The sequence below is a fragment of the Lissotriton helveticus genome, chromosome 3_1 (genome assembly GCF_964261635.1).
Source record: "Lissotriton helveticus chromosome 3_1, aLisHel1.1, whole genome shotgun sequence".
Taxonomy (NCBI): domain Eukaryota; kingdom Metazoa; phylum Chordata; class Amphibia; order Caudata; family Salamandridae; genus Lissotriton; species Lissotriton helveticus.
This window is the reverse complement of record NC_136061.1, coordinates 203,560,330-203,632,418: the sequence shown is the minus strand read 5'-3', so window position 1 is coordinate 203,632,418 and position 72,089 is coordinate 203,560,330.

Below are 72,089 nucleotides of genomic sequence, written 5' to 3'. Positions count from 1 at the left end.
AGCGCTGCGATGAAGAAGCGCCCAGGAGGTGAGAAATAGGACTGTCTACTTCTTCTGGTGAAGCTGTGACCCTGTGGAAGTGCTGGGTCGTGAGGAACTGCCTGGCAAGCGCTATTCTGGGGAGGTTGATGCCCCCAGGGAAGTTGTGGCCCCTGTGGAAGCGCTGGACTGGGAGGAGCTGCCTGGGGAGGATTGTGCCCCCGAGGAACTGTGTCTTGCTGACCTGCCTCAGTCGACCGGCCCCTGAACAGCCTGACAAGTAGTGCGCTGTGAATAGCGCCATAGTGCTGAGGAGCCTACCCTCGTTGTGGCGCGCTTGCTACCTGTTTTATAAATAATAAAAGGGAGCCTACCCCTTATCACAGCCGGAGATCACCGTCGCAGCCCGGGCGCTGAGGAGGTTGTGAGGGGACTTTGTGACAGGAGAGGGAGCCTGCCCCTTGTCCTGGCCTCGCGCTGTGTGGCAGCGCCGAGAATCGCCGCTGCGGCCCGGCGCCGCCTTGAGGAGAACCCCCCTGCTGGGGTGTGCGACGTTGCGGCAATCCCCGATGCCAGGAGGGGGCCGCCGGGGTAGAGTGTGGGCCGCGCTAGGCCCTGAAGCCGTCCAGGCCCGTGTCAGGTGACGGGGGCGCCTGGTGGCGTCATTGGCCACGCCCCCACCACGCCGCGTACGGATTGGCTGCGCGGCCGAGCCCCCGAGAAGACCGCGCAGCGATTGGTTGTCGGCCCGACAGCCAGGGAAGAAGCGGAGGACCGAAGTCTCGGGTTCCCCGTGCAGAGACCGGACCGGGAAGCCACCCCGCCTCCGCCCGCAGGAGAAGGTGTCCTCCACTCGCTGCGGTCCCCAGGAAGGCCGCGTTAGGCCTGGGAGGCCCCGAGAAGAGCGCCAGAGCTGCGCAGGCCTCCCCTGACCGGCCCCCTCTCAGAAGAAGGGCCGGCTTTGAAATAGAGGGCCCCCCATGGAGCACGAGACCAGGGGTGGTGTGGCGAAGCCCCGGAGGGAAGCCCCGCTGTTGCCACCCATAACGGAGCGAGAGGGAGGGGGCGTCGAGGTACGAGTCGGTGCCTGCCCCTCCCCTCATCTTGCCTAACAGACCCAGAGGATCCCGCAGAAGGGGGTCCGAGCTTACAGGAGAAGAGCACAAAGAGTCTCCTGACCGGCCTCCTCGACAAAGGGGCCAGCAGCGGAGGAGAGCCCACAGCCCAAAGGACATCCCCGGGAGCTACCGGTGAGTGGGGCCTATGAAGAGGGTGGAGAGGGCAGCGGGGCACAGGGTCGGTGCTCGCCCCCACCCATGACTTGTACACTTAAGACACCTCGTGATAGGGCACAAGGTTGTAGGTGCTTTCAGTTCAGGCCGTATAGGTGGACCCTGGAGTGGACAGTCACCTGAAGAGTGAATTGACAGTGATGCCTAATGGTTGCCTGTTACCTGTGGTGCATAGGGTCCCAGACAGGTCGAGAAGCTCATGTACAGGTGCTCCGGCCCCTAGAGGATAGGCTTAACATTCAATCCATATGTTTATTCCCCCGAGGAGGGTTTACCCTATGTTGAGGTTTGTAGGCCTATGGTTCTATGCCCCAGGGAATATTGTCTCCTCTAAGGTGACCCAGGAAGAGTTGTTGCCAACGCACTGCCTAACGTTTATGTTGCTGGTTGGGGGCTGAAAAGCCATGTTCCCAGGTTACCTTTGATGCCTAGGGTGTATACCTCAGATATTATTGAATGCCAGGTGCCTGCCTACCTGTTGTTTTATAACCGTAGGTGGAGGGTGGAGTAAATCTGGGTGTTCCCTTCTACTGCAGGGGTGCCTCTAAGCTGGCCTGACGAGTTATTCCAGGCCACTGTTCATGCCCCTGGTTAATGAGCCAGCCATGTTGATTCATGATAGGTGCTCCTGTTTAATATTAAATGTGCTGTGATGCTCTGTTTTCCCTTACAGGGGTGGGGTTTGGCGTTATAACGCAGGAAGTGTGTTTATGCATAATGTTGGAGTTTGCAATTACAGCCTTCCCCCGAGGATGAGAGCCTGAGTTGGCCCCGCCAGGTTGGCCCCAGGTCTAATGTTCATTTAATCAACCTTTTTCCTTTCAGTATGGACTTTGGACTCAACCCCTTTTTGTCCCATGTAAATAATCCCCCTCTGAAGTACTTGGCTCTGGTGCCAGTTGGCGCCTTGTTGTGACTACCACTATTCTATTTCTTTTTACCTTGCAGGTTGGAGACATAACTAAACGTAATCTTTTTCCAACCAAAGGTGGTGTCGTGACTCTTTTGTGGTGTGATTGGTGTGTCGACTGTGGGTACTGCGTGAATGCTTCACATGTCCTCGAAGTTTGGCCTGCCCGCTTGATGCCATGCTACCCCCTTGGAGATTTGGGCAACCCCCATTTCCTACATTCACGGCATCAGAGCACATCTTTGACAGGAGGTGTACAATTAGTTTAAAGTCATGACAACGGATGCCCCAACATTTATGTCCATTCTGCTATGTGTTATTGACGCATACACCTAAGAGACTTGCTATGACTTGTGTGGCATACATGGATGTAGGGTTTGGAAATTACTGACACTGTGTTTGACATACCTGTGTGCTGCCCTCTGTAATTCACTTACTATTTGTCATACTTTTGAGTGCCAATATCATGTGAGTGAGGATTTGTCACCAGTAAGGAGAGTCAATTTGCCATTGAGTAAACATGTCTCACATTCGTCGATTGTGTCTATTATTAGCTACTAAAGCCATACCAGAACTGATACCTCTCTGATTTGACAACATGTAACCGGAGCAGATGTGGGGTACTTCAGCCAAAAATATTTGACATTGAGAGTTGGAGTAAATGTTGCTCAATGTGTAATACCATAGGAAGGACAGTGAGTGGATATCAATGTGGGACATGATAGTGTACACATGGCAGTGCACATTGTCCACTATGGTAATAGTGCACAAGGGGTTTGAGATATGTGTTAATTATGCACTGTACAGTGCAAATGGTAGACTAACTATTCAGATTCAGTGTCCAGGGTTCTGTGGCCGAGCTGGCAGAACCTGTGCAGCATTGCTCCAAGACTGGCAATTACTTCCCAAGATGACTGTGTTGTTGGCTGTCATGGGAGATCTAGTTTGTGCATGAGGCTGCGCCTTTCTGTGCAGTCTGGGACCTTGGAGGACTGATAGAGTGGTTTGCGTGCCACAAAAAGATATGCTTATAGGGCGTGACGTATGTATATGATGAGTGATGTAACATTACATGGCAGATATGATCGAGTGAGCTTCCTATATGACAATGCTTCTCAGTTTAACACGTCTGGGATACATCTCATGACCATGGGATTTACATGTGGACACGCAGAATCCAGACAGGGATTGCTTTGCATCAGCAGGGTGCTTGAATGATGCATTTTACATGGTGTTGCATTAGTACAGATGCTTGACACTATTGAATGCCCATACAGGGCCTCATTTAGCAGCTGTTACTAAGGGGCAGCAAAGGATGTTGTATGACTGAACTGACCTGCTTCCAAAGTGTAGGAGTAGAATGTACCATATTCCAAACATACAGCACATCCACAGTTTGTCTGTATATGCACCATCACATGGTAGTGACTAGTGCCTTCAGTGGGCTGACGAGCCTGGGATCCCGCACCTACGCGCCTGAGTGGTACTATACCTGGCAGATATTGGCAGCCATCGGCAACCCCAGTACACGGCCTATCCCTGCTGACGAGGGGTGATACCCCGAAACACGTGTCCAGGTATGGCGAAGACAGCGAAGATAGCAGAAGATCGAAAGATGATGCATTGCGAACACTTTACTACATTGACCAGAGTCCTTAGGGGCGACACTGCCGGTGTGTGAGTAGTGTGCGACCCCACCCCCATTTGTGACTTGTGTGGCATACATGGATGTAGGGTTTGGAAATTACTGACACTGTGTTTGACATACATGTGTGCTGCCCTCTGTAATTCACTTACTATTTGTCATACTTTTGAGTGCCAATATCATGTGGGTGAGGATTTGTCACCAGTAAGGAGAGTCAATTTGCCATTGAGTAAACATGTCTCACATTCATCGATTGTGTCTATTATTAGCTACTAATGCCATACCAGAACTGATACCTCTCTGATTTGACAACATGTAACCGGAGCAGATGTGGGGTACTTCAGCCAAACATATTTGACATTGAGAGTTGGAGTAAATGTAGCTCAATGTGTAATACCATAGGAAGGACAGTGAGTGGATATCAATGTGGGACATGATAGTGTACACATGGCAGTGCACATTGTCCAGTATGGTAATAGTGCATAAGGGGTTTGAGATATGTGTTAATTATGCACTGTACAGTGCAAATGGTAGACTAACTATTCTACAGTGCAACGCTGCTTGTGGAGTGTGTAGGCTATATTTTGCACATGATTCAGTGTCCAGGGTTCTGTGGCCGAGCTGGCAGAACCTGTGCAGCATTGCTCCAAGACTGGCAATTACTTCCCAAGATGACTGTGTTGTTGGCTGTCATGGGAGATCTAGTTTGTGCATGAGGCTGCACCTTTCTGTGCAGTCTGGGACCTTTGAGGACTGATAGAGTGGTTTGTGTGCCACAAAAAGATATGCTTATAGGGCGTGATGTATGTATATGATGAGTGATGTAACATTACATGGCAGATATGATCGAGTGAGCTTCCTATGTGACAATGCTTCTCAGTTTAACTCGTCTGGGATACATCTCATGACCATGGGATTTACATGTGGACACGCAGAATCCAGACAGGGATTGCTTTGCATCAGCAGGGTGCTTGAATGCTGCATTTTACATGGTGTTGCATTAGTACAGATGCTTGACACTATTGAATGCCCATACAGGGCCTCATTTAGCAGCTGTTACTAAGGGGCAGCAAAGGATGTTGTATGACTGAACTGACCTGCTTCCAAAGTGTAGGAGTAGAATGTACCATATTCCAAACATACAGCACATCCACAGTTTGTCTGTATATGCACCATCACATGGTAGTGACTAGTGCCTTCACCCCCCCTTGCACCATGATGCACGTGTCAGCTTATTGTCCTCACATGACGTCTTGCTTTTCGTGACACAGTCTAGCACTATGCAATCCCTTCCTTCTATGTGTCCTGCTGAAGCAGGACACATAGTGATTGGACATGAGAAAGATAAATGTAATTGTGTATCCTCATTTCACCTTCCCTTGGGAGGCACACTATTTACACACAGTCCCAGGATCCCTGGACATAGGATATGCGGAAATGTGTGAGATCTTTCATTGATGTTGCATGAGAAAGGCCACCGAAAGAGCCATGGTACACATGAATGAATGCTGCACTTTGCTGGGGCTTGCCTTACTGCATACCTATGAGGCCATGCAGAGAGACTTTGAGTTGCCATATTGATATGATTTGAGGAGGTGCTCCACCAGACTATCATAAAAAGTGATACTCCATCAGCACAGTTCACTTCTACATGTGACCCATAGTGGCATAGGTGGTCTCAACATGTGTGACTTATAGAATTGTGTTGTGCATATGCCTTGTAGAATGGGACAAGTATGTAGGCTCACACCAACTACATATGCACTGTCTCATTCAACCCAAGATTAATATGTCAATGTATTCCCACATAATCAAATGTCATGTGGTCTGTCATGTGCTTGAGAAGTACTTACTAACCAGTAGACCATTCCCATAGGTCCCATTCTGGAAGCGCTCGTTGAAGGTGGAATGCCTGAAGATGAAGGAGTCATGAGCACTGCCGGTGGACATCATTGAAGATGCCCAGATAGACCACAATTGCCTGCACGTTCATAAAATACGTGTGCTTCCTATTGTGGTAGATGTGTAATGTAGCCGCTGGAGGCACAAGTTGCACATGTTGTCCCTTGCCCCCAACACATGTGGAAATCCTGCCATGGCATTCAAGTCTTACTTGTTCTCCTGTTGTTGTTGCGCTGTGTTGGGTAAGTAGAGGTACTTGGGTGTGAGGCTTGTGATGGCATCCAGAATGGAGGGAAGTGATCTTGAGAAGGATGACTGGAATACTCCTGCCACGCTGGCAGTGGTGGGTTGGAAAGTCCCAGATGCCACCCTGTGCAGGACAGCCAAGCCTGCAGGGGGATGTTAGTACGGCGCTGCGATGTTGTCAGCAGCCTTGGTGCACTCTGGTGCAGGAGGCGGACAATAGACTCCCTCCTGAGCCTGTAATGGGTAATGACCACCTCCTCCATGAGGTCAATGTGGTTACATATCTGCTCCCTTCTCCTGCGCTGCCTCTATGGTGGTGGATGTCTTGGTGCTCTGAGCTAATATAGTAGTGGGTCCCTGGCCCACTGGAGCTTGCCAAAGTGATTTGGGTATTGTCTGCTTTTATACGAGTGTCCCTGCATAATTCTTTACACCTGCTTTTCCGTAGTGGCAAAAAACTGCCTCTACTGGGACTTAGAGCCTGTTTGAAAAACAAAAAGCAGTTTCCAAAAATACTTGTACATTCAGCAGCATCAGTTTTGCGAAGCTTTTTCCAGAGGAATGCCTACCTTGCATATCATTACCAAAAGATGTCGTATAAGATCTGCCAATAAGAAAAATAGCTGCTTTTGGAAGTTGGCAGAGAATACTGTTAGCATGAGCTGAAGCCATTTTGGCTTTGGCAGCCATTTTAGTTAAGCCACATATTTGCCATGTGCTTCCCCGTCTTCACTGTTGCCTGCCTCTCTATTTGGACTGAGTCATCATCTATAGTTAACTCCTTCAGCACTGAGCTAGAGCCTTGCGCATGCTCTGAAAGGCCTGTAGTTGCCAGAATGCATCTGTCCTAGTATGCAACTGTCAGGCTATTCCAACTGATGTAAGGGTTTTTGTTAGTCCTCTCACTCTGTTGACTAAGTAGTTTCCAGTTGTCCATATATGTGAATAGCTATTTGTGTCTATACTTGTACCGCCTCTATTTGAGTCCCACTCATGAGTGTTAAATTAACAACTTTCTTGGTATTACAGCTTCCGTGCCAATCTCTATTTGTCAGTCCGAGAACTCAAGTACGCAGAAGGGCTAACCCCTGCACCAGTGTGCCCTGAAAAGGCTTGCTCCCACACACTAGCAGTGAAAAAGTTATGCTAAAGGGCTCTAGCATCACCTTGTAAATCGGCGAACTTTTCCCCTAGGGGTACACTCTACTTCGCTGAAAAAAAAAGAAGTCACAGTGTCAAAAACATGACGCTGTGACGGCACTAGCTCTTGTAAATGTGAATATATATTATCGCCGTGCACTCTTTTCTTCAATTTTTCTCCTATCTTTCTCCTATGTTAAGGTTTGTGCTACTCCATCGTTGGCACTGTGTCTGTCAGTGCTAATAAACTGTATTATATCACAAGTATCAGGTTTGGAAAACCAATCCCTGATGGATGGGTGCACCTTATCTATGAAACTGATTAGTTTCACCTCAAAAATGTTATGTGACCCTCTAATCACAAATGACACTTTAGTGCAGTTTTCTTCAGATTATATCCTAAATGTATTATGCTTTCCTTTGCATTATATCATTCTTCGTTTATTAAATGAAATCCAAACACTTTCATCGAGCCCAATGCATTTCGGGTCAAAGCTGACCCTTCATCAGGGGTCTCCGTTAATCCTGAAGAATGTGTTTGAAAAGGAATCCGTGTTCATTGGTAACTGCGCGCCGAAGGGTTTGAACCGGGACTGCGGAGCTTCAGAGCGGAGTCACCAATGAACACGGATTCCTTTTCATACACATTTTTCAGGATTAACGGAAACCCCTGATGAAGGGTCAGCTTCGACCCGAAATGCATTGGGATCCTTGTAAATGTGCACATAGTTTCAATTCGCAATCACGACTATTGCTCTGTGTGGTCTGCAGAGAGGCCCAAGGACTAGACAAACCTGTATTCCGGCCCCCTTTATGACCAACTGACAGGCAATGTGAGAAACATCCACTGTCTTCCTCCTCAACTTCAGAGCTTTCAATTGTGACCCTTAAAAACACTCATCCACAGCCTGAACTCACAGAGACACCTAGAGACAACTCACTTCACATTAAGCACTATACAAGATTAATGCTGCACAAACATAAAAACCTACAAATACAGCATTGTTAAAACAGCAATCAGTCTCAGGAAATGCAAGACTGAATAAAACATGTCCAATGTAAACAGGAAGTGCTATGTTGACATGGATTACCTTAACCAGTTTACAGTCATGGCTCACCCAATCGGTGTTTTTATCCGATCAGTGTTTTTTGCCTGTAAAGTTAAGGGCATCATTAAAGACCCAGGGCCTCATTTACGAGAAGTGGCACATTGCTGCGTGAAAGCAGCGATGCGCCACTTCTCAGTGCGCCCTCCTTGCGACACCAATGATGCGTCATATTCCCAATATGACGCATCATGTCGCTAGGAAGGACAGATACGTCAGTATAACTGACGTGTCAGTCAGCGCAAAAAGTGGCGCATTGCTGGAGTTGTGCCGGAAGCCTGACCCAACTCCAGCAATGTTCTTTTCACATGGGGCAAGCCCCATGTGAAAGGGCCTGCGTCACCCTTACGCCTGCCATGAGGCAGGCGTATGGTTTTGATGCATCGGCGTCCTAGCAGTGCCGCAGCGAAATCTCATAGATTTTGCTGCGCCACTCCTACGACCCATTCTTGCGGGGGAACGCCCACCCTGCATACATTATACCTGGCGCAGGTATGATGTAGCGCAGGGGTTTACAAAGTGACACAACTACCTAGATGCGTCACTTCGTAAATATGGCGCAACATGGTGCATTTTTTAAGCCACTGGTGTGCACAAAAAGTGACGCAGGGGCTCATATATAAGCCCCACAATATGGGTCCGTTTCAATGTCTGTTTTAATTTACTGCCCGCTCTGAGACCTGGATAGACTAAAAGAATGAAGTCACAGTACCCTTTCATTTCCAAATGTGCAGTTCAACTCAAAAGAATTAGTGAAATAAAGATGACACAAAACAGAAATAATATTGCACTCAGTTTTCTACCTTAAAAGCAGGCATTAACAAAGTTTATATTTGTCAGATTGGTGTGACAACGTGGGATGAATCTAACAGCAGACATCCATATTCAAGGCCTTTCTTCCTGGTTTGGTAAATGTTCTGATTCTGGACCACAGCTTACATTTCTCTGGGATAGGTATGAGAACATGTATAGGTAAGGCCTGCTTTTAGTCATTCCTGTACTGGGTTATTAATAAGTTGCTTTGCTTCTGCAAGAAGTCTCCTAATGGCTTCCAGTTCACAGTTGAATAACTGGGTCATTGTGTGGTAAATGGATTTGTGTTAGTTCATGGAGGGCGTCAAGTTCTTGAAACATTCCGCTTTACTACCGCAGAATCCAGAATTACCTGCCCTGGGGGGGAGGTGGCGAGTACTATACTCAGCTGTGGAACCGTACCCATTCTGTCCATTTCTAGGCCATGGACAACACTGGTTGCTTACCTCCACACCCCGCGGTATGATCCACTTTGCCAGGTCCTGCTTTCATCCGAAGACACGAAGACACGCGCTTTGTAGCCGCCATTAGCATGGTGATGATCTCATTAGGTGGGAGACGTTGTAAAACAATAATAAGGCCAGGATTGCTTCAACGCTCGTTAGCGTCAGCTCTGAAATTAATAATAACATAGAGAGAGAAACAATGGATTCCCTTCTCTCCATGTCTCTTTTCTCCTTGATTAATTTCTGTCATGCTGGGATTAGCAGCGCTCTGTGCTTCAGAATGAGTGGGGGGGGGGGGTGATCTGCTCACGGCTCCAACTATCCTACTAACGGCAAATTCCCGCCTCTGAGAGAGGGCACTTCTGCCCTGATCTCTTCCCAACCAAACACTCTCTGTCCCCCCCCCCACAAAATATTGCACCAGCCCAGAAAATAGATGTGATCAGAGATTAGGCTTAAAAAAATGTGTGTTGATTTAAGAACATTCTCAAACAAGTTCATTATATATATTTATTATATATATTTATATATATAAAGAAAAAGTGGAGAACTCTGGGTAGTTTCCAATTTAGGTGGAGAACAGCTCCTGTATAGAGCACCATACAACACCAGCGACACTCGAATCTGCTCACCTCAAATGCCTGTTTTTCTATCAAGGTTTTCAGGCATAGGATTAGCACAGTGCCATCCACTCCAAGATAGAAAGGGGCCCCTATAATGTTTGCATAATGTATGTGCTACTCATACATAGATAGATAGATAGATAGATAGATAGATAGATAGATAGATAGATAGATAGATAGATAGATAGATAGATAGATAGATAGATAGATCCTAATGTCTGTCGCCAGTATGTAGTTATACTTAGGACCTAGCTTCCACAAGGAAAAGCTTTTTTTACTTGCCTTTAACTTTGGCGCCGTTGACGAATCTTCACGATATTTTCCCCAAAAAATGTGCTGCTGTGTCCTAATCTGCATGGAAATTTTCGTGGTGATTGGTCAAGCGGGGGCCGAGAAAAGGGGGGGGTCAAAAAAAGTGTATTTCCTTTGTTAATTCCCATAGAGATCTTAGACATGACTACATCCCGAACCACTGGACACAATAACAGCAAATATAGCAGAAAGGTAGCTCTTGGTTCAGAAAGAGCCCTTCTTGTGTAAATCCGCTCAGTAGTTTTTGAGATATTAAAGGAAAAATACATTTGCATATCTGAGCAAAGCCTAAGCACATATCTCATGGTGAGATCTGATTTGCTGTAAGCACTTCAACCAGGAATTGCTGGCAGCCATCATGGGACCAATATAAGTGATAGCACCCCATTGAAACGCATTGTAGTGAATGGCAGGTTTTGAGGGTCAAAAAAGGCAAAACGCATGAAGGGGACAACAGATTTAGGTTACAATATACATCATTTGTTAATTGTAACATACTCATTTTAGGAATTGTGGTGTGTTTTATGGTAAGTTTTCCCTGAGAAAAAACTGCTTTCTCAGGATTTTCCCATAGAGGTTATGGAAGGTGCTCCAGAAGTAAAGAGGTAACTATAACTCACGGCCTCGCCATGCACTGCTAATTATACCCGATATTACATCATTAATGACATCTATGACATCAATGATAATATCACTGTAACATTTACAGTAAAATTACTGATGAGAAAACTGTGCATGGCAAGGGAGCAAGTTATAGTTACCTCAGGGAACAAGTTATAGTTACTTGAAATAACTCTAACTATAACAGCTGAATTTCTAAAGTTTTGTGCGTGTAAAATCCGAACATAACTATAACGAGCTGTAAATTTTGTCTTTTTTAGTGAATATATCAATATCTATACATATATTTGTTATTTTTTATTTTTGCCTTTCAGATGTTTTGTCCAATTTTTTATAGACACTATATTTTGAGATGAGACTTGTCACATGGCACTGGTTGTGATAATCTAAAATCTTTAAGGTCTTCACAAAGAGCCCAGTAAATTTATTCAGAGTCACTGGGCTGACAATTTGTTTGCATGAGTGGATCTTCGATCTCTTGTTGGCGTCTTTATCTCAAGTCTAACATTGAAGGAGAGGATGGCTTAGAATGAAGGACTTGGCACTGATACTGACAGGGATTACCCGACACTGGAAGACACTGAGAAGTACTTGATGAATTGTACACACTGGTTACCAGATACACACTTTTACATGTGGGGCAAAGCTGCATAATGAGGGACACTTCATTATACATGTGTATTGCCTAACTGTGTTGCATAGTTGAAGAAAAATTCACAGGATTTAACATTGTATGGTTGTATGGTAATCTGCAAAAAATCCCCAGCACTTTGAATATTGACTTGCAATCTTGATGTATGTACTTGTGTAGTGGTTTGGTTGATAATGTCCATAATGAGTAGTAAGGAAGAATTGAAATAGCAGTGGGATAAGGGAGTATTTCTTCCGTACCATGGTGACATGGTATAAAAGGGACAGTCCATAATGATGCTTCATGTGTGAAATAGGTAGTTTTCAGGGACGAAACGGGTTACATTGGCTGCTTGACTTGAATAAAGATGGTGGTTTAAAGCTATATCCTGTGATGTGTCAGTGCCTGTTTTCTACCCTTTCAACAGGTAGTGGATGTTAAAAACATTATATATATATTTGCGCTCAAAGACTTCCGAAACTCTTCTTTTGTGTGTTTAATTCCAATAAAGTTTGGATCCTCCCGTGAGTGCGGCACTATATATATATGTATATATATATATATATATATATATATATTCACTGAAAAAACCATAGGTTATAGACCATATATAGTTAGGAATTAGCATTTAAAAAACCTTATTTTACTCACACAAAACCATTGAAATTCCATATATAGTTAGTTGTACTAACTATATATCGCGCACCCGCAATCCACTGCTGATCATGTCACATATTACATCATTCATGACATGGTCAGTGACATCACTGATGACATCACTGATGACATCTCAAATGACATCACTGATGACATCACTGATGACATCTCAAATGACAGCACTGATGACATCACTGATGACATCTCAAATGACATCACTGATGACATCACTGATGACAACATCCAGTGACTGTATGTTTCTGTAAAGTTAAAATATGTCTTACATATTGAAGAATGAGTGGATGTATAAGTGCCTGGATGAAGGATTTAGTAGGTGCATGACTGACTGTATGAGTGAGTGATTAAATGTGTCTCACTGAGTGCATGGGTTAGTGACTAAACTGTCTTAATTTGTGCATCATTATGTCTGTTGTTCTGTAAACTGCTGCATGTGTTGATCAGTAGCTATATGAGTAACTATATGGGTTATTGATTGGTTGCCCAAGTATTTTTATGGGAGACTGAGTGAGTGTGTGGGTGGCTGAGAGGTGTATGACTCTGTGCATAGATGTGTGAGCAGTTGATTCACTAGATGTATGGGTTCAAAAGTGCATGTGGAAACAGCTGTATGGGCGGTTGACTGTGTGCATGAGTGTATTGGTGAGTGAATGGATATCTCAGTGCTACATGTCAAAGTAAGTACATATGTAAAACACAGTACATGTGAGAGTTGGCATATATACATAACTGTGCATAAGAGCCAGTGAATGTGTGAGTGGCTGTATGGATCATTGTGAACTTGTATCAGGGATTGTATAAGAGAGTAAATATGTTTTAGTATATGTTTAAATAAGTAAGATGTGTATAACTGTATAGTTGAGGAAATGGAGGTGTGATTGATTCTTTGCATGACTGACTAGGTGTGTGAGTAACTCCATGGATGAGTGACAGTCTGTGAGTGTATGTTTATACTGAGTGTATCTAAGGTTATATAAGAGTCTGAAGAGGTTCATCATAATATCACATGAATGATGTCATCAGTGATGTGATCAGTAATGTCAAATGAGATGTCATCAGTGATGTCATTTGAGATGTCATCAGTGATGTCATCAGTGATGTCATTAGTGATGTCATTTGAGATGACATCAGTGATGTCATCAGTGATGTCATTTGAGATGTCATCAGTGATGTCATCAGTGATGTCATTTGAGATGTCATCAGTGATGTCATTTGAGATGTCATCAGTGATGTCATCAGTGATGTCACTGACCATGTCATGAATGATGTAATATGTGACATGATCAGCAGTGGATTGCGGGTGCGCGATATATAGTTAGTACAACTAACTATATATGGAATTTCAATGGTTTTGTGTGAGTAAAATAAGGTTTTTTAAATGCTAATTCCTAACTATATATGGTCTATAACCTATGGTTTTTTCAGTGAATTTCATTGGTTTTTTAAAAGCTAATATCTGTAGCTGTAAAATGTATTCTTCTTTAAATCCAAAAATATATTTGATATGTTTATTAATAATTTTTTTTTTTATATATTTTTTTCTTCGCTCCCGGTTCGCGAACCGGGAAGCTTCCCGTTAGCTCAATTTGATGCCGCGATCCGGTCCGCGAACCGGTAAACGTTCCGTTTGCGCAACTGCCGCGTTAGAAATCAACATCGTGACGCGTCGCGGAAGCGCGACGTATCACGTTGTCGCGTAATGCGTCTTATGACGCGCCGCGTTAGCGCACCCGGAAGTGCACCGGTACGCGAACTGAGACGCGAAGCGCAGCTCCCCGGAAGCGATCCGGGGCGCGTCGCGAAAGCGCGACGTATCGCGTTGCCGCGTAATGAGTCTTATGATGCGCCGCGTTAGCGCACCCGGAAGTGCTCCGGAGCGCGAACCGAGGCGCGAAGCGCAGCGACCCGGAAGCGATCCGGGGCGCGTTCCGCAGCGCGTAACATAAGCGTAACAGGTCATGTGACTTGTTAATAAAACTTTTCATTGGTTCATTTCACTTTTGCTTTCATAATGATGTAAGGCTAGGTCAGGTGACCTAAAAATAACACTTTTCATTGGTTTAGAACTATTGTTTTTCCCAAATGATGAAAACCCCTCCTTCTTTCCTCACTCTGACTTTCATCTTTGTGAGAGGAAGACCTTTTTTGATATTTGAGCAATGGCTTCATTGGTAGCTTCAGCTGGTGGACCCCCACCACCACCACCACCTCCTCATGGGAAGAGAGGACCACCTCCCCAGTTCATCAGCAACACAGAGGAGGAAGAGGATGAACAAGAGGAAGAGGAGACAGAAGGACCACAGTTTTTACAAGAGCAGCCCCGGGTTTCTCATCTGAAAACCAGTTTTATTTGGCAGTTTTTTTCAATCCCTGAAGGGCAGAAGAAAGTTAATGCTAGATATGTCACCTGCCTCATATGTAAAGAGAAGTTATCTAGAGGCACCTTAAAAAAGTATAGCTTCGGTAACTACACCATGCATCGTCACATGAGCAGGTGGCATCCATTAAACTACAGCCGGGCAGAGATGCGTGACCTGCAGGACAACCCACCAACTCCTGTGGCCAGGTCATCATCACAGATATCTTTGACAGCAGCAGAGGCACGGGAAACCGTGCCAAACATTCAGGACAACTTTGTCCATATGAAGTTTACCTGTTTGTATTGCGGTGCATTACTGTCATGTGGCAATATGAGCATTACCTTAATCAACCGAGCTTATGAAAATCACAATTGCCCTAAACGCCCCAGACAGTAATTTTTTTTTTTGCTCCTGTTGAGCCCTTTCCAATGCCTGTTTTTTGTTGTTTCCCCTCCATCAAAAACAAAAAAAAACATAAAACTGTTCAAAAAATACAAAAAAAACAAAAAATGTTCAGAAAAAAAAAAAATATATAAAACAACAAAAACATTAAAAAAAAAGTTATTTTCAGAACTACCTCCCCTTTCAAAAAAAATTGCTAGAATGTTTAGCACTCTGGCAAGCTCTATTTCTTTTGGTTCGCTTCCCCGTTCGCTTCCCGGTTCGCGAACCGGGAGCGAACCAAAATTTTTTTTTTACAAAAAAAGAAGAGTAAGTATAAGGGAAGTAAACAGAGAGTAATGTTAAAAGAAAGACAGCTATAGGGAGTAAACCAGAGATACTGTTTAATAGATCTATTTACCGAAGAAAAGATGGAAGAGGGTATAATTGTGAAAAACAAAATAGATAAGGAAGTGAAAGAAAAAAAAGAGAGTAGAACAATAACAAAGAAGAGTTTCTTGGAGAATGTGAGTGAATGTTCAAAATAAGATTAAAACATGTGGAATAACAGAGAGAAAAACCAGAAAAGAAAAAATAACAGAAAAAGATTAATTGAAACAGCAAAGAAATGTAAATAACATAGAGCCATATCATCAACATAGCCAATACAAGTTTTGCAGCTTTTATCGGCAGAAATGTGTCGCTAAAGCCGCTTTTGCGGCAGAAAACTGCCGCTAAAACCACTTTTGCAGCAGTTTTCTGCCAATAAAAACAGCAATAATTTTATTGGCTGTGTTCATAATATGCCCCTTAGTGTGCTTCAACTACACAGAGAAAGCATTATGAACAAGTAGTGAAAGAGTGATCAGTCAAAGACACTAAGAGTAATAGAGACGGAGTGAGTGAACAAGAGTGAGGAACTATGAGAAGAGAGGGACTGAGAAAAAGAGTGGAAGGAGTTGAGTAAGTAGGTAATAGAGAAAGGAATGAGGAAAGTAGCAAAGGCAGGAAACTGAGGGTTAAAGAAATGAAGCTGTGGAACTAATAGTAGGTGAATGTGATAGAAATGTAACGAAAAGAGTACAAAACATTTACCTTATAATTGTCGTTAACTTACTCACTTTTTATTTTTATACTTTCAATCTGTGAAAGAGAGAACAAACATTTGAAAAATATTAAAACATGTATTTAAAAATTAGAAAAGACAAGGGAAAAGATTGAAGGACAAACAGTTTTTCAACAACTTTGACACTTACAGAAGCTTCTGCTTCTGCTTCTCCAGGCCCCCTACACAGTCCTAAAGATATACATTTTAAACTAACAGTATCTTGATGCAGATGAAGTGAGGCCTATCTTAAAACACGGTGCATCTTTTGCACTGCTGTTGTCTCACAAAAGTGTCGCAAGACACTAACATTTTAAATGATTGTTTCAGGATGCCAATAAGATGTGTCCTATCCAGAGGTTTGTTTGAGGTGAGGCCTACTCAGGGTTCCAAATGAAATTTCGAGTTGTTGAAGAGAACAGAGGACATAATACATGTGAAGGCCTACCAATGAAGTAAGTCAAGTCCACTTCACTCTTGAACAAAGGCCAGACCTCTTCTGTGTCCGTGGACAGACCTAAACTTCATCTGCACAATGTCATTCATAAACTTAGGAAACACAGGTGATGTAATTGAAAAATGTGGAGTTTCTTTTCCTCATTTCACAATCACATCACCTGTGTTGCCTTTGGTTAGGTATCTCATAGTGCAGATGGAGTCTAGCATATCAAAGAGTACATAGAAGTTGAGCAGTATATACAACAATTTTGACATTTACAGAAGACTTAGCTTCTTATCTTGTTGGAGATGAAGTCAGGCCTGTCTTGCAACATGGTGCATCTTTTGCATCACTGCTGCATTGGTTTCATGTGGCACGGGTTTTTTACAGCATGACACATCTGCCTAGATGCATCAATTTGTAATTTTGTCGCCTCATAGCAAATCTTTTGCACCGCCGCTGCATCACAAAAGTGACGCACAGTGGCGCAAAAGAGGCATACACCTATCATAAATCTGTCCCTAACATTTGAAATGATTGATTCAGGATGACGATAAGGTGTGGCCTCTCCAGAGGTTTGTTTAAGGTGAGGCCTACTCAGGATTGCATATCAAATTTATGCTTGTTGAAGAATACAGAGGAGATAATGCATGTGAAGGCCTACCAATGAAGTAAGTCATGTCCACTTCACTCTTGAACAAAGGCCAGACCTCTTCTGTGTCCGTGGACAGACCTAAACTTCATCTGCACAATGTCATTCGTAAACTTAGGAAACACAGGTGATGTAATTGAAAAATGTGGAGTTTCTTTTCCTCATTTCACAATCACATCACCTGTGTTGCCTTTGCTTAGGTATCTCATAGTGCAGATGTAGTCCAGCATATGAAACAGTACCCAGAAGTGCAGCACTGCATGCAACAACTTTGACACTTACAAAAGCTTCAGCTTCTGCATGCCCCCTACACAGTGCTAATTATATACATTTTAAACTGATGGTATCTTGCTGGAGATGAACTGAAACCTATCTTGCAACATGGTGCATCTTTTACACAAAAGTGACCCACAGCGGAGCAAAAGAGGCGCACGGCCATCATAAATCTGACCCTAACATTTTAAATGATTGTTTCAAGATGCCGATAAGGTGTAACCTATCCACAGATTTGTTTCAGGTAAGTCCTACTCAGAGTTGCAGATGAAATTTAGGTTTGTTGAAGAATACAGAGGAGATAATACATGTGCAGGCCTACCAATGAAGTGAGTCATGTCCACTGCACTCTTGAACAAATGTCAGACCTCCTCTGTCTCCAGGAACAGGCCTAAACCTCATCTACACAATGTGATGTGTAATGTTAGGAAACACAGGTAATATAATTGAAAAACGTGTAATTTTTTTTGCTCATTCCACAATCATATCACCTGTGTTTCCTTTGCTTAGGTATCTCATTGTGGAAATGTAGTCTATCATATGAAAGACTACGTAGAATATGAGCACTGTATGCAACAACTTTGACACTTACAGAAGCCTCACCTTCTCCATGCCTCCTACACAGTTCTACATGTACATCATAAATGCAAACAGTACAGAATTAATTATACATGTTAAATGGTTTATTTTTGCTGTTCTCAGAATGTATCAAATTTCACTAAAAACAGTGACTTGAAGGTATTCATCATATAACAGCGGGGAAAAAAACACAATCAAAATGATTGTGTTTAAAAAACCCATACAACATAACAAATCAGAATTCAGAACTCCTTAAAGTTAACTTACTTTCCATGACGTCGAAGGATGTCCTATGAACAGCTTACACTCTGTTGTGCTGTTATTACTTTCAGCCCACCACTTTCTGAAAGAAAACCTCCATCGTTTTGAAAAATATGTTACATACAATAAATGACTTCTCGCTCTCTACCACACGTTTCCACAAGGCCAAATCATGTCAGAGCCATTTATAACTCTTGGAATTCTTGTAAGCCAATCCCGTCATGTTGTATTTCCGCAACTTTCAGAATTAAAATGTTGAAGATCATTTTCACAATCCTGGACTACTAATATCTTACCCTTCTTGCTCACTCATGTTCTACATTTCCTATGACACTGATACTGCTTACTATGAAGCAGACTTACACTACCTCTATGACTACTACAATTATTTAATTCTCTACATCACTTTTAATCACAAAGCAATATAAAACAGTAGACAGCATTGCAGACTTACATTCCCTCTACTCCATGTTTTGATTGGCTGCTTGAATTAGCTTATAAAAAGAAATAGTTTTTCTGAACTCATTCAAAGTGCAGTTATTTACCATGACGTCCAGTGTTATGGTAAGAAGTTATGTCTCTGTACTACACTTATCCTCAAGGCCAAATCGTGTAGGAGCCATTAGAACTTCTTGAAATTCCTCAGAGCACATCCCGAGATTCTTTCCCTAAAATTTTGGTTTTAAAAACACCAGGTAAGAATTTTTAAGGTCATACAGCAATTTTTTTTTGAAAATTAAAACAGAATCGTTGCAGAATGACCAGCCATTTCTAGACTTTGAATAAGCTGTGTAATGTCCTGATGTTATTGAAGGACCGTCATGATATATAATTGCTACAGTTACAAAAGTCCTTCCTGATATTGACAACTGTGAAGCCACAAAATTTTTAATTAAAGTTGTCAATTTTGTTCCATCAGGCCTACATCGTTGGAACATTAAAATGACATACTGGCCATATGTTCGTATAAATAATGTTGACATCATTTCAGATTTACATTGGCTACATTCCATGTTGTGATCAGCTGCTTTTACTAGCTTATTAAAAGAGACTGATTTACTGTCTGGCAAAGTTAAATATATAAATCTTTCTGAGTCTACACTAGTAGTACTTGATACCCTACAGTTCTCGCAGTCATGCTGCCATTAATAAGAAAGCCCAAACAGGTGATCTACATCTACACCTTCAGCATGCAATACATCAAGCATATACATTAAAAACTCCTGACAATCTTGCTGAATATTTTGAGAGAATTGTGTTTGACCTGAACATCTGTCTAACAGATGTCGAATTTCAGACACACTTTCTATTTTTGTTCTATCAGTGCTACATTTCTCTAAAACAGAATTTAACAAACTGCAAAATCTTTGATCAGAATTGACCACAATCTCTTCTTTTACATTTTCTAGAGAAAACAAAACATTAACCACTACATTAGCATAGCAGTTGACACCAGAACTGTTTTCAAATTGAAAACCAACAACATCTTCAACAGAATCCTTTTTGTTTCTGCTTATAATTTCAGGTTCATCGACTTTTCGTCTTTTTGCTACAACCTCCCTAGTATTGGTCACATTTGTTCGTTTCCGGCCTACCACACGTTTCTCAAACAAAGGATATTGAGGCAAATGTGGCGCATACTCTCTTCTTAACCTATTGTATTCCTTAACACAATCTAGATCCGCACAAATGTTTGTGACATCACACTCAATCAAGTACAATCCCGATAAAGTTCTAACTCGTGACAATGCCACATATGCCATACCCTCCTTGAACACAGAACTGCCAATATTCACCAATGCACTGTCTACATTTAAACCTTGCGATTTATGGATTGTCACCGCATATGCCAAGCAAACAGGAAACTGCTTACGGCGAACATATAAGTCTTTTACAAGCAAAAATCTAGCAGAACAACGACCAATTAGCTGTACTTCCTCAATGCCATCAAATTTAATTTTTAAAAATTCAATTCCATCTCTATTTCTGTATTTCACAAAATCAACAACATTACCCATTGATCCATTTACCAGACCTCTTTCAACATGTAAATTCCTTCTTAAAATTATATGGCAGTTTAAGCACACATTCAGAGTCTTTTCAAAACCTGCAGTTTTAGATATAGTCTTCTCTAATGAATCCAATTTGGATTTCAAATTCTCAGACAAAATAATTGTTGATCCCATATGCTCTACTCTGTCAATAGCTTCCAGTTTCACAATCTCTTGCTTTTCTAAATGCAACATTTTGTTGTTGAAGATGGCACATTCTGCAAGAGTTGGCATCAAACATATTCCAGATTTCTTCTCAGTAATTTTCTGAAAAATATTCTCAGGCACAACATCTTGTTCTGGATATAAATTTGACAGTAATCGTGCATGTAAAGCTTCTTTCCCATGCTCGGTCACTTTTCCAATTCTAACATCTTGTAGAATATTCTTGTAAACTTCATCCTTCGCCTGACGCATATTTTCATGCAGTTCAGCATAATTGAAGTTTAACCATATATTGACGTTGCCAATGCTCCCTAGGCACTTCCTGGTATCTTCATGCGTGAGCATTTTGAACACAGGTTGCCCTTTCACTGGTGTCAGCTGCAGAAGATCTCCGAAAACAATGATGTGTTTGCCACCAAATAACACATCATACTCTGTTTTGAGAACTTCTTGCATTCTCAAATGCACAAAGGCAAGCATGACATTGGAAACCATGCTTACTTCGTCAATGATAAGAAGTTTCATTTTCCTCAAGATTCTTGAAACTTCACAACAAGCATCTCCAGATAGCTTGTGATATTGTAATTTGTTGTCATGCTCCACTGGCAGCATCAGTAAACGATGTAAAGTAATCCCTTTAATGTTATGTGCTGCCAGTCCAGTTGGAGCGGTGACAACACAAGACAGCGATGACTCAGTCCTTTCCTGCAAATAACATGAAATTGCTTTAATGAGGAAACTTTTTCCAGTTCCCGCTTCTCCACTCACGTACAGTTGGACAGGCTTCAACGACGTACATGAGCACTCTTTCTTCTCATGACTTAATCCATGATCAAATTGCATGGTAACTTCGTCATATATTTTCCTCTGCTCAACGTTGAGTTGTCTTTCCAAGTCTTCTAAGTTAACCGCATCCTCCTGAGCATGTGCCATGGCTCTTTCCACTTCATTCATGGCAGTGGCAGCTTCATTTTCGATAACATGTCCTCCTAGTGGATCCTGACTCAATGAAGCAGAACTCTGACTGTCCTGAGAACTGTCTCTGGCAATCTCGGCTGCAATCGTTGCTTCCTGCTCGATTTCCGCATTCAACATTTCTACATATTTGGGAAAAGCAGGACATTCTATGGTCTGCTTGGCGGCAGTGAAAGAGTCTTCGTAACAGAGGAAATCTCCAAGCAGTTCCTCTTCTGCACGCCAAGGCTTGAAAAGTTGCAAAAGTGCTAAATAGAAAAACTCCTTTTTTTCAGGAGATTCGCCACTCAATTTTCGATGGTTTACCAAGTGGCATTTTCTTTGCTTGACCAGACATCCCTCACTTCCAATTACAGCATACACTCCTTTCTCAGTATCTTCTTTGATGTTCCTCTTGAATATGTAATTTTGAAGAACCTCATACAGACAAACATTCAGGTGACTGCTTCGATTTGGATAATATGTATCCAACATGTTGGTCTTCAAAATGTCGGTACTGTTTGGCTCCTTTTCCGCCAAATACTCAATTTCCCGCACAGGTTTCAGAACTCGATTACGCGTTGCAGCAAGACCAAGACTCGCCCAAACAATACTCCTAGATTTGGCATAGAGACTTGCTGAAGACAACCGGTCAGAACATTCGTAAGCTCCGATTTCTCGATGCGACAACATCTTCAGACTGAAACTGTACAACTTCTTACTGAGGCTCTTTTCATGGGAAATGTCCTCCCACATATCCTTCAATTCTGTCTTCTCTTTTTTGGTGATGTAAGATGTCACATACCGAGCCACAGCCATACAGTTATCAGCCACAAACTGTATATCCATGTTAGCATTCCACATGGACAAAATCACTGGGTTGTAGTCGTTGATGTACTTGGACTCTTCGTTCCTCTTCAAATTGTATGTGTTTTTCGGTGATTTCTTCATCACATTATGTCGCAGCGAAGACATCAAACTGTTTACTCTTCCTTTAGAAATCACCGGTCGTGGAAACCCGAAACGACATTTGGTGTAGACCTTGTCCTTGTTTCGGAATTTACGGCGACAGTACTTTCCACAACGATGGCTTTGGAAACGTAGAACTTTTTCTCTTAGGCTTTTCTTCTCCTTTGCGTTTGGAACAGCACATGTAGAATACTGTTGTATGAAACTCATCACTGAGTCTTCTGGATCCGTTCCAAATTTAGGTGCATCCTTGATCCACAACAGCATATGTATGTGAGGAGCACCTCTTGCTTGGTACTCCTTTCTCCAGAAGAAATCCAACACCTCTCCAAGAGGTGGATTCTTATTATTCATGATGAAAGACATCATAGCTTCAAATCTATGATTGAAGTACCGGCATACATTGACTGGATCCAAAGAACACAGTTCTCCGGGTGTCTTGAATTCGATGTTTTCGATGTTTCCATTTGCCTCTCGTAGAAATTCAAGTAAGTCTTCCCAGCCATACTCGGCACAGCTCAGAGTGAGGAACCATGTGGGAGTTCCTAAGTTCCTCAGCATACATTTTAAATCACCATGACGACGGTACCAGTACTCATTAGTACCACGCTGACACGCCATGAGATTAATCAGGTGAGAATCCAAAATACTGTCTTGGACATTGACTTTATCCATAAAGTCACTTGCCGAGATGTTTTGCATGTGTATACCACTTTTCAAGATGTGGTTCACTGCATATGACAGTCCAGACAGATCGCTTTCAAACAGGAGATGAAACAAATAGGGAATACATTGTCGAAACCTAGCATCTCCTGCATACAATCGCAAAGTCCGGTATTCAGAAGCAGGAATTTGATGAGGTCGCTCATCATATCTTCCTCCCTGACCTGTTGGAAAAAGCTGTGGGAAACACCGAGCTTCCAAACTTTCCTCCCAAACACTAATGGGACTCCCTTTGGCTTGTTTCATTTGAAACAACTCAATAGCATTCCCCATGACTTCCTTGGAATGCAAAGGATGAACACTATAATGTTCATATATTTCTTCACTAGTAGAGGGTTCTAATTTCTCAATTTGACCAGCACACAAATCGCTATCCTCTTCCTCACTTACTTCCTCTTCTGCAACATATATATTCTTATAGTACTTATTATTTTTTTTCAAATACAATGTTGCCTTTTTGACTTTCCTAACATCCACTAAATCTTGCCATATTTTCTTATTCTTTGTCGGAACCCCATTAACTAAGATAACCAGAGGGTCCTCTTCCACTTTTTCTACTCCAATTGTGTTAATGTTTTTCTTCAAATCTAGAGGCAAATAAACAACTCTTCCCTTTAATCCTCTCTGTAAATCTGATGGAGGCAATTTCCCTGTCTTTGGCTCCATTCTTACAATAGCCTGAAAGGGATGGATACTTTGAATCAAAATAGATTCATAAGTATTTAAATCCTTCAATTCAGAAGGAATCTCAACCAATTCCAGATTATTATGAACTGCTCTAGCAGGCATCTGGTTTTGATTTAATTTGTTATAACAATAAGTACACACACGTTGATCCGATCCCAAATCAAAAAATTTTCTACCATCAAGTATGTTGTGAAATCATTCCATTCACTATTATTTTCCCTTTCACTTTTTGCATATAAATCCACTAACTTAGTCTGATTCTTATAATAAGTGCGTCGACAACACACACAAGTGAAATTAGGCCTCTCACTTGATTTCACCTGAAACGTCGCAATTTCCCTCTGAAAATTATCTGTACTGGAAACCTGTACACTATCTTCCACATTACCTTCTTCTTCTTGGTCAATTTCAACATTCTCCTCTTTACTTCCAAAGTAACAAAACTCAGTTTCTTCACAAATATTCTTCACATCTATTTCAGAACCATGCAAAAGAGCAGCGCATAATTGTTTAAGCATAATTGCTGGACTCTTAGCATAATACAACATTCTAACTAATTTCCTCACTTTATTATGATGCACTGCTAGCATCCTGAAATGATGAAAAACACTCTGGCATACTCTCCTGGAAAGACAAGCCAGTGAATGACCATGCAAACCTGTCACTTCTCTCACTCTGCTAGGATCTAATTCTCTTATAAAAAACCACTTTCTGTTGACCTTCCTTAATATTTTTGAACAAATTGCCAATTATCCTGTTGCGGAACATTCGTTTACGAATGTCCCTAAACTGTTGTTTCCTTCTACTATCATGCACAGAGTTATCTCTTGCTCTAGCAGTAACATTTTTGATTGGCCTTTCCTTTCCGTTTAAAATGCTTCTCTTTTTCTGGACTGAAACATTTTCTGTAGTAATATTTTTTACTACAAATATTTCTTATGCATGTTTTTGTGCTCTTACCCGGTGCTTTCTTGGTGACTTGACAAGTTTTTTTGGTAGAGGACTGCTGCATTATTTCATGTACCTGCTGTCTTTGACGTTTTGCAGCCTTTTTAAGTCTATCCTTGGTTGGCATGCTGAAATCTTGAAATGATATGCAGTTGAATCTGTGGTAAAATATAATAAAAAATGTTATTAACCACTATTACCAAACAGTAAATCAATAACAGTCATCAAAAACTTAACACACTACTTGACATTTTTACATAGAACATTTTTTAGTGCTTTGGCAAATATATAATACACAAATAGCAGAAAAGAAATAGAATTCTTCTTCATTTTACCTCTACTATTTTATATGTGATTCTGATCTAATTTTATGAGCATATTTTAATATTTTATTGAAGACACTAGACATAACCTGTTTTTAAAGGTGTTTTTAATTATAAATCAAACGGTTTACATTTTTACTTTTCATTTATTATAAATTTTAAAAATAAATGTTTATAGTTCCATAGGCTCAAGCACGTCAGCTTCCCAACCTATGTCATACAATTCTGACAAATCGGCATCCTCATCATGTTCTTCATCATCCTGAGAATTTAAATCATCCAATGGATCTACTTCCACTGACGTTTCAATTACAAGTTCAATGATAATGTCATAATCAACTGATTGCTGATTGTCACTCATGGTTGATGTTGTCGTTATCTTTAAAGAAAGAGAACAACAATGAGATGTTGCAGAGTAAGAGACAAATCTCAGAGATTATAATAGTAAAATTGTTTAACAAGAGTAACATTTTGCAGCTATTATTTAGCCATGACCAGCGATGCTGAGGAGGTAAGGGCTATGTCCAAGTTTTCAGTGAACAGGACTCATCTCTTCTTAACCTTGGATAAGCCTCACCAACTCTGTGTCCCCTGCTCATACTTAAATGTAAAGGGGCAGATTTATGTTAACTGACGCATTCCCAGGGATGCACCAGTTAATGTGCACCGCTGCTCTGCCACCCATGGTGTGCCGCATTTACAATGTGGAGCACCATTGAGTGAAAACAGCACAGATGCGTCACGCATCTGTGCCGCAAAAGCAGCACATTGCAGGAATCACGTCGTAAGCGCAACATGTCTACTGCAATGCACAGGAGCAAGCCACACATTGCATGGTGCATCACTCCTTATGCCTGTTTCAAACAGGCGTAATGATTTGAATCAGCAATGCTATAAAGCTGAGTCAGTGAAATCTTCTAAATTTCGCTGTGTTAGTTTTACAGGGCTTTCTTGCAAATTAATGCATACCTTGCAACAAAACACCTATATGAAAACTGACGCAGGTTTCATGTGGCACAGGACTTTACAGCATGACACATCTGCCTAGATGCATCAATTTTTAAATATGTCGCCACATAGCCAATCTTTTGCACTGCCGCTGCGTCACAAAAGTGACGCACAGCGGCACAAAAGAGGCACACGGCTATCATAAATCTGTCCCTAACATGTTAAATGATTGATTCAGGAGGACGATAAGGTGTGGCCTATCCAGAGGTTTGTTTAAGGTGAGGCCTACTCAGGGTTGCAGATTAAATGGAGATGGGGCACCCCTGAGCCTTGCTGGAGCTGCATCGCACTTGCGATGCAGCTCCAGCAATGCGCCACCTTTACGGCACAGATGCGTCACGCATCTGTGCCGTTTTTGCCCCATGGTGCGCCGCATTGTAAATGCAGCGCACCATGGGTGGCGGAACAGCGGCGCAGGATGACTGGCACATCCCTGGGGATGCACCAGTCATCATAAATCTATCCCTAAGTTTCTTATCTTGTTGGAGATGAAGTGAGGCCTGTCTTGCAACATGATGCATCTTTTGCATCACTGCTGCATCGGTTTCATGTGGCACGGTTTTTTTACAGCATGACACATCTTCCTAGATGCATCAATTTGTAATTTTGTCGCCACATAGCAAATCTTTTGCACCGCCACTGCGTCACAAAAGTGACGCACAGTGGCGCAAAAGAGGCATACACCTATCATAAATCTGTCCCTAGCATTTTAAATGATTAATTCAGGATGACGATAAGGTGTGGCCTATCCAGAGGTTTGTTTAAGGTGAGGCCTACCTACATTCATGGGGAAATGACTTAAAATGTCCTTAAGACACATGAAAGCGTTTTTTTAAAGCCTTTGCAGCATTTTTGGGTCACTTTTAACATGGCTATGTAACTCAAACAATCAAAATCTAAATTTGCCAAGCACAGGTGGGAGCATATTTACAAGGAATTTGCACCACGGGGAAAGGTCTTTTAATTTAAAATGGGAAAAATAATATCAGAGACACTCAAATGCCTTATAAAGAAGCAGACACCATTATGTCCTTGTCATAAATTTTAAAAGCATTCCTTTACCTCAAAAACGATTTTCAAGTCATAATTTGAAAACACTGCACATGGGGAAATGACTGAAAATGTCCTTAAGACACATGAAAGCGTTTTTTGATTGCCTTTGCAGCATTTTTGGGTCACTTTTAACATGGCTATGTAACTCAAACAATCAAAATCTAAATTTTCCAAGCACAGGTGCGAGCATATTTACAAGGAATTTGCACCACGGGGAAAGGTCTTACATTAAAATGGGAAAAATAACACCAGAGACACTCAAATGCCTTATAAAGAAGCATACACCATTATGTCCTTGTCATAAATTTTAAAAGCATTCCTTTTCCTCAAAAACGATTTTCAAGTCTTAATTTGAAAACACTGCACATGGGGAAATGACTGAAAATGTCCTTAAGACACATGAAAGCGTTTTTTGATTGCATTTGCAGCATTTTTGGGTCACTTTTAACATGGCTATGTAACTCAAACAATCAAAATCTAAATTTTCCAAGCACAGGTGCGAGCATATTTACGAGGAATTTGCACCACGGGGAAAGGTCTTACATTAAAATGGGAAAAATAACATCAGAGACACTCAAATGCCTTATAAAGAAGCATACACCATTATTTTCTTGTCATAAATTTTAAAAGCATTCCTTTTCCTCAAAAACGATTTTCAAGTCATAATTTGAAAACACTGCACATGGGGAAATGACTGAAAATGTCCTTAAGACACATGAAAGCGTTTTTTGATTGTCTTTGCAGCATTTTTGGATCACTTTTAACATGGCTATGTAACTCAAAGACTCAAAATCTAAATTTGCCAAGCACAGGTGCGAGCATATTTACAAGGAATTTGCCCCACGGGGAAAGGTCTTTTAATTTAAAATGGGAAAAATAACATCAGAGACACTCAAATGCCTTATAAAGAAGCAGACACCATTATGTCCTTGTCATAAATTTTAAAAGCATTCCTTTACCTCAAAAACGATTTTCAAGTCATAATTTGAAAACACTGCACATGGGGAAATGACTTAAAATGTCCTTAAGACACATGAAAGCGTTTTTTGATTGCCTTTGCAGCATTTTTGGGTCACTTTTAACATGGCCATGTAACTCAAACAATCAAAATCTAAATTTGCCAAGCACAGGTGGGAGCATATTTACAAGGAATTTGCACCACGGGGAAAGGTCTTACATTAAAATGGGAAAAATAACATCAGAGACACTCAAATGCCTTATAAAGAAGCAGACAACATTATGTCCTTGTCATAAATTTAAAATGCATTCCTTTTCCTCAAAAACGATTTTCAAGTCATAATTTGAAAACACTGCACAGCTCCTATGCACAAAAACACCCTGTCAGTACTAATACTTCACATTTTCTCCAATTACAATTTCTCAAAGAAACATAATCTATTTGTAAAACACTTGAGACAAAGCAACATTTTAAAAACACAACTTTCTTCATAATTTTCTCCTTAAAGCACACTATTCTCTATCTAAATTAAATAAATCTTTTCTCACCTTAGCAAATACTTTATGAGTTTCAAAACAGTCTCAGAAATACACCAATTTGTCTTCAGCAGAACAAAGGGTATGCACTCCAGAGGCTGCAGCTATAGAAAGCACAGAAATGCTGTGATTCTTCACACATATCTCTCATGTCACCCAATCAAAACTCTTCCCTCACTTTTTTCAAATCAAAACCCTTCCCCCCTCTGCCCTCTCTGCCTTTTTTGCATAGCAACCACCTCCTGGAAGACCTCTGGTGTTTGCAAGTTCACACAACAATGTTTCAATTGAACTCTGAACTCTCAGTGCACCTGCATATCCAGTGCAATCTTTCATTTAATGATTTTTTATTGACCATTCAAAATACATCTTTCAACGAACTCATCCATGCACCCTAACTTTCTGTTTTCAGCAATCAAAATCCACCAATCACTGTTACTGCTTCCTTAACACAGAAACTCCACAGTTTCTTTCATTTTAAACTCTTTTTTTTTCAACTGCCATTTCATTGCCACACTTCATCTGACTGCAGCAGAACCTTCTCTCACCATGTTTTCTGTCTGGATTGTTGGACATAGTTACATCTATTGGGCTCAGAGGTATGCTGAGAACAGAAATTTACCTAACCTCAATTTACAAGATGTGGAAATTAAGTGGTTTGGCCACAGAGGATTAAAATGTCACCAATTGATACCATTGGTGAAAACCTTTATGCATTTGCCAAAACCTGACCTGTTAATTGTGCACTGTGGAGGTAATGATTTGGGCACTATGACTGGGGTAGGTCTGGAAATGCTTTTAAAGGACACCTTTGAGCAATTAATGGCACTTTTTCCTCAAACTGCCTTGGTATATTCAAATATATGCCAAAGACAGAAATGGAGGTGGTCGAACCAATTTTGTCCACAAATTGAGAAATCGAGGAAGCATGTAAACAAATCTGTTTCAGCTTACATGAGAGACCATGGAATGGGCTCCGTGTACAACAATAACTTGCGTTACTACATGCAAGATATCTACAGAGGAGATGGAGTTCACTTCTCAGATGAGGGCAACAGAATTTTCATTCTGAATTTAAGACTGTGCATTGGTACCTACTTATAAGTACCTAAATGTACCATAAACCCAAAAGCTCTTCTCAGAGCTACCCTACATCTGATCACTCACAATTATTATTTTACTCTAACTTTTTTCACTAATTTTCAACAAAGTACGCTCCCCGGGGCGCTACCCGGTACGCGAACCGGAAGCTAACCTCGCGAAATTTAAAAAAAAATGTTTTTTTTTCGCACATATGGGCCTCCTCAGCCACCCTCAGAAAAACTAGGGGGTCAAGATAAGTCTACCGTGCCCCCTTCTACCCATTCTGAACATTATTTGCCCTCCATCTTGTATCTTAATTCGACCGAAACACCAAATGGTGGACTCCCGTAACGCTTCAGGTTCGCGTACCGGGGCGCTCGCCAGTTCGCGTACGGGGGCGCTCCCCGGGAAGCGCTCCATCAAAAAAGGTGGGAAAGTAATTTACAGAAAAACGACTGGAGACACTTTCACCAAATATAGATTAGCTCATACTACATACCAATCCCTACCATTTTCACAAATTTGATTGAAATTCCATTTAGCCATTTAGCCTGTAGACCTTTCTAAATACCGTGAGGTAAATTACTTCACAGAACACATCTGAAGTGTTGGAATTGACAACCAATGAAAATGTTACTTTAATTTTCTACTTTTTTTACCTGACATTTGATTCGTTATATACCTGAATATATTTAAAGGAAGAGAAGGGAACACAGCCATTTTGACTACTACTTCCTGGTGTACATTTCAATTGGATTTTCACTAATCACTTCAACTTCTTTGTAAAGGTAAGTTGTTATTTTAAAAACTGAAGTATATTGTGCACTATCAGTTAATATGGTAAACTTTTTCTAATAGTTATATATTATCCCTCTGTAGTAGTTATAGATTTAGATAGACTTCTCTGTTATAGTTATGGATGGAGTTAGGTTTCTCTTGTATAATTATGAATTTACTTACGTTAAATCACATACACTTTTTTATATTCCTACTTCCACTCTGATACTATACACTGCCCAAAGATAAATTCACTGATAAAAACTGCCTATCTAAAATGAATCCCAACAGTGCCCTATCTCTACTAATATATATTTTTTTTATCCAAATTTCAGGCCACATGGAAGGCGAACAGGAAGTTTCATTTCAAATTGTCCTGCAAGAGAGCAGCCAAGAATTAATTGATCCAAATTATATAGAATTTATGGATGAAACTTGGGACCAAGAACTACTGCAATGTGTGCAAGCAGTAGATGACCTCCTTCAAAATGAGGACATTTTACACACTCAGAGATTACAAGCTATGTTCAATGAAAATAACGACATTTCAGACAGTGAAATGTTAGAAATGTTATTAAATTTTGAAACACAATCACAATAATAAATAATTGCTTAAAAAATAAAGAAATTAAAAAATAATCAACAAAACCAACAATCAATTAACATACAGTATTTGAAAAATCTTTCATTCTTTTTTCCTTATAGTACGCTCCCCAGAACGCTTCCCGGTTCGCGGACCGGGCGCTCCCCACGCAAAAAAACAAAAAAAAATTTATTTTTGCCCTGCGGGGCCCTTTTAAAGCCTCCACATCAAACCTAGGGGGTCAGGGAGGATCTACTATGCCCCCTTATGGTCATTTCCCCCTTTGTTTTGGCCTCCTCTTGTCTCTCGATCCTACCGAGAGACAAGATGGCGGCCGCTCCGGACTGTTTAGAATGTTGACAGACACCGGAGAGCCAATCAGCTTCGCTACACGAAGTTCCGTTACGCGTCAAGTACGCGACCCGGAGCGCTGCCTGGAGCGCGCTTACAGATATATATCTTTTTTTGAACGTTAATTTCTCAAAATCCACTGGAGCACATATATTGAGACCTAGCAAAGGCACATCGGGCTAACAGTCCCTACAATTTTGCCAAGTTTCGTGCAAATCCATTCAGCCATTCGGCCTAAAAGTGAGGCCAACCGCCCTATGGAAATTAACATGGGAAAAACACGTTTTGGGACCCCCCTTTTTTCTCGGCCCCCCCTTGACGACCCCCCCCCAAATTTCAAAGGGCTGCTCAGAAACAAAATGTTCCATTTTCCTGAAAATTTCAGCCAATTCCGTCCACAAACGCCAAAGTTATTAGACATAGAATTTTCAAAAATCCCATAGGGAAAAAATCCTAACTATATATACCTACTGGCGACCGCCAGTAGGTAATATATATATATATATATATATATATATATATATATATATATATATATATATATATATATATATATATATATATATATATATATATATATATATATATATATATATATATATATGTATATATATAACCTATTGGCGGTCGCCAGTAGGTAGTTATAGTTAGGACCTAGTTTCCATAGGAAATCCGCAACATTCTATTGGGAATAACTTTGGCGCCGGTTGACAAATTTTCACAAATTTTTCAAAGAAGATGGCCCGCTCCGCTCTGCTCCTTCCCTGAAAGTTTGGGGGGGATTCGTCAAGCGGGGGCCGAGATAAAAGGGGGGTCCCAAAACGTGTTTTCTCCATGTTAATTTCCATAGGGCGGTTGGACTCACTTTTAGCCCGAACGGCTGAATGGATTCCCACCAAACTTGGCAAAATTGTAGGGAATGGTAGCCCGATGTGCCTTTGCTATTTCTCAAGATATGTGCTCCAGAGGATTTTGAGTAATTTGGGTTCAAAAAAATATATATATCTATAAGCGCGCTCCGGTATGCGCACTGGGGAGCGCACCGGGCGCGCTACGCGAGTACGCGAGCGGATAGCTGATTGGCTCAAGGGTGTCTGTCAACATTCCAAACAGTCCGGAGCGGCCGCCAACTTGTGTCTCGGTAGGATCGAGACACAAGAGGTGGCAAAAACAAAGGGGGAAATTACCAAAAGGGGACAGGGTAGACCCCCCCCCCCTGACCCCCTAGGTTTGATGTGGGGGCTATAAAAGGGCCCCGCGGGGCAAAAAAATAAAAAAGAATGACAGAGTTTTTAAAAAATGTAGCATTTTTTTATAAATTGGAGGTAGTTCTAAAAAGAACAGTTTTTTTTATTCTTTTTGTTGTTTTATACTTTTTTATTGTTTTTTTGAACATTTTTTACTTTTTTTGGCTTTTATGAACAATTTTATATTTTTGTTTGTAATTTTTATGGGGACAAACAAAAACAGGGAATTGTAAACGGCTCAACTGGAGCAAAAAAAAAAACAGGAAAAAATTAAGGTTTCTTTGGGCACTTGTGGTTATCACCAGCATGGTTGATGAGTGTAATACTTTGCTCACCATAGGTAATTGTTTTTCCACAAAATATACAAACGATTTTGTATACACCAAACTTGGTTTGTATGTTTGGGACCATCTCCCTTGTCTCTGGACCCGATGGAGTGGGTTGTTTACTTTGGGAAGTGCTGGGTGAAGACTGGGAAAGGTTTCTGGTCAGTTCTCTGACCTCTGCCGCAGAATAGTTGTTTGGATGCCGGCGTTGCATGTGGCAAATCATTGTCAAGATTCAAAACATGAGTGAACTAACCTCTTACAGGCGGGATACAGCAGGAGCGATGTCCGAAGCTAGATTCCAACCTCCCCTGTATGCAATACCCCGCAGGAGTAATAATATCCAACTCCACCACAGGTATCACACAAGGGGAAGGGGAAAAGTGGATAAATAAACCATAAAGATGCAGCAGTGTAAATCAGCAGGTCTTGAAAGATCAGGATATCAGAATTACTTCTTCCTAATCAAGGACCCTGTAGAGGAAGAAAGCACACGTCACCACACACCACGCATTATGTAAAAAGATAATAATTACTATGTGTGAGTGTCTAACTTACAGTAACCACTGCTGCAGATGGTATTACTCAAAACGGCACAAAAAGGAAAAATAAAGAAAAAACAAAGAAAAAACGATAATAGCAGTAGATATCAGTTCTCTTTTAAACAGAGAATAAGTTCTTGGTGCAATTTAAGACCCTTTCAATTGTACTTATCTGCACCAGTGAGAGTCCTTTCTGATTCTGGGTCCACTGAAGCAGTATCCGTTGCGACTGCCATACACTCGTTATTTTCACGAGTCAGAACCTCTCTAATCCAGCGCGGCATGCGCTTCAAACTAACTACAAGAACTCGAAATCCTGTGCGACTCTTTAAAGTCCGCGCGACAGTCTTTCTACAAAAACAAGCGTTTCCTCACGCTTCCGGCTTCGCGCAATATCTCAAAAACAGTCCGCGCAAATATATCACGGGAAAAAATCTTCGCGGTCTAAATCCAGCGCGTCATGCGCTACCGCATAAGCAGGAGAAAGCAGCGTTTTCTCCTCACAGGCTCCAAACACGAGTGTTTCCTCCAAGACCAGGACTCTCACTGAAAATCAGGTGACAAGCACCGGAGCACAGGAAAAGGAAAGCCTAAGTAGGGGAAGGGAAAAAGAGAGAGAGGCTAAACATTTCGCCAGGCATTCTGGGAGTTGGAGTCCTATATAAAAACATTCATCCAGAGATCACCATCACTCACTGAATCATGACAATCATGGTGTTGTTGCCAAAAGAGTATTTTTTGGCAGGGTTCCCCCTGGACAGTACAGTGCCACAGATCCGACAAGTAACCTTTGGCGCATTAACTTTCTTTTGGTCCTTTGGGATTTTGAAAAACTCCCAGACAATGTGCTCCTTTGGCTTATAGGGGGTAGTATGTTCAGGCAGGAACTGCTGTCTCTCCTCCTCTTCCTCTTCCTCCTCCTCTTCTTCATCTCCACCACTGTGGTGTTGTGGTGGTCCTTGTGGTGGTGGTGGTGGTGGTGGTGGTGCAGATGCTCCTGCTGCTGCTGCTACTGTAGCCATTTTTCAGTACAAATAGGTACAAATAGATCTGTAAACAGGTCTTCCTCAATCAAAGTACAAAGTGAGAATGAGGAAAAAGGTGGGGGCTTTCATCATTTGGAAACCAAAACTGTTCTGAACCAATGAAAAGTGTTATTTTCAGGTCACGTGACCAGACGCGCTTACGCTAGGCGCCCGGGGGCGCGCCCGGGGGCGCGCCCCGGGGCGCGTAGCGTAAGCGCATCGGGGCGCTTACATTGCACGATCGTATGCACTCGGGCGCTTACGCCGTGCATCATAAGACGCATCTCGCGGCTACGCGAAACGTGTCTTATGACGCACGGCGTCCCGATACGTCACAATGTTGTTCGCGGAAATAGCGCTAACTGGACACTCACCGGTACGCGCACAGGGGCGCGCCGCAAGACTGCGCTTACCAGTGAGCGCACCGGTACGTGCACGGGAGCGCTCCAGGGCAAAAAAAAAATATATATATAAAAATAGTATTACATTAATATACAATATAGGATTCATTATAAAATAGAAATTAGCTATTAAAAAAACCTATGAAATTCACTGAAAAAACCATAGGTTTCACACCAGTTATAGTTAGGAATTAGCATTTAAAAAACCTATTAAATTCACTGAAAAAACCATAGGTTTCATACCAGTTATAGTTAGCTGGAAATTTTACTGACATAAAACCATTGAAATTCCCACGTTATAGTTAGTTGGACTCACTATAACTCGCGCGCCCGCAATGCACTGCTGATGATGTCACATATTACATCATTCATGACATGGTTAGTGACATCACTGATGACATCACTGATGACATCTCAAATGACATCACTGATGACATCATCCATGTGATAATACAATACACCTCCTCACACTCTAATCTAACACATGATACACCTCGTGTTAAATAGAAACTACCATTCCTGAAAGCATTGACACAGTAAAACCACTTACCACATACGCACTCACTGATTTCTAGGTCTACACACACATCCACTCATTCACCCATACAATCTTTCATACATACAGTCACTCATCAATACAAGACCAACATATGCACTCATACACCTATACAGAGACTCACACACTGCCACTCATCCATGGAGTTTCTCATACACCTAGTCAGTCATGTAAAGAATCAATCACACTCCCATTTCCACAACTATACAGTTATACACACAAAACCTTGTTTATTTTAACATACACTAACACATGCTTACTGTCTTTTACAATCACTGATACAAGTACATATTGATAGATACAGTCACTTATGCAATCACAGGCTGTTATATATAGAGATTTATATATGACAACTCTCACATGCAGCAGCTTACACAACAACAAACATAATGATGTACACATTCAGACAGTTTAGTCACTAACCCATGCATTCACTAAGACACATTTAATCACTCACTCATACAGTCAGTCACGCACCTACTAAATCCTTTATCCAGACACTCATACATACACTTACTCTTCAATATGTAAAACATATTTTAACTTTACAGAAACACACAGGCATTGGATGATGTCATCAGTGATGTCAATTGAGATGTCATCAGTGATGTCATCAGTTATGTCATTTGAGATGTCATCAGTGATGTCATCAGTGATGTCATCAGTGATGTCACTAACCATGTCATGAATGATGTAATATGTGACATCATCAGCAGTGCATAGCGGGCGCGCAAGTTATAGTGAGTCCAACTAACTATAATGTGGGAATTTCAATGGTTTTATGTCAGTAAAATTTCCAGCTAACTATAACTGGTGTGAAACCTATGGTTTTTTCAGTGAATATATGTATTACCTACTGGCGGTCGCCAGTAGGTATATATAGTTAGGATTTTTTCTCTATGGGATTTTTGAAAATTCTATGTCTAATAACTTTGGCGTTTGTGGACGGAATTGGCTGAAATTTTCAGGAAAATGGCACATTTTGTTTCTGAGCAGCCCCTGAAAATTTTGGGGGGGTTCGTCAAGGGGGGGCCGAGAAAAAAGGGGGGTCCCAAAACGCGTTTTTCCCATGTTAATTTCCATAGGGCGGTTGGCCTCACTTTTAGCCCGAACGGCTGAATGGATTTGCACGAAACTTGGCAAAATTGTAGGGACTGGTAGCCCGATGTGCCTTTTGTAGGTCTCAATATATGTGCTCCAGTGGATTTTGAGAAATTAACGTTTAAAAAAAGATATATATCTGTAACAGCGGACCTGGCAGCGTCCCAGGACGCGTACTTTTCGCGCAACGGAGCTTTGTGAAGCGAAGCTGATTGGTTCTCCGGCGTCTGTCAACATTCCAAACAGTCCGTAGCGGCCGCCATCTTGTCTCTCGGTAGGATCGAGAGACAAGAGGAGGCCAAAGCGAAGGGGAAAATGACCATAAGGGGGCATAGTAGATCCTCCCTGACCCCCTAGGTTTGATGTGGAGGTTTTAAAAGGGCCCCGCGGGGCAAAAAAAAATAAAATAATAATAATCGAACGGCTGAATGGATTTGCACGAAACTTGGCAAAATTGTAGGGACTGGTAGCCCGATGTGCCTTTGCTAGGTCTCAATATATGTGCTCCAGTGGATTTTGAGAAATTAACGTTCAAAAAAAGATATATATCTGTAACAGCGCTCCGCTTCGCGTACTTTTCGCGCAACGGAGCTTTGTGAAGCGAAGCTGATTGGTTCTCCGGCGTCTGTCAACATTCCAAACAGTCCGTAGCGCCCGCCATCTTGTCTCTCGGTAGGATCGAGAGACAAGAGGAGGCCAAAGCGAAGGGGAAAATGACCATAAGGGGGCATAGTAGATCGTCCCTGACTCCCTAGGTTTGATGTGGAGGCTTTGAAGGGGTCTCGCAGGGCAAAAAAAAATATACTGTTTTTTTAGTTTTTTTACGTGGAGTGCGCCCGGTTCGCGAACCGGGAAGCGTTCTGGGGAGCGTACTTTCTTGAAAATTAGTGAAAAAAGTTAGAGTAAAATAATAATTGTGAGTGATCAGATGTAGGGTAGCTCTGAGAAGAGCTTTTGGGTTTATGGTACATTTAGGTACTTATAAGTAGGTACCAATGCACATTCTTAAATTCAGAGTGAAAACTCTGTTGCCCTCATCTGAGAAGTGAACTCCATCTCCTCTGTAGATATCTTGCATGTAGTAACGCAAGTTATTGTTGTACAGGGAGCCCATTCCATGGTCTCTCATGTAAGCTGAAACAGATTTGTTTACATGCTTCCTCGACTTCTCAATTTGTGGACAAAATTGGTTCGACCACCTCCATTTCTGTCTTTGGCATATATTTGAATATACCAAGGCAGTCTGAGGAAAAAGTGCCATCAATTGCTCAAAGGTGTCCTTTAAAAGCATTTCCAGACCTACCCCAGTCAAAGTGCCCAAAACATTACCTCCACAGTGCACAATTAACAGGTCAGGTTTTGGCAAATGCATAAAGGTTTTCACCAATGGTATCAATTGGTGACATTTTAATCCTCTGTGGCCAAACCACTTAATTTCCACATCTTGTAAATTGAGGTTAGGTAAATTCCTGTTTTCAGCGTACCTTTGAGCCCAATATATGTAACTATGTCCAACAATCCAGACAGAAAACATGGTGAGAGAAGGTTCTGCTGCAGTCAGATGAAGTGTGGCAAGGAAATGGCAGTTGAAAAAATGAGAGTGTAAAATGAAAAAAACTGAGGAGTTTCTGTGTTAATGAAGCAGTAAGAGTGATTGGTGGATTTTGATTGCTGAAAACAGAAAGTTAGTGTGCATGGATGAGTTCGTTGAAAGATGTATTTTGAGTGGCGAAGAAAAAATCATTAAATGAAAGAATGCTCTGGATATGCAGGTGCACTGAGAGTTCAGAGTTCAATTGCAACATTGTTGTGTGAGAGGTCTTGCAAGAGGTGGTTGCTATGCAGAAAAAGCAGAGAGGGGGCAGAGGGGGGAAGGGTTTTGCTTTGAAAAAAAGTGAGGGAAGAGTTTTGATTGGGTGACATGAGAGATATGTGTGAGGAATTACAGCATTTCTGTGCTTTTGATAGCTGCAGACTCTGGAGTGCATACCTTTTGCTCTGCTGAAGACAAATTGGTGTGTTTCTGAGACTGTTTTGAAACTCAAAGTATTTGCTAAGGTGAGAAAAGATTTCTTTAATTTAGATAGAAAATAGTGTGCTTTAAGGAGAAAATTATGAAGAAAGTTGTGTTTTTCAAATGTTGCTTTGTCTCAAGTGTTTCACAAATAGATTTTGTTTCTTTGAGAAATTGTAATTGGAGAAAATGTGAAGTATTAGTACTGACAGGGCTTTTATGTGCATAGGAGCTGTGGAGTGTTTTCAAATTATGACTTGTAAATCGTTTTTGAGAAAAAGCAATGGTTTTAATATTGATGAGAAGGACATGATGGTGTCTGCTTCTTTATAAGGTAATTGAGAGTCTCTGATGTTATTTTTCCCATTTCAATGTAAGAAGTTTGTCTGTGGAGCAAATTGCTTGTAAATATGCTCCCACCTGTGCATGGCAAATTTAGATTTTGAATGTTTCCGTTACATAGGCATGTTAAAGGTGATTGAAACATCCTGCAAAGGCAATCAAAAAATGCTTTTATGTGTCTTAAGGACATTTTAAGTCATTTCCCCATGTGCAGTGTTTTCAAATTATGAGTTGAAAATCGTTTTTGAGGTAAAGGAATGTTTTCAAAATTTATGTGCGCCATATGACCCCAAATTTCTTTTTCAGGGGTGCAGCAGGGTGTTCTTGAGACACCCCTGCACCGTCGGAAAAATTCGTAATTTGCGATGAGGTAATTGCTAATCGCAAATTGCACCTTCATTCCTATGGGCCTCCTGCTGCATGGAAATGAATGGGTAATTTGTAATTAGCAAATAGCTCATCGCAAACTAGGAATGGTAAAGAATCGCTATTTATTCCTTAAAGTTCGCTATTTAGGAAATGCAAAAAACTTTGATGATACATATGGCGGTTTATCTCTAACAAGATAAGAAGCATAGGGATAGATTTATGATGACTGGCGCATCACCAGGGATGTGTTAGTCATTCTGTGCCGCTGTTCCGTCACCTATGGTGTGCTGCATTTACAATGCGGCGCATCATGGGGCAAAAACAGCACAGATACGTGACGTATTTGTGCCGTAAAGTTGGCGCATTGCTGGAGTTGTATCGCAAGTGTGATGAAGCTCCAGTAAGGTTGAGGGGTGCCCCTGTCGCAGGGTTTCTGTTCTGACACAGAACTGTGGACAGAGGATTGGAACCTCGGCGAATTAGGGTGTCCCAAAACTCACCTTAGTAATCAAAACCCCTTAGCAAGCTAGGTACAGTGTCACATTGGATATAACAAACTCTCAATGTTTAGACAATCCAGAATATGAACTTATAGTACCTCAGGATACGTGGAACTCATGAACAGTCGGTCGTTATATATTTCTTAGAAACGAGAACATGGAGTTAAGAAGAACACATGTGTATTTGAAATGTTTATTTACTAATGCCGTCTTCTCAGGCGTAGTATCTTAGATTATACAAGTACACATATTATCAGTAGCAAAATTACCAGCATAGTCAATAGTACATAAAAAGCGAATGGTGACAGTATGTTAACATGCTGTAAATGAATAAGAGTTAGCAACACTTATAAGCAGCCGCGGGCCGTGGAGGGAGTTACGGTGGGGCAGGGAGGCGGGGAGGGGGAGGGGCAAGGTAGAGAGGGCTCCACCCTGCTTCTCCCCCTCCCCGCCTCCCTGCCTCACCGTAACTCCCTCCACGGCCCGCGGCTGCTTATATCTCACCCTCCCTAATACACATATTATATTATTTGCTAAGAAGGTCTCTTTGTGTTGGTTTAGGGCGTGCCGATACTTTAGTGTCTTAGATTTGAAGGAATCACATCAGCATAGAAAAGATAATCCATATGCCGTGCTTAATATCGCCAACGGCATTGTGCCATAATATTCTAGCATGCGATTGCGGAACAGTGTCAGCAGCTGCAGGGCGGGAGCTTGCACAGGGGGGACATCCATATTTAAAAATGTAAAAAAGCACAAGAGCGTCCGCTGGTAATGCAAGTAAAAATGGGAATCCACGAAGCACAGTGGAAAAATATAGAATGAAAGAAAGCAGGGATGACTCCAAAGATTTTCTCAAATGAAGTCACGAGACCACTGGTAACAATTTTAAAAAAGTGCGCCAGCCCCTTTGTGGAGGACGCGTTAGAGATAGTCCGAACCATCTTGCTGAAATGGAAAGGCGAATCTGTATTTAAAAGGGTCTGCACCTCTGTACGGGTGTTCGCTGTGTGAAGCACGAAAGTTTCACGGGCCGAACTCAAGGCCACCTCTCTCTGAGACAAAAGAGCTCTTATTCTTGCCATGCCGTTGAAATGTGCTGCCAAGGTTGGTATTTGTGGCCAGATTGAAAACTCCCTATGTTCATGTGTGGGAGGAAATAGACCATTTCTGCAGCAAATAACCCGTTCATTTACTGTTACGATAAAATGAATACTTTTAATTAACCCAGAACAATCTTCATTATTGAGCATCAAATAACTACCATTTTCCAAGAACTTGAACGTGGGGATGATAGCAGGAACTGGTGTGCCTTGCAACACGCAAGCCATATTTGGTCGGTGTTTGTTGCATGAACCGTGTAACTGTATGTGCCTACACATTAGTGAATGATCTGGCGTCTCAGTGCATTCCTCTCCATTCAGATAAAGTTCTTGATCATCTTTGAAAATCTGTATGTGTATGGAAGCGACCAGACTTCATGAAGAAAACCACTACCTAAAGGTTAATAACGACCTATTGGTATATATTTCATACAATTTGAAAACTTATATAAAGCAAAAGGCAGCGTTATTAAACCGTGGATAAGGCACGTTGCCAAAGCAGTCAACCTTTTGGATTTATACTGGAAATGTTAAAGGAAGAGTTACGGAGTAGGGCCTGTAAATCTTTAATAGACAACGAGTAAAATTACTCCAACCATCATATTCCTCTAACTCCGGGATAGTAGGGGTGTTTAATTTTTTAGAAGTAGCCAATCCAAAGCATTTGGTCTGGGAAATTGTTTCATTCACAAACCACATATGTTTTGGGATGAGACATGCACGGTGGAAAGCCTCAGTGCCTTGTACCTGCCAGGTTCGTGAACCCCAAACTGATGTAGATCCTGGATATTTTTACTCTGTATTACGTTAGCATGGTCTCATTACTGGTTTAAACGCCATTTTTCCTTTTTTGTAACTTCTGCACACGACACTTAGTTGTTGCTTTAGCTTTCAGCCTACCTGCGTCAAGATCTATGCCTGCTTCAAGCAGGCGCAGGGTTTTGATGTAGCTTTGTCCTATCTGATTGTAAATGCGGCACACCGTGGGTGGCAGAGCAGAGGTGCACGTTAACTGGTGCATCCCTGGGGATGTGCTAGTTAATATAAATCTGCCCCTTTACATTTAATTATGTGCAGGGGACACAGAGTAGGTGAGGTTTATCCAAGGTTAAGAAGAGATGAGTCCTGTTCAGTGAAAAATTGGAGATAGGCTTCAGTATATTATATACTTAAGTAGTGTGTTAAGTTTTTGATGACTGTTATTAATTTACTGTTGGGTAATAGTGGTTAATAACATTTTTTATTATATTTTACCACAGATTCAACTGCAGATTATTTCAAGATTTTAGGATGCCTAGCAAAGAAAGAGTAAGAAAGGCTGCAAAACGTCAAAGACAGCAGGACCATGGAATAATGCAGCAGTCCTCTAACAAAAAGATTTGTCAAGTCACCAAGAAAGCACCGGGTAAGAGTCGAAAAACAGTCATAAGAAATATGTGTAGTAAAAAAAATATTACTACAGAAAATGTTTCAGTCCAGAAAAGGAGAAAGAATTCAAATGGTAAGGAAAGGCCAATGAGAAATGTTACTGCTAGAGTAAGAGATAACTCTATGCATGAAAGTAGAAGGAAACAACAGTTTAGGGATATTCGTAAACGAATGTTCCGCAACAGGATAATTGGGAATTTGTTAAAAAATATTAAGAAAGGTCAGCAGAAAGTGGTTTTTTATAAGAGAAAAAAAATAGTTGAGAAAGTTATTGATCAGGCATTTGAAATTAAACGTAAGTTATTTATTTTGACAATCAATAGAATTAGGAAGCTAAACAAGGTAATTTATGATTTCAAAAGAAATAGTAGATGGAAGAGAATAGTTAATCGTAGTAATTTTTGTGAAGTTTTTTCTGGAGAATGGATGCATAGTTCAAGCTCTGAGGCATTTTTTAATGAGGAGAGTTATTTCCAGGATAATGATTTGGTGCATGCAGTTGACACCAGTGGTCGAGCTTATGAAGTGAAAGATGGTTGTCCAGTTGAAAAAGAAAAACTTGTGAGAACAGAGATAGAAGAGGTGTTAGGTAATGAGGTTTTAGGGAGACGTCCTAAGGGTCCTGTGTACACCTGGAAGTGTAGTAGTATTTGCAGTGTACGACAGGATTCCATCAATTTGCTTTGTGATTTTATACGGTCATTTAGTAAGAAAAGTTTGAAGCAGAAAATGAAGTTGTTGCAAGAATTAGATCCTTGCAGAGTGAGAGAAGTGATAGGTTTGCATGGTCATTCACTGGCTTGTCTTTCCAGGAGAGTATGCCAGAGTGTTTTTCATCATTTCAGGATGCTAGCAGTGCATCATAATAAAGTGAGGAAATTAGTTAGAATGTTGTATTATGCTAAGAGTCCAGCAATTATGCTTAAACAATTATGCGCTGCTCTTTTGCATGGTTCTGAAATAGATGTGAAGAATATATGTGAAGAAATTGAGTTTTGTTACTTTGGAAGTAAAGAGGAGAATGTTGAAATTGACCAAGAAGAAGAGAGTAATGTGGAAGATAGTGTACAGGTTTCCAGTACAGATAATTTCCAGAGGGAAATTGCGACGTTTGAGGTGAAATCAAGTGAGAGGCCAAATTTCACTTGTGTGTGTTGTCGACGCACTTATTATAAGAATCAGACTAAGTTAGTGGATTTATATGGAAAAAGTGAAAGGGGAAATAATAGTGAATGGAAGGATTTTACAACATACTTGATGGTAGAAAATTGTTTTGATTTGGGATTGGATCAACGTGTGTGTACTTATTGTTGTAACAAATTAAATCAAAACCAGATGCCTGCTAGAGCAGTTCATAATAATCTGGAATTGGTTGAGATTCCTTCTGAATTGAAGGATTTAAATACTTATGAATCTATTTTGATTCAAAGTATCCATCCCTTTCAGGCTATTGTAAGAATGGAGCCAAAGACAGGGAAATTGCCTCCATCAGATTTACAGAGAGGATTAAAGGGAAGAGTTGTTTATTTGCCTCTAGATTTGAAGAAAAACATTAACACAATTGGAGTAGAAAAAGTGGAAGAGGAACCTCTTGTTATCTTAGTTAATGGGGTTCCGACAAAGAATAAGAAAATATGGCAAGATTTAGTAGATGTTAGGAAAGTCAAAAGGGCAACATTGTATTTGAAAAAATATAATAAATACTATAAAAATGTATATGTTGCAGAAGAGGAAGTAAGTGAGGAAGAGGATAGCGATTTGTGTGCTGGTCAAATTGAGAAAGTAGAACCCTGTACTAGTGAAGAAATATATGAACATTATAGTGTTCATCCTTTGCATTCCAAGGAAGTCATGGGGAATGCTATTGAGTTGTTTCAAATGAAACAAGCGAAAGGGAGTCCCATTAGTGTTTGGGAGGAAAGTTTGGAAGCTCGGTGTTTCCCACAGCTTTTTCCAACAGGTCAGGGAGGAAGATATGATGAGCGACCTCATCAAATTCCTGCTTCTGAATACCGGACTTTGCGATTGTATGCAGGAGATCCTAGGTTTCGACAACGCATTCCTTATTTGTTTCATCTCCTGTTTGAAAGCGATCTGTCTGGACTGTCATATGCAGTGAACCACATCTTGAAAAGTGGTATACACATGCAAAACATCTCGGCAAGTGACTTTATGGATAAAGTCAATGTCCAAGACAGTATTTTGGATTCTCACCTGATTAATCTCATGGCGTGTCAGCGTGGTACTAATGAGTACTGGTACCGTCGTCATGGTGATTTAAAATGTATGCTGAGGAACTTAGGAACTCCCACATGGTTCCTCACTTTGAGCTGTGCTGAGTATGGCTGGGAAGACTTACTTGAATTTCTACGAGAGGCAAATGCTAACGTAGAAAACATCGAATTCAAGACACCCGGAGAACTGTGCTCTTTGGATCCAGTCAATGTATGTAGGTACTTCAATCATAGATTTGAAGGTATGATGTCTTTCATCATGAATAAGAAGAATCCACCTCTTGGAGAGGTGTTGGATTTCTTCTGGAGGAAGGAGTACCAAGCAAGAGGTGCTATACATATGTTGCTGTGGATCAAGGATGCACCTAAATTTGGAACGGATGCAGACGACTCAGTGATGAGTTTCATAGAACAGTATTCTACGTGTGCTGTTCCAAACGCAAAGGAGAAAAAAAGCCTAAGAGAAAAAGTTCTACGTTTCCAAAGCCATCGATGTGGAAAGTACTGTCGTCGTAAATTCCGGAACAAAGACAAGTTCTACACCAAATGTCGTTTCGGCTTTCCACGATCGGTGATTTCTAAAGGAAGAGTGAACAGTTTGATGTCTTCGCTGCGACATAATGTGATGAAGAAATCACCTAAAAACACATACAATTTGAAGAGGAACGAAGAGTCTAAGTACATCAACGACTATAACCCTGTGATTTTGTCCATGTGGAATGCTAACATGGATATACAGTTTGTGGCTGATAACTGTATGGCTGTGGCTCGGTATGTGACATCTTACATCACCAAAAAAGAGAAGACAGAATTGAAGGATATGTGGGAGGACATTTCCCATGAAAAGAGCCTCAGCAAGAAGTTGTACAGTTTCAGTCTGAAGATGTTGTCGCATCGAGAAATCGGAGCTTACGAATGTTCTGACCGGTTGTCTTCAGCAAGTCTCTATGCCAAGTCCAGGAGTATCGTTTGGGCGAGTGTTGGTCTTGCTGCAACGCGTAATCGAGTTCTGAAACCTGTGCGGGAAATTGAGTATTTGCCGGAAAAGGAGCCAAACAGTACCGACATTTTGAAGAGCAACATGTTGGATACATATTATCCAAATCGAAGCAGTCACCTCGAGAATGTTTGTCTGTATGAGGTTCTGCAAAATTACATATTCAAGAGGAACATCAAAGAAGATACTGAGAAAGGAGTGTATGCTGTAATAGGAAGTGAGGGATGTCTGGTCAAGCAAAGAAAATGCCACTTGATAAACCATCGAAAATTGAGTGGCGAATCTCCTGAAAAAAAGGAGTTTTTCTATTTAGCACTTTTGCAACTTTTTAAGCCTTGGCGTGCAGAAGAGGAACTGCTTGGAGATTTCCTTTGTTACGAAGACTCATTCAATGCTGCCAAGGAGACCATAGAATGTCCTGCTTTTCCCAAATATGTAGAAATGTTGAATGTGGAAATTGAGCAGGAAGCAACGATTGCAGCCGAGATTGCCAGAGACAGTTCTCAGGACAGTCAGAGTTCTGCTTCATTGAGTCAGGATCCACTAGGAGGACCTCTTATCGAAAATGAAGCTGCCACTGCTATGAATGAAGTGGAAAGTGCCATGGCACATGCTCAGGAGGATGTGGTTAACTTAGAAGAGTTGGAAAGACAACTCAACGTTGAACAGAGGAAAATATATGACGAACTTACCATGCAAATTGATCATGGATTAAGTCATGACAAGAAAGAGTGCTCATGTACGTCGTTGAAGCCTGTCCGACTGTACGTGAGTGGAGAAGCGGGAACTGGAAAAAGTTTCCTTATTAAAGCAATTTCATGTTATTTGCAGGAAAGGACAGAGTCATCGCTGTCTTGTGTTGTCACCGCTCCAACTGGACTGGCAGCACATAACATTAAAGGGATTACTTTACATCGTTTACTGATGCTGCCAGTGGAGCATGACAACAAATTAGAATATCACAAGCTATCTGGAGATGCTTGTTTTGAAGTTTCAAGAGTCTTGAGGAAAATGAAACTTCTTATCATTGACGAAGTAAGCATGGTTTCCAATGTCATGCTTGCCTTTGTGCATTTGAGAATGCAAGAAGTTCTCAAAACAGAGTATGATGTGTTATTTGGTGGCAAACACATCATTGTTTTCGGAGATCTTCTGCAGCTGACACCAGTGAAAGGGCAACCTGTGTTCAAAATGCTCACGCATGAAGATACCAGGAAGTGCTTAGGGAGTATTGGCAACGTCAATATATGGTTAAACTTCAATTATGCTGAACTGCATGAAAATATGCGTCAGGCAAAGGATGAAGTTTACAAGACTATTCTACAAGATGTTAGAATTGGAAAAGTGACCGAGCATGGGAAAGAAGCTTTACATGCACGATTACTGACAAATTTATATCCAGACGAAGATGTTGTGCCTGAGAATATTTTTCAGAAAGTTACTGAGAAAAAATCTGGAATATGTTTGATGCCAACTCTTGCAGAATGTGACAAATTCAACAACAAAATGTTGCATTTAGAAAAGCAAGAGATTGTGAAATTGGAAGCTATTGACAGAGTAGAGCATATGGGATCAACAATTATTTTGTCTGAGAATCTGAAAACAAAATTGGATTCATTAGAGAAGAGTATATCTAAAACTGCGGGTTTTGAAAAGACTCTGAATGTGTGCTTGAACTGCCGTATAATTTTAAGAAGGAATTTACATGTTGAAAGAGGTCTGGTAAATGGATCAATGGGTAATGTTGTTGATTTTGTGAAATACAGAAATAGAGATGGAATTGAATTTTTAAAAATTAAATTTGATGGCATTGAGGAAGTACAGCTAATTGCTCGTTGTTCTGCTAGATTTTTGCTTGTAAAAGACTTATATGTTCGTCGTAAGCAGTTTCCTGTTTGCTTGGCATATGCGGTGACAATCCATAAATCGCAAGGTTTAAGTGTAGACTGTGCATTGGTGAATATTGGCAGTTCTGTGTTCAAGGAGGGTATGGCATATGTGGCATTGTCACGAGTTAGGACTTTATCGGGATTGTACTTGATTGAGTGTGATGTCACAAACATTTGTGCGGATCTAGATTGTGTTAAGGAATACAATAGGTTGAGAAGAGAGTATGCGCCACATTTGCCTCAGTATCCTTTGTTTGAGAAACGTGTGGTAGGCCGGAAACGAAGAAATGTGACCAATACTGGGGAGGTTGTAGCAAAAAGACGAAAAGTCGATGAACCTGAAATTATAAGCAGAAACAAAAAGGATTCTGTTGAAGATGTTGTTGGTTTTCAATTTGAAAACAGTTCTGGTGTCAACTGCTATGCTAATGTAGTGGTTAATGTTTTGTTTTCTCTACAAAATGTAAAAGAAGAGATTGTGGTCAATTCTGATCAAAGATTTTGCAGTTTGTTAAATTCTGTGTTAGAGAAATGTAGCACTGATAGAACAAACATAGAAAGTGTGTCTGAAATTCGAAATCTGTTAGACAGATGTTCAGGCCAAACACAATTCTCTCAAAATAGTCAGCAAGATTGTCAGGAGTTTTTAATGTATATGCTTGATGTATTGTATGCTGAAGGTGTAGATGTAGATCATCTGTTTGGGCTTTCTTATCAATGGCAGCATGACTGCGAGAACTGTAGGGTATCAAGTAGTACTAGTGTAGACTCAGAAAGATTTATATATTTAACTTTGCCAGACAGTAAATCAGTCTCTTTTAATAAGCTAGTAAAAGCAGCTGATCACAATATGGAGTGTAGGCAATGTAAATCTGAAATGATGTCCACATTATTTATACGAACATATGGCCAGTATGTCATTTTAATGTTCCAACGATGTAGGCCTGATGGAACAAAATTGACAACTTTAATTAAAAATTTTGTGGCTTCACAGTTGTCAATATCAGGAAGGACTTTTGTAACTGTAGCAATTATATATCATGATGGTCCTTCAATAACATCAGGACATTACACAGCTTATTTAAAGTGTAGAAATGGCTGGTCATTCTGCAATGATTCTGTTTTAATTTTCAAAAAAAAATTGCCATATGACCTTAAAAACTCTTACCTGGTGTTTTTAAAACCAAAATTTTAGGGAAAGAATCTCGGGATGTGCTCTGAGGAATTTCAAGAAGTTCTCATGGCTCCTACACTATTTGGCCTTGAGGATAAGTGTAGTACAGAGACATAACTTTTTACCATAACACTGGACGTTATTGAGAAATACGTGCACTTTGAATGAGTTCAGAAAAACTATTTCTTTTTATAAGCTAATTGAAGCAGCCAATCAAAACATGGAGTAGAGGGAATGTAAGTCTGCAATGCTGTCTACTGTTTTACATTGCTTTGTGATTAAAAGTGATGTAGAGAATTAAATAATTGTACTAGTCATAAAGGTAGTGTAAGTCTGCTTCATAGTAAGCAGTATCAGTGTGATAGGAAATGTAGAACATGATTGAGCAAGAAGGGGAAGATATTACTAGTCCAGGATTGTGTAAATGATCTTCAACATTTTAATTCTGAAAGTTGCGGAAATGCGAAAAGACGGGATTGGCTAACAAGAAATCCAAGAGTTATACATGGCTCTGACAAGAATTGGCCTTGTGGAATCTTGTGGTAGAGAGGAAGAAGTCATTTATTGTATGTAACGTGTTTTTGAAAACGATGGAGGTTTTCTTTCAGAAAGTGGCGGGTTGAAAGTAATAACAGCACAACAGAGTGTAAGCTGTTCATAGGACATCCTTGGCCGTCATGGAAAGTAAGTTAACTTTAAGGAGTTCTGAATTCTGATTTCTAATGTTGTATGGGTTTTTTAAACACAATCATTTTGATTGTGTTTTTTTTTCCCCGCTGTTATATGATGAATACCTTCAAGTCACTGTTTTAGTGAAATTTGATACATTCTGAGAACAGCAAAAATAAACCATTTAACATGTATAATTAATTCTGTTCTGTTTGCATTTATGATGTACATGTAGAACTGTGTAGGAGGCATGGAGAAGGTGAGGCTTCTGTAAGTGTCAAAGTTGTTGCATACAGTGCTCATATTCTACGTAGTCTTTTATATTTCATTACTTTCACTGTTTCTGACTGATCTAAAAAATTTTTTTTAAAAAGAACAGTAAGTATAAGGGAAGGAAACAGACAGTTATGTTAAAAGAAACACAGCTATAGGGAATAAACTAGGGATACTGTTACCCGCAATCCTCTGCTGATGATGTCACTGAGCATGTCATGAATGATGTAATATGTGACATCATCAGCAGTGGATTACGGGTAATAGTATCTCTAGTTTACTCCCTTATAGCTGTCTTTCTTTTAACATAAGTGTCTGTTTTCTTCCCTTATACTTACTGTTTTTTTAAAAAAAAAAAAATTTTGGTTCGCTTCCGGTTCGCGTACCGGGGAGCGAACTGGGAAGCGAACTAAGAGAAATAGAGGTTGGCACAGTTGCAAATATTGTACCAATTTTTTAATAACGGGGAGGTAGTTCTGAAAAGAACTTTTTTTAAAATTGTTTTTGTTGTTTTATATTTTTTTTATTATTTTTCTGAACATTTTTTGACTTTTTTTGAATTTTTCTGAACAGTTTTATATTTTTTTTGTTTTTTTTTCGGAGGGGGCAACGAAAACGATTCATTGTAAAGGGCTCAACAGGAGCAAGAAAACAAAAAAAAAGAATTTATTGTTTGGGGAGTTTCGGACAAACATGAGCATGATTGTCAATAGCTCTGTTGATCAGAGTGATGCTACTTTCTGCGTAGCAAATGAATCCACTGCAATGTACGCAGACTTGTTTTACTTCACGAAATCTCGTTTGTATATTTGGCACCATCTCCCTGCCCTCTGGTCCCGTTACTTCCGGTACAACAGATCTTCTGGCCATAATAGGGAGATTATCTAGGTCGTCCTGTTCCTCTTCTTCCTCTTCTTGCTGAATTATAACTTTAGCAGGTGGTCCACTCTTCCTTGGATGTGGTGAAGGTGGTGGGGAAGCACCAGCTGAAGCTAGTAAAGAAGCCATTGCTCACTGGTAACAAAGGGTCTTTCTCTCACAATGATGAAAGTCAGAGTGAGGAAAGAAGGAGGGATTTTCACCATTTGGGAAAAAAAATAGTTCTCAACCAATGAAAAGTGTTCATTTTAGATCATATGACCTAGTCTTACATCATTAGGAAACCGAAAGTGAAATGAACCAATGAAAAGTGTTATTACCAAGTCACATGACCTGCTGTGTGTATGTTACGCGCTTTGCAGGGCCTCCCGGTTTGCTTCCAGAAACCTGTGCTTTGCGACTCGGTAAGCGTACGAGTTCGCTAACGTAGCACGTCATATGACGTATCACGCGACAACGCGAAACGTCATGCGGACGGGAGGCGTCACGATGTTGTTTTCTAACGCGGCAGTTGCGGTAAAGAAACGTTTACTGGCTCGCGGTCTATTTCGCGGCATCAAGGTCAGCTAACGGGAAGCTTCCCGATTCACGAAGCGGGAACGAAGAAAAAAAAATATTAAAAAAAAAAGTTATTAATAAACATATAAAATATATTTTTGGATTTAAAGAAGAATACATTTTACAGCTACAGATATTAGCTGTTAAAAAACCAATGAAATTCACTGAAAAAACCATAGGTTATAGACCATATATAGTTAGGAATTAGCATTTACAAAACCTTGAAAATTCACTGAAAAAACCATAGGTTATAGACCATATATAGTTAGGAATTAGCATTTAAAAAACCTTATTTTACTCACACAAAACCATTGAAATTCCATATATAGTTAGTTGCACTAACTATATATCGCGCACCCGCAATCCACTGCTGATCATGTCACATATTACATCATTCATGACATGGTCAGTGACATCACTGATGAGATCACTGATGACATCTCAAATGACATCACTGATGACATCTCACTTGACATCAATGATCACATCACTGATGATATCATTCATGTGATAATACAATGCATCTCCTCACACTCTAATATAACCTCCGTTACACCCAGTGTTAAATAGAGAGTATCATTTTTGAAACCATTGACACACCAATACTAGTTACTACATACGCACTCACTGATTCCTATGTCTACACACACATTCACTCATACAATCATTCATACATACAATCACTCATCTTTACAACACTATCATATGCACTCATACACCTATACAGACACTCACACTCTGCCACTCATCCATGGAGTTACTCACACACCTAGTCAGTCCTGAAAAGAATCAATCACACTTCCATTTTCTCATCTATACAGTTAAACACAGAACACCTTACATTTTTGAAACATATACTAACACATAGTTACTCTCTTATAGAATCACTGATACAAGTACACATTGATCTGCACAGAGTCACACACCTCCCAGCCAGCCATACACACACTCAGTCTCCCATACAAATACTTGTGCAACCAATCAATAACCCATATAGCTACTTATATAGCTACTGATCAACACGTGCAGCAGCTTGCACAACAACAGACATACTGATGCACACTTTTAGACAGTTTAGTCACTAACCCGTGCATTCAGTAAGACGCATTTAATCACTCACTCATACAGTCAATCACGCACCTACTAAAACCTTCATTCAGACACTTATACATCCACTCATTCTTCAATATGTAAAACATATTTAAACTTTACAGAAACACATAATCACTGGATGTTGTCATCAGTGATGTCATCAGTGATGTCACTGACCACGTCATGAATGATGTAATATGTGACATGATCAGCAGTGGATTGCGGGTGCGCGATATATAGTTAGTGCAACTAACTATATATGGAATTTCAATGGTTTTGTGTGAGTAAAATAAGGTTTTTTAAATGCTAATTCCTAACTATATATGGTCTATAACCTATGGTTTTTTCAGTGAATTTTCAAGGTTTTGTAAATGCTAATTCCTAACTATATATGGTCTATAACCTATGGTTTTTTCAGTGAATATATATATATATATATTACCTACTGGCGGTCGCCAGTAGGTATATATAGTTAGGATTTTTTCTCTATGGGATTTTTGAAAATTCTATGTCTAATAACTTTGGCGTTTGTGGACGGAATTGGCTGAAATTTTCAGGAAAATGGCACATTTTGTTTCTGAGCAGCTCCTGAAAATTTTGGGGGGGTTCGTCAAGGGGGGGCCGAGAAAAAAGGGGGGTCCCAAAACGCGTTTTTCCCATGTTAATTTCCATAGGGCGGTTGGCCTCACTTTTAGCCCGAACGGCTGAATGGATTTGCACGAAACTTGGCAAAATTGTAGGGACTGGTAGCCCGATGTGCCTTTTGTAGGTCTCAATATATGTGCTCCAGTGGATTTTGAGAAATTAACGTTTAAAAAAAGATATATATCTGTAACAGCGGACCGGGCAGCGTCCCAGGACGCGTACTTTTCGCGCAACGGAGCTTTGTGAAGCGAAGCTGATTGGTTCTCTGGCGTCTGTCAACATTCCAAAAAGTCCGTAGCGGCCGCCATCTTGTCTCTCGGTAGGATCGAGAGACAAGAGGAGGCCAAAACAAAGGGGGAAATAACCATAAGGGGGCATAGTAGATCCTCGCTGACCCCCTAGGTTTGATGTGGAGGTTTTAAAAGGGCCCCGCGGGGCAAAAAAAATAATAATAATAATAAAACGGCTGAATGGATTTGCACGAAACTTGGCAAAATATTAGGGACTGGTAGCCCGATGTGCCTTTGCTAGGTCTCAATATATGTGCTCCAGTGGATTTTGAGAAATTAACGTTCAAAAAAAGATATATATCTGTAACAGCGCTCCGCTTCGCGTAACGGAGGTTTGCGAAGCTGATTGGTCATTCTGTCACTGGGCTATAGTTGGGCTACATCTGGCTGATATTTGGGCTACATTTGTTTTTTTGTGTGTCTGGCGGCCATCTTTGGGCTACATTGGGCTACATTGGGCTTCATTGGGCTACATTGGGCTACATTTGGGCTCCAACATATATATAGGCCAATGTAGCCCAATATATATTTTTCAAAGTTAATTTTCGTAAAAACCACTGGAGCATATATCTTGAGACATAGCAAAGGCACATCGGGCTACCAGTCCCTACAATTTTGCCAAGTTTCGTGGAAATCCATTCAGCCGTTCGAGCTAAAAGTGAGTCCAACCGCCCTATGGAAATGAAGGAAATGAATGGGTAATTTGTAATTAGCAAATAGCTAATCGCAAACTAGGAATGGTAAAGAATCGATATTTATTCCTTAAAGTTCGCTATTTAGGAAATGCAAAAAACTTTGATGATACATATGGCGGTTCATCTCTAACAAGATAAGAAGCATAGGGATACATTTATGATGACTGGCGCATCACCAGGGATGTGTTAGTCATTCTGTGCCGCTGTTCCGTCACCTATGGTGTGCTGCATTTACAATGCGGCGCATCATGGGGCAAAAACAGCACAGATGCGTGATGTATCTGTGCCGTAAAGGTGGCGCATTGCTGGAGTTGTATCGCAAGTGTGATGAAGCTCCAGCAAGGGTCGGGGGTGCCCCGTCGCAGGGTTTCTGTTCTCACACAGAACTGTGGACAGAGGATTGGAACCTCGGCGAATTAGGGTGTCCCAAAACTCACGTTAGTAATCAAAAACTCCTTAGCAAGCTAGGTACAGTGTCACATTGGATATAACAAACTCTCAATGTTTAGACAATCCAGAATATGAACTTATAGTACCTCAGGATACGTGGAACTCATGAACAGTCGGTCGTTATATATTTCTTAGAAACCAGAACATGGAGTTAAGAAGAACACATGTGTATTTGAAATGTTTATTTACTAATGCCGTCTTCTCAGGCGTAGTATCTTAGATAATACAAGTACACATATTATCAGTAGCAAAATTACCAGCATAGTTACTAGTACATTAAAAGCGAATGGTGATAGTATGTTAACATGCTGTAAATGAATAAGAGTTAGCAACACTTATAAGCAGCCGCGGGCCGTGGAGGGAGTTACGGTGAGGCAGGGAGGCGGGGAGGGGGAGAAGCAGGGTGGAGAATACAAGTACACATATTATCAGTAGCAAAATTACCAGCATAGTTACTAGTACATAAAAAGCGAATGGTCACAGTATGTTAACATGCTGTAAATGAATAAGAGTTAGCAACACTTATAAGCAGCCGCGGGCCGTGGAGGGAGTTACGGTGGGGCAGGGAGGCGGGGAGGGGGAGGGGCAGGGTAGAGAGGGCTCCACCCTGCTTCTCCCCCTCCCCGCCTCCCTGCCTCACCGTAACTCCCTCCACGGCCCGCGGCTGCTTATATCTCACCCTCCCTAATACACATATTATATTATTTGCTAAGAAGGTCTCTTTGTGTTGGTTTAGGGCGTGCCCATACTTTAGTGTCTTAGATTTGAAGGAATCACATCAGCATACACCAGCTCTCTCTTCATGTGAACCGCATCAACTGTTGTGTATGTGTGTTCGGCAAAGCAATATAAAACCCGCCTCATGCCCAGAATTGGCAGAAGTTGCACTTATGTTATGAGTATGAAGTCGTGGAGATCAGACCTCATAACAATTCTGTATCGTGTTGTTCTTGAAACTTTAGCACTCGCTGTACAGATATAGTTTAACAAGCAAAGCAGATAGTAGAGCAATAACATATTATTCTCATGTAAACCACGATGAACTACTAGGTGGAAAGCTAAAGCAACAACTAAGTGTCGTGTGCAGAAGTTGCAAAAAAGGAAAAATGGCGTTTAAACCGGTAATGAGCCCATGCTAACTTAACACGGTGTAAAGATATCCAGGACCTAGATGACACCTCCCCATGATCCGGAAACGAACTGAATAAGATAATAGAAGTGCCATCTCATGAGAGCAGATTGCAAGTTTATATGTGGACGGTCAGCAAGGTAAAGCATTAAAAACTAGGAAAATTTAATGCTAAAGAAAAATAAAACAGCCAAGTACTTTATCGAGTCTTAAGCCAATAGGCAAGGTAAATAATAAAAACTTGACAAATAAGTCAATGAATTGTCAATGAAATGCTAGTACTCAGCATATCAAACATGAAAAAGGTCTATGACATAACTGTGTATGCAAAATAAGCTGCAACAGCCTCCAATAGGAAGTCACCGTCTTCATCCGAAAACAGTTCAGCCATCCAATTTAAAAGCGGAAAAGAACATACGTGCTCTCCCAGCACCGGATCCTCTATCACCATCAGAGGACAGCTCGGTGGGTTTTCAAGAAAGCTCTGTTCCAAGAAAGACTGTGCTGCCGCCAATAAATTCCAGGGACCAATTAGTCCATGCATCAATGCCACAGCCATAATCCTTTCGCCAGGACAAACCAACTCGTGAGTAATGATAGGAGTCATCAGCTGATTAAAGTCGACGTCAGGAGAAACCGGTCCGCAGAGACACAAATCAATGGCCCAATCGAAATCACAGGTCAGGCAGTGAAATACAGGCTGGACACAGGTGAAGTAGGAGAATCGAAAAGATAATCCATATGCCGTGCTTAATATCGCCAACGGCATTGTGCCATAATATTCTAGCATGCGATTGCGGAACAGTGTCAGCAGCTGCAGGGTGGGAGGTTGCATAGGAGGGACATCCATATTTAAAAATGTAAAAAAGCACAAGAGCGTCCGCTGGTAATGCAAGTAAAAATGCCAATCCACGAAGCAGAGTGGAGAAAATAGAATGAAAGAAAGCAGGGATGACTCCAAAGATTCTCTCAAATGAAGTCACAAGACCACTGGTAACAACTTTAAAAAAGTGCGCCAGGGCCTTTGTGGAGGATGCGTTAAAGATAGTCCGAACCATCTTGCTGAAATTGAAAGGCAAATCTGAATTGAAAAGGGTCTGCACCTCTGTACGGGTGTTCGCTATGTGAAGCACGAAAGTTTCACGGGCCGAACTCAAGGCCACCTCTCTCTGAGACAAAAGAGCTCTTATTCTTGCCATGCCGTTGAAATCTCTCCCAAGGTTGGTATTTGTGGCCAGATTGAAAACTCCCTATGTTCATGTGTGGGAGAAAATAGAACATTTCTGCAGCAAATAACCCGTTCACTTACTGTTACGATAAAAGGAATACTTTTAATTAACTCAGAACAATCTTCATTATTGAGCATCAAATAACTACCATTTTCCAACAACTTGAACGTGGGGATGATAGCAGGAACTGGCGTGCCTTGCAACACGCAAGCCATATTTGGTCGGTGTTTGTTGCATGAACCGTGTAACTGTATGTGCCTACACATTAGTGAATGATCTGGCGTCTCAGTGCATTCCTCTCCATTCAGATAAACTTCTTGATCATCTTTGAAACATCTGTATGTGTATGGAAGCGACCAGACCTCATGAAGAAAAGCACTACCTAAAGGTTCATAACGACCTATTGGTATATATTTCATACAATTTGAAAACTTATATAAAGCAAAAGGCAGCGTTATTAAACCGTGGATAAGGCACGTTGCCAAAAAACCCGCAATCCTCTGCTGATGATGTCACTGAGCATGTCATGAATGATGTAATATGTGACATCATCAGCAGTGGATTACGGGTAATAGTATCTCTAGTTTACTCCCCTATAGCTGTCTTTCTTTTAACATAAGTGTCTGTTTCCTTCCCTTATACTTACTGTTTTTGGTTCGCTTCCGGTTCGCGTACCGGCGAGCGAACTGGGAAGCGAACTAAGAGAAATAGAGGTTGGCACAGTTCCAAATATTGTACCAATTTTTTAATAACGGGGAGGTAGTTCTGAAAAGAACTTTTTTTTTATTGTTTTTGTTGTTTTATATTTTTTTTATTATTTTTCAGAACATTTTTTTACTTTTTTTGAATTTTTCTGAACAGTTTTATATTTTTTGGGGTTTTTCTTGGAGGGGGCAATGAAAACGATTCATTGTAAAGGGCTCAACAGGAGCAACAAAACAAAAAAAAAGTATTTATTATTTTGGGCGTTTCGTACAAACTTGCATATGATAGTCAATAGCTCTGTTGATCAGAGTGATGCTTCTTTCTCCGTAGCAAATGAATCCATCGCAAAATACGCAGATGTGTTTTACTTCACCAAATCTCATTTGTATATTTGGCACCATCTCCCTGCCCTCTGGTCCCGTTACTTCCGGTACAACAGATCTTCTGGCCATAATAGGGAGATTATCTAGGTCGTTCCGAAACTGTGCAGCACTGTAGTTGTTAGGATGCCACCTAGTCATATGGCGATGCATTGTGTAGTTTCCGAAACTGTATTTTTTCTCGGTTCCTCTGGACAGTCTATCTTGACATATAAGGCAAGTTACGTATCTTGCATTTACTTTTTTCTGACCTTTGGGAATTTTAAAAAATTGCCAAATGAAGTTTTCTTTCCGGTGAGACGTCCTGGGTTCCTCAGGCAAAAACTGCCTCTCTTCCTGCTCTTCCTCGTCTTCCTCTTCTTCCTCTTCTTGCTGAATTATAACTTGAGCAGGTGGTCCACTCTTCCTTGGATGTGGTGGAGGTGGTGGGGAAGCACCAGCTGAAGCTACTAAAGAAGCCATTGCTCAGTGATCACAAAGGGTCTTTCTCTCACAATGATGAAAGTCAGAGTGAGGAAAGAAGGAGGGATTTTCATCATTTGGGAAAAACAAGAGTTCTCAACCAATCAAAAGTGTTCATTTTAGATTATATGACCTAGTCTTACATCATTAGGAAACCAAAAGTGAAATGAACCAATGAAAAGTGTTATTACCAAGTCACATGACTTGCTGTGTTTACGTTAAGCGCTTTGCAGGGCCTCCCGGTTTGCTTCCAGAAACCTGCGCTCTGCGACTCGCTTCGCGTACCAGTTCGCTAACGTAGCACGTCATATGACGTATCACGCGACAACGTGAAACGTCATGCGGACGGGAGGCGTCACGATGTTGTTTTCTAACGCGGCACTTGCGGTAAAGAAACGTTTACCGGCTCGCGGTCTATTTCGCGGCATCAAGGTCAGCTAACGGGAAGCTTCCCGATTCGCGAAGCGGGAACGAAGAAAAAAAAATATTTAAAAAAAAAATTATTCATAAACATATAAAATATATTTTTGGATTTAAAGAAGAATACATTTTACAGCTACAGATATTAGCTGTTAAAAAACCAATTAAATTCACTGAAAAAACCATAGGTTATAGACCATATATAGTTAGGAATTAGCATTTACAAAACCTTGAAAATTCACTGAAAAAACCATAGGTTATAGACCATATATAGTTAGGAATTAGCATTTAGAAAACCTTATTTTACTCACACAAAACCATTGAAATTCCATATATAGTTAGTTGCACTAACTATATATCGCGCACCCGCAATCCACTGCTGATGATGTCACATATTACATCATTCATGACATGGTCAGTGACATCACTGATGACATCACTGATGACATCTCAAATGACATCACTGATGACATCACTGATGACATCTCAAATGACATCACTGATGACATCATGACACACCAATACCAGTTACTACATACGCACTCACTGATTCCTACGTCTACACACACATTCACTCATTCACCCATACAATAACTCATACATACAGTCACTTATTATTACAACACTATCATATGCACTCATACACCTATGCAGACAGTCACACACTGCCACTCATCCATGGAGTTACTCACACACCAAGTCAGTCCTGTAAAGAATCAATCACACTTCCATTTCTTCATCTATACAGTTAAACACAGAACACCATACTTCAGTGACATCACTGATGACATCACTAATGACATGTGAAATGACATCACTGATGACATCTCAAATGACATCACTGATGACATCATGACACACCAATACCAGTTACTACATACGCACTCACTGATTCGTACGTCTACACACACATTCACTCATTCACCCATACAATTACTCATACATACAGTCAGTTATTATTAGAACACTATCATATGCACTCATACACCTAGTCAGTCCTGTGAAGAATCAATCACACTTCGATTTCCTCATCTATAGTTAAACACAGAACACCATACTTTTCACACATATACTAACACATACTTACTCTCTTATACAATCACTGATACAAGTACACATTGATATGCACAGAGTCACACACCTCCCAGCCAGCCACACACACACTCAGTCTTCCATACATCCAGTCATTCTTCAATATGTAAAACGTATTTAAACTTTACAAAAACACACAGACACTAGATGATGTCATCAGTGATGTCATTTGAGATGTCATCAGTGATGTCATCAGTGATGTCACTGACCATGTCATGAATGATGTAATATGTGACATCATCAGCAGTGGATTGCGGGTGCGCGATATATAGTTAGTGCAACTAACTATATATGGAATTTCAGTGGTTTTGTGTGAGTAAAATAAGGTTTTCTAAATGCTAATTCCTAACTATATATGGTCTATAACCTATGGTTTTTTCAGTGAATATATATATATATATATATATATATATGTATATATATATATATTAGCTACTGGCGGTTGCCAGTAGGTATATATAGTTAGGATTTTTTCTCTATGGGATTTTTGAAAATTCTATGTCTAATAACTTTGGCGTTTGTGGACGGAATTGGCTGACATTTTCAGGAAAATGGCACATTTTGTTTCTGAGCAGCCCCTGAAAATTGGGGGGGGTTCGTCTGGGGGGGTTGAGAAAAAAGGGGGGTCCCAAAACGTGTTTTTAACATTGAGTTTTCCATAGGGCGGTTGGCCTCACTTTTAGCCCGAACGGCTGAATGGATTTGCACGAAACTTGGCAAAATTGTAGGGACTGGTAGCCCGATGTGCCTTTTGTAGGTCTCAATATATGTGCTACAGTGGATTTTGAGAAATTAACGTTCAAAAAAAGATATATATCTGTAACAGCGGACCGGGCAGCGCTCCGGTTCGCGGACTTTTCGCGCAACGGAGCTTTGTGAAGCGAAGCTGATTGGTTCTCTGGCGTCTGTGAACATTCCAAACAGTCCGTAGCGGCCGCCATCTTGTCTCTCGGTAGGATCGAGAGACAAGAGGAGGCCAAAGCGAAGGGGCAAATGACCATAAGGGGGTATAGTAGATCCTCGCTGACCCCCTAGGTTTGATGTGGAGGTTTTAAAAGGGCTCGCAGGGCAAAAAAAATAATAATAATAATAAAACGGCTGAATGGATTTGCACGAAACTTGGTAAAATATTAGGGACTGGTAGCCCGATGTGCCTTTGCTAGGTCTCAATATATGTGCTCCAGTGGATTTTGAGAAATTAACGTTCAAAAAAAGATATATATCTGTAACAGCGCTCCGCTTCGCGTAACGGAGGTTTGCGAAGCTGATTGGTTCTCCGGCGTCTGTAAACATTGCAAACAGTCCGTAGCGGCCGCCATCTTGTCTCTCGGTAGGATCGAGAGACAAGAGGAGGCCAAAGCGAAGGGGCAAATGACCATAAGGGGGCATAGTAGATCCTCCTTGACCTCTTAGGTTTGATGTGGAGGTTTTAAAAGGGCCCCGCGAGGCAAAAAAAAAATAAATAATAATAATCGAACGGCTGAATGGATTTGCACGAAACTTGGCAAAATTGTAGGGACTGGTAGTCCGATGTGCCTTTGCTAGGTCTCAATATATGTGCTCCAGTGGATTTTGAGAAATTAACGTTAAAAAAAAGATATATATCTGTAACAGCGCTCCGCTTCGCGGAGATAAAATTATATCTGTATTACCTAGCTGTTGCTAACACCAGTTAGCGACGGCTAGTAGGAGATAGCGACCATCTTGGGCCCCACTTTGCATGTGAGTGATATTTATCACTAATGACATGCAAAGTGGGCATGCCAAGATGTTAGCGACTGGAAACAGTCGCTAACATCGCTATCTCCTATTATCAACTTTTGGAAATATTTGCGATAAGCGCGAATATCTCCAAAAGCTAGCACCTGCCCTGAGCAGTTCTAAGGCATGTTATCCAATGGGAGGTGGATAACATGGCTAAGAGCATTAGCTCGGTAATGCATGAATATCGCTGAGTTTTCAGCGATATTAATGCATTGCGGTCGTTTTTTATCGTATTTGCGATAAACCTTGATAATAGCAAGGTTTATCTGCGATAATTTCTGACGATGCTTAGCGGTAAAAAAATCGTTGCTAAGCATCGTTAGGGATAAATATCGCTTAACTTTGGTAATATGCCCCAACGTCTGTTAACGTTCGATTCGAAGGAAATCAGGAAGTGTTGAAAAGATTGTCTGCGCCATCTTGCCTTTTTTCAAATGCCACACTTTTGTCGTGCACGGCAGCCATTTTAGATGCCTTGACCAGACCCACTCTCTGCACGCTGTCGATCCTTAGCATGGCTCCCCATCCTCGCAAGCATCTCCCCCAGGCAGTGGTCACCCCCGCTCTCTGTCTTATGCATGGGTAATAAACCACCCCCCATCTGCGCTGCTCTTCCCTGAGAATCACACCCTGTGCCCGCCCGACACCTCCCTTTCGCCCTATTCACTACCGCACCCTCTGACACTCCTTTTCCTCTGTGTCCGATTGTCCAGGCCGGTCCTAGGGTATCAGCTAGCCCTGCAGATGTAGTTTATGGCCCCAGCTGTAAAGAATCACCCCTCTTCAAAGGAGTTATAGTAGATCAAGGCCCACACTCGATGAGATCCGCCACAGCAGACGCGTTCCTATTATCTGAAAACCATCCTGTATTGTGATTGGGGAGGGGACCGAGCCTGAAGCGGAAGATTCCAGGGATGACTCTTTGTACATCAAAGTTTTTACAATTATGTGTCACATTAAAAATATATAGCACTCCAACAAAGTAGTAAGATTATAAAACTTTAATAACTTATAAATATATACAAGAAAACAAAAACAGTAATAACATATAAAAAATTTTAGGGAAAAACAACGAAGTAGCGGTCGGCTGTGCGAATAGTCCCAACGCAGCACAACGTCCAGATTTCTGGCGTGGGGCGTCGCGGGGGGTGGGTCATCAGTAGCAAACTGTTGTGCGAATAGTTCCAAGGCAGCAGAACGATGGCACCAAGGTGATGTCCAGTAAGTTGCCGCACTGGTTTTGGTATCCTACAATGCTGCTCCGAATAACGGCGTGGGGCGCCCCGGGGGAGGCGGCGTGAACGGGCCTCTCCAGGTGGAGTGTCATCTGTTGTAGTGGGGCGCCCCTTTACCGTTTCAGTTGCCATTCCGTCCGTTTTTGGTCCACTGTGTCAAAAGCCGCAATTCAGCTGAGTTGCGCCCACTCTTGCGGTGCAGCGATAGGCGGCTGTCACAGGACTCTCAAAATGGCGGCAGGCTCTTTTCTTTTTGGGCCTGGTCCACTGAAATGGCCCTGGGACACCTTGGAAATCGGACGCTTGTCTGCTAGGTCTTGGACCCCATTCTCGAAAGCGTCCCCTCCGCCTTGAGGATTTATCAAAAGTTTTGGGGGCCCCCCCGACTCCTGTAGGCTTCTGGTGGGGAGCGGTTGCCATGATTGCTCGCGGAATGACCACGACGGAGCTACGAGATGGTGGTGCTCTCATGCTGAAGCCAGCTTCAGTCTGAAACATCCAGAAACAAGGTGGGGCTTTCATCGTTTGGGAAAAAAAAAAGTTTTCATCCAATGAAAAGTGTTGTTTTTAGGTCATATGATCAAGCCTTCCATCATTAGGAAACCAAAAGTAAAATGAACCAATGAAAAGTTTTATAAACAAGTCACATGACCTGTTATGCGGCATAGGGTATAAAATGCGGAGAAAATACGTTGGCACGTGAGGCGGCGTCAGTAGCGGACCGATGTGCGAATAGGCCGAAGGCAATACAACGCGCCAAGATCCGGATGGCACCGAGGTGGTGTCCAGCAAGTTGCAGCACTGGTGTGGCCATCCTACAATGCTGAAAGTCGGCGTGGGGCGCCCCGTTGGCCTGTGAGTTTGCGTCAGTAGCGGACCGATGTGCGAATAGGCCGAAGGCAGCACAACGCGCCAAGATCCGGATGGCACCGAGGTGGTGTCTAGTAAGTTGCCGCACTGGTGTGGCCATCCTACAATGTTGAAAGTCGGCGTGGGGCGCCCCGTTGGCCTGTGAGATGGCGGCAGTAGCGGACCGATGTGCGAATGGAGCCAAAGGCAGCGCAACAATATTTTTGGAATAGAAGACACCACAAGGCGCTGAGATGCCAAGATCCGGATGGCACCGAGGTGGTGTCTAGCAAGTTGTGGCACTGGTGTGGCCATCCTACAATGGTAAAAGTCGGCATGGGGCGCCCTGTTGGCCTGTGAGATGGTGTCAGTAGCGGACTGATGTGCGAATGGGGCCAAAGGCAGCGCAACAATATTTTCTGACTGACACCACAAGGCGCTGAGATGCCAAGATCCGGATGGCACCGAGGTGATGTCTAAGTTGCGGACCGATGTGCGAATGGGGTCAAAGGCAGCGCAACAATATTTTCTGTATGGAAGATACCACTAGGCGTTGAGATGCCAAGATCCGGATGGCACCGAGGTGATGTCTAGCAAGTTGCTGTACTGGTGTGGTCATCCTACAATGCTGAAAGTCGGCGTGGGGCGCCCCATTAGCCTGTGAGATGGCGTCAGTAGCGGACCGATGTGCGAATAGGCCGAAGGCAGCACAACGCGCCAAGATCCGGATGTCACCGTGGTGGTTTCATAGTTGAGAGGCACTTCATCTGCAGTAGGGCGCCGAGGTCCGGATGGCACCGAGGTGATGTCTAGCAAGTTGCTGTACTGGTGTGGTCATCCTACAATGCTGAAAGTCGGCGTGGGGCGCCCCATTAGCCTGTGAGATGGCGTCAGTAGCGGACCGATGTGCGAATAGGCCGAAGGCAGCACAACGCGCCAAGATCCGGATGTCACCGTGGTGGTTTCATAGTTGAGAGGCACTTCATCTGCAGTGGGGCGCCGAGATCCGGATGGCACGAGGTGATGTCTAGCAAGTTGCTGTACTGGTGTGGTCATCCTACAATGCTAAAAGTCGGCGTGGGGCGCCCCATTAGCCTGTGAGATGGCGTCAGTAGCGGACCGATGTGCGAATGGGGCCAAAGGCAGCGCAACAATATTTTCTGAAGAGAAGACACCAAGAGGCGCTGAGATTCCAAGATCCGGATGGCACCGAGGTGGTGTCTAGCAAGCTATGCAGTTGAGTTGTGTGCGCACTTGCGGCGAATAGGTTGAAGGCAGCATAACAATGTTTTCTGAATAGAAGACACCACAAGGCGTTGAGATTCGGTTACCACCGAGGTGATGTCTAGCAAGTTGCCGCACTGGTGTGGCCATCCTACAATACTGCTCCGAATAACGGCGTGGGGTGCCCGAAGGGGGGGGGGAGGCGGCGTGAACGGGCCTTCCTAGGTGGAGGCTCGTCTGCTGTAGTGGGGCGCCCCTTTACCGTTTCAGTTGCCATTCAGCTGAGTTTCGGCTGCTCTTGATGCTACAGCGACAGGCGGCTGCAACAGGACTCTCAAAATGGCGGCCTGTTCTTTGGATTTGGGCCTGGTCCACTAAAATGGCCCTGGGACACCTTAGAACTCGGACGCTCGATTTTTTTTTCCTTTCCTGTACATGCAAAAAAAGGTAAATGCCCGGTACGTTACACGCTTCATCTGCCACGATGAACTCTCCAGAGGAACCGAAAAAAAATATAGTTATGGTAACTATACCATGCATCGTCATATGGAGAGGTGGCACCAATTAATTATAGTGCTGCATGAAAGAGAGATTTGGAGGAGAACCCCTGACCTGCTAGTACATTCATCAAAGAAGTGGCACTGACAGCATCAGAGGGAAGGGAAACGGTCCAAAATATTTAGAAGAACTTTGGAAAGATTAAAATGACATGTTTAGATTGTGGCAAATTAATTTCATGTGGACAGATGAGTGTTACTCTAATAAATACAGCATATGAACATCATCATAGTCGATGGTTGGTAGAGACATTTTGACTATATCCTGGACCTGCCCGTCCTCGCCCAAAATGGCGCCGGAATAAATGGGACTCGTAACTCCTTGTTGTGTACTGGTTGCAGAACCTTGAAATCACGAGATACGTATGCAGTTTTGAAGCACATGGCGGGCGGGGACGAGAATTGATTGAATATTTCGACATCCCTATTGATATTAAGTTCTGATGTGTTATTGATTACTGTACTATTGAAAGTTCGAATTAACGTCACCCATGGTACTTGCCCGCAAATGTATATCTAGATAATTTTATTGTAACTGGCCCTGTCGTATTTTAATTATAAAATGTACGTCCACCGATTCCGTAACTGTTAGACACCTTAGTTCTTGCAACCTAATGGCCCGCACGTTACGTTCCTCTACAGTGTAAATGTCTACTCATCATATACGATTACAGTTTGCTCCGTGGCCGGCCCACGTGGTTACAGGCTCGTATTTGTATAATGAAATTTTCACAATAAAGGTTTTTAAAAGAAAACATGGTAGTAGTATATACATTGGTAAAGTTTTTAATAATAGTCACTGTTTTAGAATCATTAAAAGGCAAGTGAAATAAAGCAGACCAATTACATGAAGGGTAAAAGGTATAATACGAAGGAACGCAGTAAAGATAAATGGTCAAGAGCTGTTGTGTTTTCTATTCCTGCAACATAAAGTGATCGATAAGAATCTCATATTCAGGCGTATCGGCGACTAAGACAGCAGGTCGACCCTCTTTTGCTCAACGGCTCCGTCATGGGACGAAGAAACGCTCTTTTTCTCGAAAAAAGAATATATTTTACTTGCAGGACAGTTGTAAATTTTCCGGGAAAGTACATTAGCCTGGAACATTATAACATATATTTAAGAAAAAATAATGTTCGGAAGTAATAAAAAGCGTAATTTTTAGGTCATATGACCAAGCCTTTCATCATTAGAATAAGAAAAGTAAAATGAACCAATGAAAAGTTTTATTAACAAGTCACATGACTTGTTATGCTTACGTTACGCGCTGCGCGCCCCGGATGACTTCCGGATGCGCTAACGCGGTGCGTCATATGATGCATTACGCGACAACGCAGGTCCAGAATATAGTCAAAATGTCTCCACCAACCAGCGGTCGGAACACAACCCCTTTCAGCAGGCTAAATAGTTCTGTTAAATGACAACAGAAGGGACAGGCAACAAGAACCATTAGTCAAAGAGGGGAGGGCTAGTTCTTCTCTACCGGGTTACATTGGGGCGCTACCGGAACTGATCGAATTGGTAGTCTACAGTGTTTCTGGATGTTTCAGACTGAAGCTGGGGTTAGCATGAGAGCAGTACCATTTCGTAGCTCCGTCGTGGCCATTCCGCAACCAATCATGGCAGCCGCTCTTTATCGTTATTTTGGGCGGGGTGGGTGGCGGAGCCGAGCTGTTTTGCAGCCATCATTGTGTGGAGTTCAGTTCATTTCACTAGTTTTGTATTTGTCATGAGGGGTTGTTCCTAATGTTTCTATTTTAGCGAGGTAAAAAAGAGATCCCGTTAGTGGCCTACTGATTTTGCTCGATTCCTTTTCTTTTTTTTTTTACACGATTTTTCGTTATCTGCAAAGACTAAACAGAGTATTGCGACTCTGTGTTTGTTTGTAAATAGAGAATGAACCAAAGAGAACCAATTCTAAAACAGTAAATACTTGGATAACAATCAATCAAATGGAGAGAGAAGCAGGCACGACGTATTACAGCGGGGGCAAAGGCCTGCGTTAACTACCCTTCACTATGTGCAAAGAGAGAGTACTCCTAATAGAAATGAGGGGGGGGGGACACCATTCAAAGCAGATCAGTGTGCATAAACACGAAAATCTTTTCACTTACCACGTACTTGACATTCGACAGCTTATGATATTTGCTATTAAAAAACCATTGAAATTCACTGAAAAAACCATAGGTTATAGACCATATATAGTTAGGAATTAGCATTTAAAAAACCTTATTTTACTCACACAAAACCATTGAAATTCCATATATAGTTAGTTGCACTAACTATATATCGCGCACCCGCAATCCACTGCTGATGATGTCACATATTACATCATTCATGACATGGTCAGTGACATCACTGATGACATCACTGATGACATCTCAAATGACATCACTGATGACATCACTGATGACATCTCATTTGACATCAATGACCACATCACTGATGATATCATTCATGTGACAATACAATGCATCTCCTCATATTTTAATATAACCTCTGTTTCACCCAGTGTTAAATACAGAGTATAATTTTTGAAACCATTGACACACCAATACTAGTTACTACATATGTACTCACTGATTCCTACGTCTACACACACATTCACTCATTCACCCTTACAATCATTCATACATACAATCACTCATCTTTACAACACTATCATATGCACTCATACACCTATACAGACACTCACACTCTGCCACTCATGCATGGAGTTACTCACACACCTAGTCAGTCCTGTAAAGAATCAATCACACTTCCATTTTCTTGTCTATACAGTTAAACATAGAGCACCTTATATTTTCAAACATATACTAACACATACTTACCTTGTTATACAATCATTGATATAAGTACACATTGATCTGCACAGAGTCACACACCTCCCAGCCAGCCACACACACACTCAGTCTCCCATACAAATACTTGGACAATCAATCAATAACCCATATAGTTACTCATATAGCTATTGATCAACACATGCAACAGTTTACAGAACAATAGACATAATGATGCACAAATTAAGACAGTTTAGTCACTAACCCATGCACTCAGTGAGACACATTTAATCACTCACTCATACAGTCAGTCATGCACCTACTAAATCCTTCATCCAGACACTTCTACATCCACTCATTCTTCAATATGTAAGACATATTTTAACTTTACAGAAACATACAGTCACTGGATGTTGTCATCAGTGATGTCATCAGTGATGTCATTTGAGATGTCATCAGTGATGTCATCAGTGATGTCACTGACCATGTCATGAATGATGTAATATGTGACATCATCAGCAGTGGATTGCGGGTGCGCGATATATAGTTAGTGCAACTAACTATATATGGAATTTCAATGGTTTTGTGTGAGTAAAATAAGGTTTTTTAAATGCTAATTCCTAACTATATATGGTCTATAACCTATGTTTTTTTCAGTGAATTTTCAAGGTTTTGTAAATGCTAATTCCTAACTATATATGGTCTATAACCTATGGTTTTTTCAGTGAATATATATATATATATATATATATATATATATATATATAAATATATATATATATATATATATTCACTGAAAAAACCATAGGTTATAGACCATATATAGTTAGGAATTAGCATTTAAAAAACCTTATTTTACTCACACAAAACCATTGAAATTCCATATATAGTTAGTTGCACTAACTATATATCGCGCACCTGCAATCCACTGCTGATCATGTCACATATTACATCATTCATGACATGGTCAGTGACATCACTGATGACATCACTGATGACATCTCAAATGACATCACTGATGACATCACTGATGACATCATCCAGTGACTGTGTGTTTCTGTAAAGTTTAAATATGTTTTAGATATTGAAGAATGAGTAGATGTATAACTGTCTGGACGAAGGATTTAGTAGGTGCATGACTGAATGTATGAGTGAGTGATTAAATGTGTCTCACTGAGTGCATGGGTTAGTGACTAAACTGTCTTAATTTGTGCATCATTATGTCTGTTGTTCTGTAAACTACTGCATGTGTTGATCAGTAGCTATATGATTAACTATATGGGTTATTGATTGATTGTCCAAGTATTTGTATGGGAGACTGAGTGTGTGTGTGGCTGGCTGGGAGGTGTGTGACTCTGTGCAGATCAATGTGTACTTGTATCAATGATTGTATAAGAAAGTAAGTATGTGTTACTATATGTTTGAAAATGTAAGGTGCTCTATGTTTAACTGTATAGACAAGAAAATGGAAGTGTGATTGATTCTTTACAGGACTGACTAGGTGTGTGAGTAACTCCATGGATGAGTGGCAGAGTGTGAGTGTCTGTATAGGTGTATGAGTGCATATGATAGTGTTGTAAAGATGAGTGATTGTATGTATGAATGATTGTATGGGTGAATGAGTGAATGTGTGTGTAGACGTAGGAATCAGTGAGTACGTATGTAGTAACTAGTATTGGTGTGTCAATGGTTTCAAAAATTATACTCTGTATTTAACACTGGGTGAAACAGAGGTTATATTAAAATGTGAGGAGATGCATTGTATTGTCACATGAATGATATCATCAGTGATGTGGTCATTGATGTCAAATGAGATGTCATCAGTGATGTCATCAGTGATGTCATTTGAGATGTCATCAGTGATGTCATCAGTGATGTCACTGACCATGTCATGAATGATGTAATATGTGACATGATCAGCAGTGGATTGCAGGTGCGCGATATATAGTTAGTGCAACTAACTATATATGGAATTTCAATGGTTTTGTGTGAGTAAAATAAGGTTTTTTAAATGCTAATTCCTAACTATATATGGTCTATAACCTATGGTTTTTTCAGTGAATTTTCAAGGTTTTGTAAATGCTAATTCCTAACTATATATGGTCTATAACCTATGGTTTTTTCAGTGAATTTCAATGGTTTTTTAATAGCAAATATCATAAGCTGTCGAATGTCAAGTACGTGGTAAGTGAAAACATTTTCGTGTTTATGCACACTGATCTGCTTTGAATGGTGCCCCCCCCCTCATTTCTATTAGGAGTACTCTCTCTTTGCAGATAGTGAAAGGTAGTTAACGCAGGCCTTTGCCCCCGTTGTAATCCGTCGTGCCTGCTTCTCTCTCCATTTGATTGATTGTTATCCAAGTATTTACTGTTTTAGAATTAGTTCTCTTTGGTTCATTCTCTATTTACAAACAAACACAGAGTCGCAATACTCTGTTTAGTCTTTGCAGATAACGAAAAATCGTGTAAAAAAAAAGAAAAGGAATCGAGCAAAATCAGTAGGCAACTAATGGGATCTCTTTTTGACCTCGCTAAAATAGAAACATTAGGAACAATCCCTCATGACAAATACAAAACTAGTGAGATGAACTGAACTCCACACAATGATGGCTGCAAAACAGCTCGGCCCTGCCACCCACCCCGCCCAAAATAACGATAAAGAGCGGCTGCCATGATTGGTTGCGGAATGGCCACAACGGAGCTACGAAATGGTGCTGCTCTCATGCTAACCCCAGCTTCGGTCTGAAACATCCAGAAACACTGTAGACTACCAATTCGATCAGTTCCGGTAGCGCCCCAATGTAACCCGGTAGAGAAGAACTAGCCCTCCCCTCTTTGACTGATGGTTCTTGTTGCCTGTCCCTTCTGTTGTCATTTAACAGAACTATTTAGCCTGCTGAAAGGGGTTGTGTTTCGACCGCTGGTTGGTGGAGACATTTTGACTATATTCTGGACCTGCGTTGTCGCGTAATGCGTCATATGACGCGCCGCGTTAGCGCATCCGGAAGTCATCCGGGGCGCGCAGCGCGTAACGTAAGCATAACAAGTCATGTGACTTGTTAATAAAACTTTTCATTGGTTCATTTTACTTTTCTTATTCTAATGATGAAAGCCTTGGTCATATCACCTAAAAATTACGCTTTTAATTACTTCCGAACATTATTTTCTCTTAAATATATGTTATAATGTTCCAGGCTAATGTACTTTCCCGGAAATTTTACAACTGTCCTGCAAGTAAAATATATTCTTTTTTCGAGAAAAAGAGCGTTTCTTCGTCCCATGACGGAGCCGTTGAGCAAAAGAGGGTCGACCTGCTGTCTTAGTCGCCGATACGCCTGAATATGAGATTCTTATCGATCACTTTATGTTGCAGGAATAGAAAACACAACAGCCCTTGACCATTTATCTTTACTGCGTTCCTTCGTATTATACCTTTTACCCTTCATGTAATTGGTCTGCTTTATTTCACTTGCCTTTTAATGATTCTAAAACAGTGACTATTATTAAAAACTTTACCAATGTATACACTACTACCATGTTTTCTTTTAAAAACCTTTATTGTGAAAATTTCATTATACAAATACGAGCCTATAACCACGTGGGCCTGCCACGGAGCAAACTGTAATCGTATATGATGAATAGACATTTACACTGTAGAGGAACGTAACGGGCGGGCCATTAGGTTGCAAAAACTAAGGTGTTTAACAGTTACGGAATCGGTGGACGTACATTTTATAATTAAAATACGACAGGGCCAGTTACAATAAAATTATCTAGATATACATTTGCGGGCAAGTACCATGGGTGACGTTAATTCGAATTTTCAACAGTACAGTAATCAATAACACATCAGAACTTAATATCAATAGGGATGTCGAAATATTCAATCAATTCTCGTCCC